Source organism: Gopherus flavomarginatus, chromosome 6, assembly GCF_025201925.1.
Source record: "Gopherus flavomarginatus isolate rGopFla2 chromosome 6, rGopFla2.mat.asm, whole genome shotgun sequence".
NCBI classification, from domain to species: Eukaryota; Metazoa; Chordata; order Testudines; family Testudinidae; genus Gopherus; species Gopherus flavomarginatus.
The window spans coordinates 124,446,066-124,518,154 of NC_066622.1; the positions used below are offsets into that span (position 1 = coordinate 124,446,066).

At 40.7% G+C, this 72,089-nt stretch overlaps 1 pseudogene; it reads right to left on the reverse strand.

Moving 5' to 3' along the window:
• Positions 1-35,298: 35,298 nt before the first annotated feature.
• Positions 35,299-44,528, reverse strand: LOC127054533 (60S ribosomal protein L7-like; annotated as a pseudogene).
• Positions 44,529-72,089: the final 27,561 nt, after the last annotated feature.

Here is a 72,089-nt window from a genome sequence, read left to right on the forward strand (position 1 = left end):
ATTCCTGTTGCCTTTTAACATAATGCACTCCTATAGCATCTTTCACCTGAAGGTCTCATATTCAGGAAGTAAGCCTCTCAAGTCTTCAAGAATTAGAGTTTCTTCCCCATTAAAGCACAGAATAGTTAAATAACTTTCCCAAGGTCACATAGGATGTGTCTAGCAGAGCCAAGACTAGAACTCAGACTTTCTGACTGTTAGTGCTTTGTTCTAGCTATTGTTATTTTCATATACTTAGCACCTGGCAGCAAGCTTTATCTGGTAAAAGCAATTTTCATTATATGCCTCAATTTTCATAACCTTTAAGATTGCCACTTTTCCAGGTTTTCTCTCTGTCCCAGGCTGAATATTTTTATCCAACAAATTATTGCTGTAAACAAAAAGTTAAGTAATTATCATTGTGGCCTCTGTTAGAATGAACTGCTGAACAATCAGAAGGTTGTTAACCATATTGCTGATGACTTGTTAGTGCAATATGCCATAGGCTATGCTGGCCTCTCAGAAGACCTTAAGTGTGCTAAACTGGACAAAAAGCTTCCTAAAAGAAGCCATTCTATTACCTGCTACATCACATGTGAAAACCCATCAGCATCTAAAATACTTGCATTGCAGATGTAAATGCACTACTCCATTTCCACAGCGTAACCCATCATTTAAAGATTTAATTCCACTTTGATTTATTCTATGAAAATATGGATTATAGGTGGTTGCATGACACTTAAATCATATAGACTCCTTTATGATCATAACACCCATCTAATAATAGACTAACTGCATAAATATCCCCTGGGTTAAGTTGGTGTGACTCCATTGAAATGAATGGTCTGTTAACTTCATTGGAGTTGCACGTTTATCATAGGGAAAAGATTTGGCCCACTTTATAGTACACTCTGAAATTCCTAAAGATAGGGGACACTTATACACCCCTTGCCTGTACTGTGCCTGGCTGAGATCAGAGTTTTTAGTCCTTCATTTGAAAAATCAATACAAGCACTTAAAATTAAAGAAAAATAAAACAAAGTAATTAATCCTGTTTGAATGTTCAAACATTCTGTTACTGAGAGATTTTTCTCCCTCTAGACTATGGACTTCCTCTGTGTATGATCCAAGAAGGTTAGAAAAAGTCCTTTTTGGGGAATATAATTTTCAAGTACCATGATTGTGCTACAATACTTGTTCTACCTGAATCTTTTTAGATAACAGGCATCATGCTGTATTTGGTTCATTTATCTCTGATCGAAGAGCAGGAGAACACAGAAATGGCACTCAAGAAACATATTACATACACAGTTTGTGATAGTAAGATCAAGGAAGACTTGTGAGGAGCAGAATTTTCTTCATCTAGAAATTCAGCTGTGTTAACAATAAATTCCACCTTCACAAAAGGAAAAAGAACAATCAGAAAAAAGAAATACCCCTTATGTATACTGAGAGAAAGAAAGGCTTTGTGGTTAAGCTATGGATTGGGACTCAGAAGATCAGAGTTCCATACTCAGCTCTGTCACAGATTCCCTGTATGACCTCAGAAAAGACACTTAGAGTGGGATTTCTAATGGTAACTAGGCACCTAAAGATGCAGATAAGTGCCTATTGGGATTTTCAAAAGCCCCTAGAGATGAAATTCACAAGTGGGACTTAGACACTGAACTACCACTTTAGACACCTGAGTTCAACACTTAGGCACCACTGACATTCACAAAACCATTGCTCGGCTGTTGTGTGACCCTGCAGGTGCCTATATTTTCACCTTTAAACACCCATAAATTTTAGTGACTGGGTGGACACACAGCCACCTCAATCCTGGTACTGCCCAGCTGTTCAGCACCCAAGTCACGTCTAAACCCCAGTGAGATTCACAAGCTAGTTGTTCCCCTTGATGGCAGGTGTGCTCTGAGCAGGCCTAACCCCAAACAAATGGTGGTGATGGCACTTCTGTATAGGCTTCAACCCAGCGGTTTGAGTATTCACCCAGGATGTGGGAGGCTTGAGTTTAATTCCCCACTCTGCCTACTGTACGACTGGGAGCTTGGGTCTCCCACCTCTCAGGAGAATGCCCTAAACACTGGACTATGAGTAATTTGGGGCAGGTCTCTTCTGTTGAAGCTGTTCCTCTTATGTATTCATTGCGTGTGAGTGTGAAAATGACTCTGTAGTCCAGGGCACTCACATAGGAGACTCAGCTTCTGGTCCCCCTATGCTAATTAATATTTAATTAGTTATACACAATGGAAGAGCCTCAATAGGAGAGACTGAGATAATCCTTCACCCTAGAATATCTCCTCAGCCAGCCATTAAGGCACTCCCCTGTGTGGTGGGAGACTCCAGTCGCTTCTCCATGTCAGGTAGAAGGGGGATTTGAACCTGGCTCTCTCATATCCTGGCTGAACGCTCTAACCACTGGGCTAAATTTTGTAAGGGGGAATGTTGTTTCCTCAGATTTTCTGGAGAAAGTGTTAGCCTGGCTTAGGAAACTAACTCCAGGAGAGGGTACATGGCTGTGAAACCTGAGTGGACAGCAACATGTCTGGCCCAGACTTATGCAACTAATTCCTTTTGAAAGGCAGAGCTTAAGCCACAATGCTCTTCTCTGCATTTCCTAGTGGCTAGCTTAGATAGTTCCCTGCTCAGCAAGCTGGCTTTTGTGAATCCTTTTCCTCAGGCCTCCAACCATGCCCAGGCATTGCATAGGGAGCCTAGACACCTAACTCAGGGTTGTGAATCCTATCCTAGGTATTTAACTCCCATGGATTTCAGTAGGAGTTAGGCACTTAGATACTTCTGAAAATACTACTAGGGGCCTCTCTGCATATTTAGCTACCTAAATACCTTTAAAATCTGACCCTAGCTCTTTCTAATCCCTCTCTCCCCCTTTGGATGCCTTTTTATAGGGGCATTTTCCCACAATGCCTTTCTGAGGCTCACCCTTTAAATCTCCCAGAACCAAACTATTACAGCCCTAAAGTGGCCATTTTGCAACTGATTGTTGTTTGCTACATCTCTATTCTTTTAGCTGGTAAGTAGGTTTAACTCTGTTTTTTCCATCTCAAATGGTGGATTGCTGCTCATCTTAGACTAGCATTTTGTAAACATCAAAGGAGGGCATAAGGCTAAAAGGGCAGATGCAGCTTGTGATGGATTATACCATGAATTTAAGAGACAGTCTATGGTAAAGACAAATTGGTGCAGTTTCTGAAAGGCAACAGAGGAAAAGGGTAGAGTCAATCTTTGTTATGAAGGAAGGCAAAGACAGAGAGGCACTAAACACTCTGAATTCTTTCTTTTTTTTTTAGGAAGTGATTTAACAGTGGTAACAAATGTAAATAAGTCCCAAATCTCCAACTTTTTTTTTATTTTGAAATTAACATGAATAAAAACATTGGCTTCTCCCATTTAGGTAAGAATAAAAGAACTTTTTCCTGAGATGTAGGCATGTAGGAGACATCATTGAAGAGGACTGGAGTAAGGCTAAAAGATGGAAGAACATTAAACATTAGCCTTTTCAGGCATACTTCCAAGATACAGTGCGTTCTGGTTTTCAGTTTTGCACTGGTATTGAGACAAGTAAGCTGCCAAATATGTAGATACTCACTAGAGATAGCTCGAATACAGATTAACATTAGAAAAATCTGGTTTTACCTGACCTTTTATACATTTTTGTGTTTTTACAGTAATAGGAACTGACAAATCTAGGACCTGGACCAAAGCCCATTGACCTCAAAGTAAAGGTCCCTACTGACTTCTGTGGGCTTTGGATATGAGGCTTCTAGATATTAACTACTTAGTATTCATAAACCACAGCTGTAATAGATAGAAATAAATGCCAGAAAATATTTTTACTACCTTCAACATGCCATACTATAACAGAACTATTTTAGATATGCTGCATAGTGCAAACTGCAAATAATTATATAGTAGATGAAGGTTGTAAAGTGTAATCCTTTAAGTACAGCTTTTCTCGCTATTCCTTCTGAGCCTGGGAGACAACTTTGTCTAAAAAAGCTTACTGACAATGTGTAGTTACACTGCCTGGTAAGCATAAAAATGAAATTATTTTATGCACATAAAAATCTACATTTAAGTAGTTTACTGTAAGAGAATAAAGCATCTGAGGCAAAGGCGTCTAAAGCTAAGAGTAAGCAACGCTATAGGTGTTCATCGATTTAAGAAGGAAGTAAAACAGGAAGAACGCTAAGCAGCTGTCCTTTTTACTGACCCGTTTTCCATTATGATGAAGTGAGAACTAGAATTGCTGATCTGCTTGGGAGGTACTAGAAGCCCTCTTGGTAATATTTCTCACCCAAGCTGAAGGAAGACTTGGGATGATTTTATCCACCCGGCTGGAATTCCGCTCTCTGGATAATACTAAATCTTCCCTACCAGAAATGCCCATTATTCCCAAGCCTCATAAAAATACTTCAGAGAAGCAATATCAGGGCCTGTGAAATACACAAATGGTACCATTTTCCAGGTATTTTCCAAAAATGCCTGCTTACATCCTTCCCACCTTTCAAACTAGAGGAACTAAGAACAAAGGTTTTCTGCAAAAATACTGTCTACTTCATAGACGTGCCGCAAAATATTAAGGCTGGTTTTGCTAGTTGTTAAAGCACATGGCTAAGCATCAGGATATTTGGGTTCTATTTGCAGCTCTGCTGTAGACTTGTGGGAATTTGGACAAATCTCTTATTACTGAAGCTGTATTTTCTATTGCTGATCCCACCCAGTTCTCCAGTATCTGCCACAGAACAAATCTACAGGACAACATTCTCTTATTCACATTGTGGACCTTCACTTAGAATTGCCAGGACCAAGCAGATATGACTTGAGAGAAAGATAATGCCTGGAAAGGAATATTTTCAAGGATGGGTATAGGAGGAGAGGGGTTTAGGCCAGACCTATGAAATTATAACCCCTTTGTGGAGACGATGGGTAGCGGAACAATTCAGGTTTATCAGTCCCACTCTTAGCTGCAAGTTTTTCTTCTAGAGGAACGAAGTGTCATAGTAGTAATGGCACAATTGTTGTCTGGCACAATTGTTCTGTAGATTCTGATGAGGGTGGGTGGACATATATGAAGCCTAAACTCTGCTTAAAAAATTGCCTTGATCACAGTACTGAAATTAGAAATGAAAATATTGGCCTACCACACCCCTAAAATTATTGCTATACCCCCAAAAGTGCTAGCATCCATTATCTGTTTTCTCAGTACTCCATCCCCCAGCATTTATTTCTGACCAGCAGTTGTGAGAAGAGGAAATATGGCATGACCACCTCTGGCCCATCAACTTGAGTATGGTGTGGATACTGTAATTCTGTTACAGTGGTGCATGCTATCTGAATTAATTTGCCATATTCTATAAACTGGAATTCATCAGAGCTTATTCACTGGCCTTTTAATTGCTGTTAATTATCATTTTAAGATGCGAGTAATTTCCCCAGTTTGTCTTTGTTTAGAAGTGAATATTCAACACGGTAGCTAGGAAATCATGCATTCTCATGTGCTTTTTTACCTAAGTAATGTAATGCTGTTGGGGGGAGGAGAAGGGGGAAAAGGCAAATAATACTTCTGATAAATATTATATATTTGTATAGCTACTTTCTATGAATTTAAACAGAAAATAATTTCTTGCACCCTGCCATGAAACATGCTTTCCTGTTTTATTAATACTTTGTACGTGGTGGCACAGTAAAATCTAAATTGCTCCTTAGTTAATGGGGAGCTCTCAAATTAAATCTTATGTTAAAGAAATTAGTTTTCCTTTTTACTTGGGTTATTAACAACACCTAAGATAATCTAAAATGAAATTTTTTTTACCATCTAATATATTTCTCACCATTGACTGCCCTTCAGTTTGGTCGGTAATATTAAAATGGTCTGTTTCATTTTCCTTCCTAATCAGGTTCCTTGTCTGGATCATATTAGCTATCTCAATACTGCTGTGTTTTAGGCTGAAAATACTCTAGAGCAGTGGTTTTCAAACTTTTTAGGTTGTGTACCCTTTTCCAAATGTAGTTAACCACAGTGGCTCTCAATCTTTCCAGACTACTGTACCCCTTTTCAGGAGTCTGAGTTGTCCCAAGTTTCATCTCACTTAAAAACTACTGACTTGCAAAATCAGACATAGAAATACAAAAGTGGCACAGGACACTATTACTGAAAAACTGTGTGCATTCTTATTTTTACCCTATAATTGTAAAATAAATCCATTAGAATATAAATATTGCACGTACATTTCAGTGTATAGCATATTGAGCAGTATAAACAAGTCATTGTCTGCATGACATTTTAGTTTGTACTGACTTTAGTAGTGTTTTTTCTGTATCCTGTTGTAAAGTTAGGCAGATATCTTGAAGAGTTGCTGGAAGAAGTTTGCATACCCCCAGGGCTATGCATACCCCTGGTTGAGAACTACTGGTCTACCACATACCCCCACCTGAGATAGGGTCATAATATACCTATGAAAATGGGGCGGGGGGGAAGGTCTGTAAGGGATATTGTCTGCCATTCCAGGATTTTTCTCAGGCCCCCAATGAGAGCTTGCATACCCCTAGGGGTACATGTGCCCCCGTTTGAAAAGCACTAGAGGAATGCTTAAATATAAACCAAAAAAGAAAAAAATATGTTGACACTGATTTCGTTATTTTGTTAAAACATTTCTCTTAACACTGGGCTTTTTTAATAGCCCTTCCCCTCCCCCCGAAACCCTACAATATCTGGACATAGTGTAACGTGTATCCCTTTAAATATATTTCCAACCTAACAGTGTGCCTGCAATTCAGGCTCGGTCCTTCAAGGGGCTGAGCAGCACCGTGATGTTCTGGGTACCTTCCACTCCCATTGAAGGGAGTGAGTGCCAAGGGTGCTTTTATGAGCTTGTAGGATCAAAGCCTTGTAGTGGACTGTAGAGCAATTGAAGGGCCCAATCCGATCCCTGTTTCGCTCAAAGAGATCTCTGCCATTGACTTCAACGGGAGCAGAATCAGGGCCTCAGTTTCAGTTTGGACCATTTCAGGATTTGAATTTGTCTGGGAACACTGAAAGATGAAAAATGAGACTGTTTTGAAAACCCCTCCAGTATCTTCACATCTGTACAACAACGGCATGGTCCAATTTAGGGTGGCTGAAGAAATGAAGAAGCCAGATACAACTGCAGAGAAGACTGGTTTCCACCACAGTGACTTTGTTGTTGTTTTTCTAGGAGAGGAGGAAAGAGGCTGGGGAGGGTGTGGATTACATGTTAATATTCTTATACTTGGAAATAATTATATATTCAGCACTCCCAGAACTCAGATATATCAGAAAGGGCATTATTTACAAAATGGACCTATCTACATACACCAGTGAAAGCTGGTTTCTGGATTTCCTGTTAATGTATATTAGGATCCTTGGGAACCTATCTGATAATACTTATACATGGACACTTAAGCTCCTTAAGCAATGTTCACACCTCCATGAAAAATAATACAGTTAAGTTTTCCCTTTAAATAAACTTTATAAGCAAGTCTATTAACACTTATCTGCTATCTGCCACAAGGGAAAACATGTAGACAGTTCTGTAGTGTCTTATAAATCTTGGGATGCTGAGTATTAGGCAGTAAATTAAATGAGAAAAGAGCACTTCTCTCACTGGATCCTCCCAGTTCATTTGACCACATGGGAATGTTTAAGTTGAATCCAAAGGAAACAATCTTCAGCCCCAAGAGAAATGTACCTATACTCTGAAAAATAAGCCTGGTGAGTAGAATGCATTTTAAAAATGTTTTCATGGTATGGATTTACCGATGCCAAAACATTTAAAGCCGTGCTGTTGTCTTGGTGTCCTGCAGTGTGTATCATTATAACATGGGTATGTGCAGAGGCATATGATAAAATCTGATTTTATTCATGTGGAAATGTCCCACAGACTACAACAAAAAAATGACAGCCTTGTGGCTGAGGTGCTGGTTTGAGAGTTAGGCAACTGGGTTTCAATTCTCAGCTCTGCCACAAATTTCTTCTGTGACTATGGGCAAGTCACTTAATCATTCTCTGCCTTTCTTTGCTGTAAATGCCCATAATAATTTGCTATCTCACAAGAGTGGTGAGTAATGTATAAATTCTTGAATGTTTGTGAGACACTTAACTATGACTGTGGTGGGAGTCAGGTAAATAATTAAGCAAACAGAAATTTTGGACTTTCCTATGGAAATTGATAGAGAATTATTATTATTATTGTTTGGCAACTGTATTATAATAGTGCCTAGGATTATCTCTCTGCCATAAAATCCTATAGGATAATTTTTAAAAAATCTGTGGGAAGAATATCATTCTCAGTAAAATGCTGTAGGTTTTGAGAGTAATTCCTATAGAGTCTTATCTGTTTCATTCCATTCATTTCTATAGGATATTTCCACAGAGGCCTGTGAAAAAACAGATGATTTGGATCCTAACTATAAAAGTTAAGCTAGGAAGATTTATAATATGCCATAATAAAGCATAAATACATATACAGACAAACATTCACAGACAACACAGAACATAGATAATTCCTCGTAGATTAAGCATATGGCCAGCAGCAGGCACGTGTACAAATTGCTTTGAAAATAACTAATACAGTAGATCCATTTTGCTGCAATTCCCTGAGTGCCAGCACCTGATTGGAGGAAAGAGGCTGGCCAGACAGAACCCTTCTTTTTATTTGTTGAAGCTTTCACTTTTTCACAGGAAAAGATAACAAGAGTTACAGATAGGATTCCTGAAAAGCACTTACACAATATAAAGAGCACTACTGTGGAAAAAGGAGGAGTTTACTCTAACCCAGTGGTTCTCAAACTGTGGCTCGGCACCCCAAAGTGGGCCATGACCCCATTTTAATGGGGTCACCAGGGCTGGCATTAGACTTGTTGGGACTCGGGGGCCGAAACCCAAGACCCACCCCCTACGGCAGTGGGGCTTGGTGCTTTGGCCCCCCCCAGCCCGAGGTGGTGGGGCTTGGGTGGGCTCAGGCTTCAGTCCCCCCTCTTGGGGTCGTGTAGTAATTTTTGTTGTCAGTAGGATGTCGCAGTGCAATGAAGTTTGAGAGCCCCAACCCATTTATTTCCCTTGAGATAATTTAACTTTCTAGAATATACAAGTGTGCATAATTCTTGCAGACGGTGCATTGGGAAGTAGCAGATTGGTGATTATCATTATTAATTTGTATTGTGCTTGCACTGAGAGTCTCCAGCGAAGATCTGGGTTCCATTACCCTAAGCACTGTACATGATGAGAGAAAGTCATCACTTCAAAGAGTGAGTGATGTAAATAAATAAGACTGAGGCTTAGAAAAATTAGTGATAGACCAAGGTCCCAGGGAAAGTTGGTGGCATATTCTAGAATTGAACCCAGAAGGTTGCTCTGTCCTGTGCACCATTTAAAAAAGTTGGTATATTCAGTATTTTTCACAGAACTTTTTGTTGGCATTGTTTATTTTCAAATTTTTCATATCTGAAACTTTTGGTTTCCCATGCTTTTTCCCTCTCCTCCCTTTCCCGCACCTTTTTTTTTCCCATTATGGTAGTGAAAAAGTGTGTGTTTGTGAGGGTGAGAAACAAGGCAGAATAAAGGCAGGGGAGGAAGCTGGGGAGGAAAAAAATGAACTGAAAAAGAGGAAAAAATTCTACTTTTTTCTTTTCAAGTTTCACTGAAAAAAATTGAAATGTTTAAAAAAATTAAAATTTCCAATTTTTAAAAAGTCATTTTTCACAGAGAGAGGTTTCATTCAGTCTTCCATTTATTCTGTTGTTGTCCTTTCTCTTACCACATTAAATTCAAATCCTTTACCCTGCTGCTATTTCCCATTTCTCCTCCTCCTGCTGCTCTTCCCAGACTTTTTAAACTGCCTCCATATCAGCTTTGTTCCTTCTATCACATTGTTCACTATACCTAGAGCAGGCTGTTTTCTTCTGCCTATTGTCCTCTCCTCTTGCACACTCAGAGTGCTGAAAATTTACACGGAGCTTTACAGGGACATAGATTAACCTGTGTTCTCTGCTCTGAAGACTTTACAATCTAAGACAGAATGATAATTAGAGATGAGAGGCAGGTGTAGAAAGATTCCTGGGGAGGAAAGCCAGCAGAAAGGATTGCTGGAAAAGAGAGGTTTATCGATTAGTGAGTGTGTGGTAAACACAGTAAGATGCTGCTCCCAGTGTAGGGAGCTGCATGGTAGAAGCTATAAAGCAGATGGAGGGCAGGACATGAGAGCAGCAAGAGGAGAGAATGCAGAGTGCAAAAGTGGGAATAAAAGGAGACAACATAAGATGTAGGTGGGAGCACACTTATGTAGGGCTGTGACCATGAGGAGGAGGATTTGGAATTGGATGTGGGGAAAACAGCAGGAAGCCAATGACAGGATTCCAGGGTGAGGTGCTGTGGGCACAGAGACAGGAAGACCAGAGTGGAGAGGATAATGGTAGTCAAGGCGAAAGATGACTAAGGTGTGGATAAGGGTTTTACCAGTAGAAATGGTGAGTGAAGGAAATGGTGTAGTGAAGAATGGGCCAAAGCTCATTATTCAGATTTATATTGCCCTGTTGTGCTAAGCACTGTATAAACATTAAACAAAAAGAAGGCCCCGTCCCTGTCCGTAAAAGCTTACAGCCTAAGTTTAAGATGAGTCAAAAGGTGGATTCAACAAACAGATGGGTGGAGCACAAAGTAACATGAAGATGATAAGCACAAAGATTGGAAGGACAATGTGCTGGCTTTGCAGATTTTATGGGGTTTTGCTTCTGTACATGATGGGCAGCATGGGAGAGACTAGAGTGACCAGATGTCCCGATTTTATAGGGATAGTCCCGATTTTGTGGTCTTTTTCTTATATAGGATCCTATTGCCCCCCACCCCCTGTCCCGATTTTTCACACTTGCTGTCTGGCCACCCTAGGAGAGACTAACAACAAGGTAAAAGGTGACACCGAAGTTGGAAACACAACTCTTCTCCAGTGCTTGCAACAGTGAAAGAGGAGGAAAGAAAGATGAAACTTTCAGTTATGAATTTGGGATGGCAGCCTGACATCCATGAGAAGTAATCCTCTGTGACCTTCAAGTCACTTCTTTGGACTTCTTCCAAAGGCCTACAATGCTCATGTCACCCCTCATTCAGGAATTAATTAACCAGATAGCATAGCGTCTAAACACCTAACACCACTCATTCAGCATACTGTTCCTGTCTCGTCTCCTCGCTTTTGTGTATTATTACATTTGTCTGCTTAGATTGTAAGATCATTAGGACAAGGTCCTTGTCTTTATGCCTTGCAGACATAAACTAATAGCTTAGGGGGTTGCGAGCCTGAACTAGTGGGGAGAGGTCAGAAGAGGGGAGAGATTTTGCAATCCTCCACATTAACTGAAGCCACTGAAGAGCAAGAGGTTGTTTAAGTACAGCACAGGCAGGTTCCTAACTCCACTTCAATGACGTGGCCCCATGAAGCTTACAAATGAGACATCTCTGGGATTCAAATGGCCTTTCATTTTCCATCTACAGTCTATTCCGAGACAGTCCATAACTGTTCCAAAACGTGCCAGTGGCTTTTTGTGAAGTGGCTACCTGTCCTTAACAAACTGGACTGAGGCAACAAATGCCTTTCATTGGCAGCATCAAACACCTGGATGGCAATCATGCTGTGCGTGGAGGTCTGTGCTGTGCCGAACTCACAGCCCAAGGAGCTATATAGTGATTTTAAGCCATCTTTGCGCTTGTTCATCTTAAGCTGTTCTGAGGGCTTGTCTAAGTTAGGGCTGCAGCACTGCCTGGAATTTCTGCAGGACTCCGTGCTGTGGTCCTGCCTTGACACCCCTTTCTTGTCCCAAGCCCTACCCCCAACATAGCCCCCACACCAGGGCTTGTGAAGTTGTCCTCAAGAGGCAGCCATATAGCTGTCTTCTATCATGCCTGAACTATGGGAATCATCCCCCCAGTTGGTTCACTGGGCAATAAGAGCCCCTTTATGCTTCTCCAGCCCTTTTACATGGTATAATAGGGCCAGAACATTGGTGAAGATCTCAACTTTAGTCTCTTATCAACCTAAACACAAGTCAAAGTGGGACCCTAGAAATGGAAGACTCCTTGGCCCCTTGCCCCCATCCCTTTGGCCATCCAGTATCTCTCTTAAAATGGTGGACTCCTGGAGGGGAATTTTAAGTATTGGCATTTCCTTTTATCTGTGATGTGTTAGTCCCCAGTTTTACACTGAGAATAGTGTGGACAGGCCACCGTGCATGTGCATAGCTCCATTAACATCAATGGGTTCCTACACAGGTGTAGTGATCCATTCATGTGATTTGCATTACAAGACTGGGGCCTTTTACATGACTGACTCTGTACTTTCTTCTGATAAAAACAAGCTTTGAAGATCTGCTTAGTCCCTTTTAATTTAAATGTTAACACAATGAAAATGTATCATTTTTTTAATAACCCTCAGCAACTTTAAAAACTGCAGGAAAGTTACCGAATTAACATCAACAAAACAAAACAAAAAAACCCTCTGCTAAACTTAAGTACTTTTTAGAAATAGAGTTGCCATAACAACTTGATGCAAAAGTCTTTGGTGGTAACATTGTACTAAACCCTATTGAGGCTAAAATAACCTTACTCTTGTGTTAATACTTAGCCTGCATAGTAAATACTATTGGTTACAGAAAATTAAAACTTTTAAACAGTGAAACTACTTTTACTGAAGTAAAAGAAACCTCTTAAATCTAAGTGTCTTTCTTTTTTTAAAAAAAGCATAATTTGTCAGACATTAAAATAACAAAAGGTCTTTGAAAAAGGATTATGTTTTCTGATGTTTCGCCACTAGAATGGATTTACTTTATATCCTACTGATGTTGTAATCTTGAATTCTGAGGTAATGTTTTAGGTCTTTCTTTTCACATAAATAAAGATTTCAATGATAGCACTTCATTTCTTATAGAGCTTTCCTTCCTTTTTCAAACTACTCATTTTCTCTTGCTAAAACCATTTCATCAGAATAACATACAAATTGGATGCAGTGCTTTATTAGGAGGAGGGAAACAGTTAGAAAGGCAAAATGTTTCATCTCAAAACATTTTAGATGGCGAGGTAGTTTTTAAATGGAGAATTTCCATCTGGTTGAGATGGCTGTTTTCCTTTACAATATTTGAAAATAAATGATTAATCTAAGATTTACAGGTAACATGTATATGCATAAATTCTTCATCATATGCTATCCTTTATCATTTAAAATCACTTTGATAGTTTCAATGCCATGAGGAATGAAAACAAATGCTTATTTTTTCTGAGGTACCAAGGCCTATGTTAACATGCTAAATAATTTGCTAATCAGATCACCTTCATTTCCCTTTGAAACATAGGGCCAAAAATGTTGACATATTTGCATGGTCAGCACAGATTTAATTAGCACGAAGTCTCTTTTAAAATTCACAAATGCCCTGTTCCAGCTCTCAAATTAAAGCAACTCAGGACACAACATAGGTTTTTGGTTTTTTAGTATCTTCTTTAAGGAAACAACTGTGTCTCAATAAAGGACTGTTTACCAACAAGGGAACAAAGAGCTCTGAAGGCCCACTTCAGCTCTGAGTGACACCATAGGAGTTCTCTTCCCCATCAACTTCATAGTTATTCACTTGATTGTCAACTTGGGTTTATTCTTCTACCTGTCATCCTACAACCTGCCTTTGAATGTATAGAAAAAATGGTGTTTATATACCAGATTTTTTTTTCTTTATTATGTATAGTGAGTAAATGCTGAAGCATTTTCTGCTTCAGCAGAGCCAGCAGGGAGGAAATACATGTAGTAATTACCTTAAACAAGCAGGCAATAAAAGCCGCTTCTCAGGCAAAGCAGTTAAAGGACAGGATGAAAGATGGAAGTGTCCGCAGCCCGTAGTACATAATGCCTGACTTGAAATACTGCATCCTGATTTTTCTCTCTCACACCAATGTGAGATCAGGAGTATAGCATGGAAGTCAAGGGAGATACAATGCGGGTAAACCTTGGTGGAGAGCAGAATCAGGCCCAAGGTGTAAGTGAATCATTCTGCTTGTGTCTAGTCCCACTGAGGTCAAGGGGACAAGTGTTTCCAGGACTGGGAGATTTCAAAAGCATCTAAGGGATTCATTCAGAAGCACAAGTCCCATTGAAAGGCAGTAGCAGCAGAAACAGATTTTGGTCAGAAAATTGGCTGACTTAATCTCAGGAGCTGGGGGGAAAAGCTCTGTTTCAAGGCGATCATTGAAGAGGAAGAGTCAAATGAAAATTCACTTTGGTTTCATATTTTAACCAAAAATAATCCTAGAACTGGTATAAATCAGTGAAGTTTGGCTGACTTCAATGGAGCTATGCCAATTGACAGCTGCTGAAGAGCAGGCGCTGAAATGAAAACAAATGGTTTAGGTGTAAAAATTTGATAATGTACAGTCCCTTAGTCCTTCACTAGAACCAGCGCACGGGCTAGTTTGGCAGAAAATACAGCTTCTTAAAATAAAGTAGTTAGCACACATGATAATTTAATATTTGCAGTACTTTTCTAAAGGAAGTAATGTCTCTGGGTTTTCCTTGATGGAGATGGCCTTCAAATGAGACTGCAAGGCTTTCAAGTTCCACATAGGCTGCTCTTGTGGTGGATGTATTTTGCGCCTAGAGGGGGAGCTCTCACCACAGGAGCCAAGGAGGAAGAGCTGCTGGGAAGCATTATTCACCTAAGCCAGGAAAGAGCTCTCCTCCACTTTTGGACAAGAGGAATGAACTATGCGCCTTTTCCCCACTTACTTTAATCCCTGGGCTGCTCTAATTTACACAAAGGGTCCCAGGATCAGGGAGGTGGAAGGATGCCATAAAGCCTCCTAAACCACCTGCTGCTGCTCAGATGCATCTAAGGGTCTGCTCCACAGAATCCAATTAATTGTTCAGAAGCCTGGGTTACATTTTGTTGTTGTTGCTGCATCACACAGGAGTACGTGCTAACCAAACAGAGATCAGACTGATAGTTTATTAATAGATTGCCCAAGTTTCACCAAAACTTGGGCCCCCAGCAAACTGGAACCGTTCTGAATGCTAGTGATAGATTGTGCTAGCTAGGTTCACTTTCAATGCTGTCTCTCTGCTTAATCATATCTCTGTTTATCCCCTCTTGAGATGTGTGGCAGATTTATTTCTCCTAATTTTTAAATACCAAGTGTATCTAGTGTTTTTATTACTCCTAATTAATGTGTGACTAAAGAATCAAAGAGGGTATTCCTCCAATGAATTGTTTTTGAAGAGTGACAAATTAATCCCCTCGGATATGGCTGAAGCCAGGAAAGATCTCTGTTTTGTTCCTCTAATAAACTGCAGCAATTAAATGTTCAAAACTCCAGGTTTAATAACAAATAGATTTTAATACCTATTTCACCCTCTTTGTGTATTGGATTCATTCCGCAAGCCAAACACTCTCCCAGGTAACTGGAAAGATTAAGAGCCACATTTTCAATACTTGGGGGACTGAATCTATGCATGTGAACATGCCAGACTGGAATTGTGCATGTGGGGCTGATCCAAAGCCCACTGAACTCAATGGGAAAAATTTCTAGTGACTTTAATGGGCTTATGATCAGGCCCTCAATGACCTAGTTTGCGTGAACAACCTTCTCCATTGCACACGCTGTTAGCTAGTTCCATCTGCCCTTAGTGTAAAATCAGAGCACAATAGGGAACAATCTTACGGCTGAGTTTTTTTGCTGTGTTTTCCCCTGGGAACATATCATGGTATCTGAAGGGGATACTTAGAACTTCTTTAATATGGTTCAGCAGGTAGTTACTACAGTACCAAGTTGAACTCCGCAAGTACAACCCGTGTCTTTGTCTATTTGCTCTAAGGTTGAAATGGGCTGACTTGGAAAGCTTTGACAATACTAACATTGATAATGAGATGAAACTTTCAAGACTGCCATTCTGATAGAATCTTGAATTAAGTGATTGGATTATCTGAGATCTGGATTGTACTCAGAAGTCTGGCCAAGCTGCATGAATTCTCAGTCTGGCCAAATAGCAATCATCACAGGACCTCTGCATGGGAGACAAAAGAATTATAAACCATGTTTGTGCTAATCTGATCAAAACTGGGGACCTGAAGCTGCTTTAAATTATATCAGATTGTGATAGACCCCACTGGGTTGTTGCAGCTGTCAGCAATCACTCCCTTATGTCCGTGTTGAATCCCTGACACATCTCTACGCACTGGGGGTGTGTTGAGAAGGGTGGCATAGAACTGAATGTGCAGGTGGGTATTCTCCCATAGCAGAGCAATCCTCGGCTGCCAGTTCAGGCAGCTCAGGAGAGGCAGCCACTGATCTTCCAGCCTACAGGTGGAGTAGTGACAAAAGAAGAGAGGCACTGCTGCATCACACCCAGCCAGAAGTTGTGTATATGGCCAGGTGACTTCCATCTGCACAACCCCTGCAGCATGGCCTGTGCAAAGTTCAATGTGTCTCACTGTGGGTAAATTGTACCCACAATTTTTTACTGCAATTCAAATTTTGAAAACATCAATTTTTCTAGAGCTGTAAATAGTGCCAGTGTGCTTGTAATTTTGGCTAAATTAATTAAAAAAAATCCACAAAAACATACTAGATCAAGGACAAAAATTAAGTGACGCTAAACCCTTTGAGCAGCAAATATGCGCTTGAATCCTGTTGGAGTTATTAAGGCAGTGGTCTCCAACCTTTTTCATCTGGCGGGCACTGGACGACGAGCCACTGAGGACCATAGCCGGCAGACGGGCATCCACTGAAATCCTGCTGAGAGGTGGCAACGTCATTAGGCGTCACCACCGAAATGCTGCCAACAAACAGCGTCATCCATAGGTGTTGCCGCCAAAATGCCACGTCATTTCAGAGGCAACGCTTCTGGATGACGCTGCTTCTCGGTGGCATTTCGGAGGATGATCATCTGCCAGACAGTACGTGGGCGCACATAGATGCCTCGGTGGGCACCATGGCACTCACAGGCACCGGGTTGGGGACCACTGCATTAAGGGCTTCATTCAGGTAAAAAAACAGACTCCTTCCATAGTGTGGGAGCTATGTCCCCAACCACTCACCCACCATTTTGGGCTTTGTTTTTCCATGGAAATCACTTGTCTTTCATATAGAATCAGGCCTTAAGTAACTCTGAAAATCCTAGAGACAGATCCCCTGAGGTATACCTAGTGTCACTGAAGGTGTGTCTACTTGACAACTTTGTAAATCATTAAATACAACTTGAAATGTATTTTATAGTCCCCCTCCTTTATTAAAAACCAATTTCAGAATTCTTTGCAGATATAAATAATGAAGTTTACATAGTGAAAACTCTGGGGGGAAAAAACAGAGGGGGAGAGAAGCTTAGACATTCAGAAAGAGAAAAAGATAGGGCTGGTCTTCACTACGGGGAGATCAATGCTGCTGTGATCGATTTAGTGGGTCTAGTGAAGACTCACCAAATTGACAGCAGAGCACTCTCTGATCAACCCTGCTTTCCGAGAAGAGTAGGGGAAGTCAACCAGAGAGCGTCTCCTATCGACACAGCACGGTGAAGACACTGGGGTAAGTTGACCTAAGCTATGTTGACTCCAGCTATGTGACAGCATAACTAAGGTTGACTTACCCCCATAGTGAAGACAAGCCCCTAGACGGTTAATGAGATGGAGACATACAAAAAGGCTGTCCCTAATGGCAGGAACTGATGATGAGGTGACTCTTGTACCAACTGTTGTGAGGCTGAAGTGATGGAACAGATGTTAGACCATTGCTAGACAGATGGAGGTAGTGGAGGGAAGAGATCTGTATGTTACACTGGAACAAGTCTATGGAATCACAGAATATCAGGGTTGGAAGGGACCTCAGGAGGTCATCTAGTCCAACCCCCTGCTCAAAGCAGGACTATCCCCAACTAAATCATCCCAGCCAGGGCTTTGTCAAGCCTGATCTTAAAAGCTCTAAGGAAGGAGATTCCACTACCTCCCTAGGTAACCCATTCCAGTGCTTCACAACCCTTCTAGTGAAAAAGTTTTTCCTAATATCTAACCTAAACCTCCTCCCTGCAATTTGAGACCATTACTCCTTGTTCTGTCATTAATCATTGTTCTGGAGTGCACTGAAAGCCAAGAGGCCAACTTTTTGTTTCTTTCTGCTGGAAGTCAGCAGAACTGTTTGAGACTGGGGTGACGGCGTTATGTTGTTTTATATATGCAAAGAGGCAAAGAGCAGAATTTAGAGCACTGGGGCCTAGAGAGCTAGCCCTTGGGGAGGGCATAGAGAAAAGGAGTTTAGATGGACAAGGTGAGAGGCTATGAAGGCATGCATGCAAGAGATGGATTTGAGGCTGTGTCACATATGAGAAGTTCCACTATCAACAACCCCAAACCTTCAAAAATAGAGTTTGCCCCCTTCCCGCAAAAAATCTTGAGAATGGTTGTTAAAAATCATGAGATTAAAAAATAATAATAAATGCTGGGGTCTTTTTATTTGCTTGCTGATATGAGTCTTTTATGGTGTCCTCAAGCTCACATGCCCCACTCCCTGATTTGCTGCTTGGCTTATACTGAGCATGTTCACACTGACTGAGCATACTCAGTAACACTGCAGAATCTGGCTGTCCTCACTCTGCTCCCCCCCTCACCACATCAGCAGGCACGGGTCGTCTCTGACCCTGAAGGCTAGAAAAAAGAAGCAGCAGCCAAGATTCTCACATCAAAAACAAAACAAAACCAGGGCTTTAAGTAAAACACCAGAATTTCAAAACTTGCAAAACAATCAAGAGTTGGCCGCTCTCTGTGATTCATAGATCTTAAGGCCAAGAGGGGCCCATTACTCATCTAGCCAGATCTCCCATATAACACAGGCCACATAGATTTTTCGCCCAGATGTCACAGAGATGGCAGTAGGTAGGAAGATCAATATATTTCTCTGTACTCCAGGGAAGCAATAACACTTGTTTCCTTCCAACTCTTCCCACCTGTGGCTGATGTAGTTTACACTGGTCTTGCCTTTCTCTCAGTGCAGAACCTTACCGCGGCAGAACTTGGCTAGACTGCAGTGCAGACACTTATCACTTTATTTTCTCCTATGAATAAGAAGTGGGAATGCTTTATCTGCTGAGTTGAACTTGGTTCTAAGTGCTAAAATGTTTACCACTTTACCCAGCAGGATACTTGGAGCAAAAGCGATGATTGGCAGCATGCTGCTCTCTGTAGCATCCAACTTTTGGAGGTTTACAGCAAAACTCACACAGTATCTAAAACATTAGCGTTTTTAATTTCATTAGAAGGAAGGTTCCACAAGTACTTGGGACAATTTTCTATTAACATTTGAGGACATTTCAGCAACTGGAATGTGTTTAACCAGATTATGACGTTAGGTTGGGGTCTGAGAATTTCTGATCAAATTCCAGTTTCCCTAATTAATGCATTCCAGCACTTACTTAACTACATTCATAACAACAAATTATTTCTACTCTTTGCTAGTGATATGCACCCTGCCCCAAAAGTAGAGAATGGGTAAATGCATATAGGTTTGTTATTTTAAAAGGAAAATCCATGTGCTATGGGTAATGAATTGAAGGTTAAGTGACAATTTTTCATTACAACCACTCATGTTTTACAGTCTGTGAACTGAAAACTGGATTAACCTTTAATTACCCCCAGTGATCTCTCAACCCTGAGACAACATTACCACTCCTACCAGTATTATTTGCATATACCATTTAATGAGAGAAACAGCTGTTTGCATATTTGGTATTATGAATATTATGCAGACGAGCTGGATAGTCACATTGCAATAGGCAATTGTGCTAACGTCTCATTTTCTTTTATTTTTGCTCTTATTTCCTCCTCCCACCAATTCACTCTGACTTGTATTAATTAGAGAAAGAGCTTCCCTGCCAGTAGTCTTGCATATGTAATACACAACTGCTATGTGATCTGAATGGAAACGCAGCAATATTCCAATGAATTGCAAAATGCAAATATCTGGTCTGATGCTGCATACTATATTTCATACCTGTTGATATTTTTCTTGGTGGACAATTTTTTAAGAATATATGCCAATGAGATATAAGGAACATGGCTTCCTCAAAAAAGATCTCCAATATCACAATTTAATTTTCATTTATGAGGTAATAATTATTTTCCTCTCTGATAGATCTATCAATAAAAAAAATTAAAGGCCCCACTCCCATTGGCTTGACTGGGAGATAGGTGGGACCTTGTTACTCCTTTCCTGTATTCTTGGGATATAGGATCCTGAATTCCTTATAGAGGGCTGATCCATAGTCCATTGAAGTTAATGGAATCTTTTTGCTGATTTTAACGGGCTTTAGATCAGCTCCTTAGCCAGCGAAAATGTCCATTGCCTTTTCCTGAGTAAAGATTGCAGGATCTGGCCCAAGATTGTCTAGCTTGTACCCTATTTGTTTGAGACCTTCCACCAGTTACCACACATCCATCTCAGTAAGAAAAAACCAAAACTGCCAGGGGAATGAATGGCTCCAAGGCACGGTAATGGCATGTAAAACTTTCACTTATAAGTTGCTAGTTCAAATCCATTAGTAACATAAGTTGTTACCGTTTGATGGCCTACCTGAAATGTGTATGGTGATCCTAGTTCAGTTCCCAGCCTTACGGGGTCCATATCCTCCACCCAACTCTCCCTTCCCCCCCTCAATTGGGACTTCTAGCAGCAAGGAACTGAATGGGTAGTGAGACTGGGTTATTCTACCATCTTCTCAGAGTCCCTGCCAGTTCAAGACTGGGACCCATTTTATAAAGAGAGGATTGCATTTCACCTTTCACAAGAAGTAAAGCCCATGAACTCATCACTATTTCCAGCAGCAACACTTGTCATCTTTTTTGTGCCTCATTCCTTTACTTCACTTCTCTTTGGTTCTGCTTGAGCTCTGGAACCACCAAGCCCATCTTGCGGACTATTGGATGACATGATTTTCTCTAGGTCTGGCTTCTGGGTGGTTAAAGGAGAATTTGGACTCTGGCACTTGATTTCTCCCATACTCCCCGAATGGAGTTATACCAGGAATATGTTTGGTTTCTAGAGCTGGTTATTCCTTTGTTGGGAGAGAGATGAATGGTGTAGACTGATGTTCTGTCCCAGGTTGTGTTTTCTGTACATCATGCACAGATGTTCACTTTAATGTTTTGAACAGGAACTGACAAAACAGCACAAGCAGAAGCAAATCTTTCTGAGGTGTTGTACCATTTTCTGAGCTCCAGAAGGAAACAGCCCTGTGTTGAAATTCTCTAGCTACAGCTGCTTCCAACACATGGTGTGTTTCTCCATTGGTGGGAAACCCACTCCAAATACCACTAAAGCTCTTTGTATTGGAGCTGTCCATCAAAGCCACTACTTCCACACAGGTGTCAATCAAAATCACACATGATCTCCCATTCCACCTGGGAGTTGCCTGGTTTAGCAAAGGGGAGCCATGTTAACATATTACATTTGAAAGCAGCTCCTACTATTGGGACAGTTGATGAGCCAAAGTGTATGACTGGCTAAATACTTCACCAAGGAGTTAAATTCATTCCACATGTAGAAATGGCGACATTTTCAAGGGCTGTTCAGCACACGGTTAAACCAGTGACATCCCCTACTGTGGATATAGTTACGCTTAAAGGTGCTTATCTCAGTACAGCTTATTCCTAATTTAAAGATGTTTATATTAGTAAACTTACAGAAATAAATTATATTAATATAAACACCTTTATACTGATACAACTGTATCCTCTGGTGAGAATTGTACTGATTTAACTATCATTCTAAATTGATGTAGTTAAATCAGTACAAAACCTAAATATTACCTACATCTATTAATATATTTGTTCTTTTCTTCACTATATTTTTTACAAAATAATAGTGAGTGTCATTTTCACTTCTCATGTTTTTTATATACTTCTTGTGTGAGGAGATCATTGTCTTTTTATTTTTCCAATGTCATGAGTGGTCTAGTGAGATGTTGTCATGTTGTTGTACACTGCCACTTTGTGAAAGCATGTGTTTGCCTCAGAGCAGATTTTAATATGTAAGGGTGTGCTTTTCAGAAAGTCAAGTGTGTATCTGCACATCTAATTGCAGGTATGATTATTGTGAATATGTATACAAGTCATCACTTTGCATCTAACAGGCCATTTGCATGGACAAATCCTAATTTATACACCCAGTTGTGGTAACTCTGCATGCAGATTATGTTCAATTGTGCATGTAATTTAGGCAGATAACCCAGCACACGATTTTGCATATGTAATTGCTTGCTTGACTCTTTTAAAAATCATGTCCTGAGTGCCTGCAACAGGTAAAGTGGCATCAATCAGCATCTGCACTCATGATTCTGGAATTTGAGGTTTCCTTAAACGTATAAAGTCTCTGTGTTTAATGGGAATTCAAATTTGTATCATTGTAACATTTTATATTTCTGTAATTCCTTTCATATGAGGAGCTCAAACTGCTTTGCAAATATTAATAAATTAACATTCTCAAGGATGAGAAGCGGTATCTCCACTGTGCAGATGCAGAAACTATGGCATTAAGCGGTCAAGTGACTTGGCCAAGGTCAGAAGAAATTGGGGACAAAACTGAGAACAGAACTTCAATAGCCTTAGCCTACATCCTGTGCTTCAGCCATATGGTCAAACCTCCTCGAGCAAGTTCTGAATTGCCAGAATTGTTGGAAAAAATAGGTGTGGACACAATGGCAAAACTTGTTTATATGATTTCACTTATAAATGTCTTTCCTATAGCAGATGTACAACTACATTGTAAATCTTCAACGTCATATCCATAATTCATGACAATCTTGAACAGCTAGAGTCTTCATACCAGAGAAACTGGTCAGGGGAGTTTGCTTCTGAATATTGTGTGCTTCCTAAAATACTCTTCACAGCTGAAAAAGTTAAAGCCATGGAAGAAAACAGAGCAACAAAACGGTACTAGTGAAACCTGTATTATGTTACTTTTCATACATTTCTTTTTGCTTTGTGTTTAAGTCTCATCTTGGTTACACCACTGCATTTAGCTCATGCAAAACTCCCACTTCTAGCAGTGGGAATTTTGTCTGAAGGAGGAGTGCTCGATTATATGGAATTATAAAAGTGAGGCAGTTAAGCTTTCTCACTCTGTTTGAGACTCTGTTACTAATTTTGCAGCAGGGTCATTTGTGCCCACAGAAGACACAAAGTACACATGAAAACAGTTGCAGTTTGAGACAGCTGTCCTCCACAAAACCTGCATGAACAAAATTAAAGGCTTGTTTGATGGGTTTTGTGTTTTTTTTTTTAAATGGCCCCAAATTTCTCTTGCTTCTCTTTACTAACATGCAACCCTGGATTTCCCTAAGAGACTAACATAATTATGTGAGACTGCCAGGTTGTGAAGTTATTTATATATAGCCCAATCCTGCAAGTTGTCTGTCTAGATACCTTAGATACTTATAGGACCTACTGCCATATCTGAGGGGCCCAACACCCTTAAATGTACTTATACTCATAACAGCTGGGTGAGGTGGGTAAGTGCTGTCAGCTTCACTTTACAGATGGACAACGACGTTGTTACAAATGTTTGTTTGAAGAAAACAGTGAGGATAGGATCTTCCAAAGCATACTCGGTACTGGCCTAACTCTGTTCCTCCTGAAGCCAACGGCAAAACTCCCATTGACTTCAAAGTGGGGGAGCACATTTAGCTGCATGCTGGGTACTTCTGAAAATCCCATCTTTAATATTAATGTCTGAGAATTCCATCTCTCCTGGGAGGAAAAATTTCTGTTGTTAAACTGTGCTTTTCTGTGTATGCATGTATCTGACTCTCCTAGTGACGGGAACACTGCACTAAGATCTACATTCTAATACAATCCAGGCTATTCTGACAACCAGTTTTCTTCACATTATTGCCAGTCAGTTCTTTACTTGCAAAGTTTATAGTTACCAAAGCTATGGAGGTCAGTAGACATGTTTTGGGATTGATAAATTGTTTAGAAAACACACTAACCAAAAAAGATCTTCAGGATAATATCAATGTCTAACTGAGTTTAAATGCAATATAATTTGTGTTGATCTGTGCTTTTAAAGGCACTGTAATTAAATGCATCTTTGTTCTTATATTTCAAGTAAAAATAAGCACATAATATTTCAGCCATATAAATATTTGGTATTTAAAAAGAATCATACTTTAATGCAAGCACATTTTTTATACCTCACTAATAAATTAACATTTCAAAAGTACTTTAGCCTGCTGAGATGGATCATTCTACTAATATGGGTAACACCATGGACTCCAATAATTAGTGTAAATTGCCTTTGAATAATACAGAGCTGGGAACAACTTTCCGTGCTTAATGCCCCTTGCCGTACATGATGAAGTGTCCTTAATGGGGCTTGGAAAAACAAGTAATACCTATAAATCAAAGAAGAAAAGCCGGTTTTGATGCATTTGTCTGAGAGTGTGAGTTTTAAACTAAATTGCTAACACTCCTCCCTGCTGAGGGTCATGGATTAGCTAGGGTGGGAGTTTCTTATAGGATCTTTCACACTAACCAGGAGACGTAGGGGGTTTTGAATACAAGTGTTTTCTTAACCCTAATCCTTGCCTCCCTGACCAGTACAGCTCTGAATTTCTCTCTAATTAGGTGAAGAATTAGTAGGTGGATCAATGTGTTAGTGGATGAGGATGAAGTGATTAACTTACCCCCAGACTATGATAGTGAGTTCAAGGCGCTACTGAATTCATTTCGTGTCTAATAACTTTCTCCCTATTCTAGTGGCACTACAGTGTACTTGAAAGCATCTAGAATTTATATCTATATAATCTTCCAGCAGTATAGTTTATTGCCTTTTTCCCGTAGCTTTCTCTCTTATGTTTAAACAGCAGCAACGGTATATTTCCCAATGTGCCAATTTATGTTGCTGTAACTATTTCATAATCTAATCAAGATATATTGATGTTCCAATATTACTATAAATTGAAGGAAAATGGCAGTTTTCTTACCAGGTAATGAGATTAGAACATTTTTTCTTAAAAATATTTGCTGGCTGCATTTAAAGTAAATCTGCTCTAGTGTTCTTGGCTTCAAACTTGCTGCTCAGCCTGTTGTAGAGAGAGCCTGGTTTAACAGCCCCACAGTTAGATCTACCCCTGCTGATTCAGAGGGATGAAATTTGCAGCTGGCTTTGCCAATGAGGAGCATCATGGAGGGTAGAGGGGACAAAAGATTTGCCCCAGCAGAAGGCAGGTTGTATTTCCATTGTTCTTCCCTCTCGGGGGCTCTATCAAGGGAAGTGTTTATATTCACCCATAGTCTCCATAGGAGCCCCTGCCCTGCCATATGAAGCTTCTGTAGAGATGTCCATGTATCTCCTAGCTGTTCTGGTCACGTCATTCCCAGTCATCAACACCCACTTTTCTGCACTTGTGCACTGCAGGCCATTCTCGAAGAATGCTGCAGCTACTTCTCATTTTCCTGCCACTGGTATTTTGCACACTGGGTCTATTCCAGCAGATCTCAGAATCAACTTGCCCCCAGAAAGGAAAATGTTACCTACAAAATAGGTACAAAATTCCCACATTGACTCAATGTAACTCCTATTTGAATTGAATAGGACCACAGCTTGGACCAGAAGGCAGTTCATTTCCCATCCCCTTTAAAGCTGTGGCATGTCAAGAATGGTGCCAATTAATCCCAAATATACTAGCGGGCTGCAAAAACTTATCTACCGAAGAAATAAATTGAGACTTACAACTCAATTCATAAATGTCACAAGATTAAGGATTTTAACTAGTACCACTGTTACCCAGTCCCTAAAGCTATCTTCATCTAGCCACACTCACAGCCTGATCCTGCAAGCAGAGTGCTTGGTACCCTCACTAGTTCTATTAAAGACAATGAAACTGCTCTTTGCAGTAAGCACTGTGCTTGGAACAGTTTTCTGGATTAGGGTCTTAGGCCCACTCTTGCAATAAGATCCATGTGTGCAGAGCCAGGGTTGCCAACTCACATAACATTATCATGAGTCTTGTAATATTTGGTGTTTTTCCTTAAAGCTTCAACTCCTGGAACCATGTGACTATGTAACTTTCTAGCCCCCAGGATTGTGGTGAAAGCTTCAAAATGTGAACCTTAAAAGCTAAAGGCAAATAAAAAGAAACTCAAATGTATTATGCTTTAAAAATCTCATGATTAAGACAATCTCATGATTTTTGAAATGTTTTGCATTACCAAAACTGCAAATCAGGTAGCCATAAGGAGCCCCCCAATAAAGCTGTGGGGTGTCCTGTAAGTGCAGGGCTCCTCCTGTGCAGACCAGCTTGCCTGATTGGGGGTTTAGACTGTGTCCATGCATATGTGTATCCAATGACTTTAAGACATGCAATATATTTAAAGAAAAGCATTTCTCCCCACAGGGCAATTAAAGTTGAATTTATCCAGTGATTTGCTCCAATGAGTCTCAAAAGTTGGATTTGATACTTGAGAAGAACATGCATTTGCTAAGAAGTCTGATGTATGAAATGGATACCTGGGTGAGTCTTATCCAGCAAAAAATAGCTTTTGTGCCTATTGGTGAACTGAAGGTTCACAGCCCAATTCCTGTGCCTTGTGGGTTCTTGTAATGCATATTTAGGCATTTTACAGCCACCCAGCCCTGTCCCTTAAAATGAGAGTTCCGTTGTGCATCTCCAGATGTCTTTATATTTGCAGTAGGTTCCTTCCAAGGCTGACTAACATCCAGGGAATGTCAGAACAAGGACTAGTACTTGGGAATTCCTAGCTCCCAGTCCTATATTCAGTGAGACCACTCCCCTCTCATGCCTCTCTTCTTTGCCGTTTCAGTGTACGGAGGCATGTGATTAAGTGTCTAGCTAATTAAAATGGAAGCAACACATTTGGTAAGTAAAATCTTGGTTTTGACATGTTCCTGTCTCTGATTCGCCAACGGGACTGTGACACTTTTGAGTAGTGAATCTGCAGCTCCGTGGATAATGATGGGAGCTGTGAGATTCCAGTACACAGCAGACTGAGATGTGTGTAAAATGCCTATTTTAGGCAATGATTTACAAGGCTCAACACGCTTAGTAAACAGAACCTGGAGATTCGTTTTGGTGCAATATTTCACCTCTAGAGGGCAGAGCATCTAGATTTACATCCTCAGAATGAATTTTTTTCTACTGAAAGAGCACACGTATAAGTAGAGTTGTACTCCTAATATTCAGTTTACATTACATATAATGTGCAGTGTCACACAACATTAGCCAGGATTATGCTGTCTCTTGATCTTCTCAACTTTGCTTTGCAAACTACAAAAGGACCTACTTTGATATATTTTACTTGACCAATGGCTTCTATCACAGACCACAGAGCAGAAGTTTCACTGCCTGCATTCCAAAAATGAAGAATATGTATCAATGGTATTGGTTATTTCCAATTTAAAAATGAATACATCTTTATTAAAACGTTGTGGGGCAGCATGTTACAAAGATGATTGCTTTTTACATTATTATGCTGGAGGATGGACAATTATTTTGTTTTCTTTTTTTTACTCTTAGTTTTATATATTTTAAATGGACAAGGATATAAATTGTACTTAGGAGCTATTAAAGCCAATAGTACACGTTATGCTATGATATGCTGTGAAGAGAAGATAGCTTTGGTCAGTAACTCTTCAACCTAAATGAGTTTCTATTGAGAGGAACAGCTGCTTAAAGGACATATAAAGAAATTTAATTTTAAATATTGCAAGTTACTTAATATTTTGAATGTATACATGCTTTATTTTAAACCTTTTTTAAAAATTGCACAAAACTGTAAAAATAATTGGAAGCTTTGTGTTACAAATTGAAAATCAGTAATTATACCAGTGTTTTTCAGGTTCTCAACTCGTATACATATATTAGATAGCCTCATTAGTCATTTGTGGCAGTCTGAGATTTGAAAACAGAATTCCATTACGGTATTTATGGTCAAAATCTGATATAATCAAATAATAGGTTTCCCAGTAGAAATGTCTGTGCCATGTAGTAAACTTGATAATTGTAAGAATACATTTAATGCAGTAGAACTGAATACCGAACCAGAAGATTAACAATTCTGTTATATAATTACAAGTTCAAGGAGTTCAGCTTCTTATCATGTTATAGTAAGTATAGAAAGTAGAAGTGATCCTCTTTAATTTGTAATTATTTAACTGAAATATAATGTCTCCCAGTCTTATTCTTACTCTTCTGCATTGAAGACATTGGTATGCAGAATCCATGCACTAAGGAATAGTACACTATCAGAGTAGGACATGTTTGATTATTCTTTAAAACCAACTAAGAGAAGTTAATCTCATTGAACTTTTTATTCAACAAAAGAGTTAGATGTTTCCAAGTCTAATGTGACTATAACGTTCATTAAATGGACTTCTTACACCTTTAAATGGATTAACTGTACATCTTCACAGTCTAATTGTTATATATGCCATTCATAAATCACAGATCTAATTCAAAGAATTGCCAAATGCTCTGTTTATAAGTATTCAAAAGAAGATACAGCAAAAACTAAGCCTGATTTTTATTGGGGTCATTTACAAAGAGCAACCATTGATCACATAAATGTAGAAAGATATATATACTTTAACTGGTTGAGTTTTTGTTTAATGTCTGTAGCCTAACGTTCTACTTGTGAAAGTTTAGCAACTGACCACACTGGCATCTATACTCCCTCATTTATCCATAACCCAAATGATCCCTCTCCAAGATGCCCTCCCCAAAGTTGGCCTATTAATTACTTCAGAATGATAGCAGCCGTTCAGATAAGGGATGAGTTATGGTTTTCCTGAATATGGTCTGAGACCTTCTGGGATTACTTTGGTTTTGATGCTTCAACACAAGTTTATTTATCCAGAGATATATAAGGTACTATACATAAGGGGCTAGGTTTTTTGGTGGAGTAAATTGGCATCCTTTCATTGAATGTATTTAGGTGATACCAGTTTACACCAGCTAAGAATCTGGGTGATGAGCTACAGAGCAGGCCTCCCTCTTTATTATGGCAATAGAGCTTTGCACAGGGTCAAAGCATGTAATATGTAAGGAATCTGGAGTGTGGGGTCAAAGAAACAGGACCCTAAAATTGATAGGACTTTATCCCGGGGAAATAAAGTGCTGTCAATACATCAAGTTCTTACTAAAATGTGCTACAGTAATGACTATAAATATTATACAAGACATGATGGACAGCAGTATATTTAATAAGATAATTGTATCTATCCATAAAGGGTGTGCTTGATTTACTTATGATGCTGGAAGGGATGGCTTAATGATATAAGAATGACCTCTCAAATATCTTGACTTGCTATATCCAAAAGTTCAAATTCAAAAGAGGCAAAACTACTCATTCTCACTGCTGATAGGATGAACACCAAACCTGCCATTCTCTTTTGGAAGGGAGTTGAGTTCCTTTATTTATATAGTTTAATAGTAGAAACACTGGCTGTTCAGTTAGTTTAAAAAATCAACTAGTAGCTTAAAATCTTGTGCAATTGCAAGAGACGATGTAATTCATGAAGTCGTGCGTGTAAAAAAGCCAGCAATGGCTAGGCACTTAATAATTTGATGATAAAATATTTTGAATCTCAGTCGTGAGTGAACATGGTGATATTCTAAACAAAAGAGCTCTCGGTAATGTTCATTTCTGATTCCATCGGAGTTCACCGGATCAGTAGAAATGTGAGGCTTGAGAGTGACCCACAGAGTGACAATCCTGGAATCTTATCATATAGATCACTTGTCCATTGTTTCAGTGTGTTGCATTTTGAATAATTAACAGGCTGAAAATAAACTCAACATGAAAAAGATCAAGTTAATATTGAATTTATGGGAGAGAGAGTCAAGGCCCTTAACCTGCTGGGGCCCAAGTGAAGGCATTGCACTATGTGATTAGCATGCAAAATGGCAGGACCCAAAAACACTGTGCATGCAAGAAACTTAGAATTATGGGAGAGTCATCTCTTTTCAGAGAAAGATGTCCTTGTGGTTAAGGCATAGATTGGGTCTCACAAGCCTTGGGTTCCATTCTGACTTCAGCCACTAACTTTCTGCATGAACTTGGGGAAGTCACAATCTCTATGTGCCTCAATTTTGCATGGGTAAAATGGTGACAGCAATACTTCCTACCCTCCACCCTTCAGCAGTCTGGTCTACTTAAATTGGATGCTGTTTGGGTCAGGGATTGACTCTAGCTATGTGTTTATACAGTGCCTAGCACAATGGAGGTTTGATCTTGGTGCTTCCAGGCACTGCTGTACTATATCTCCAATAATAATACTAATAAACATTTTCCATAACCTCAGTTCCACAGTACTGCATTTCTGATGAATATAGCTTACAGCAATTAAAGTGAGAATTTGGGTAACTGGATCCAAAATGAGTGATGTCCCTCGAAATGAGACATTACAGAGGTATGGAGGATAGTGGCTTATCCTTCACACACACAGACCATGACAGCTACAGTTGACTGACTAAAAGGGATCATTATATTTCAGTCTCAAACTAATTATCAGAAATGAGGCTTTGTGGATTCCTGCCTTATGGGACCACTTGCCTCTCTTCCATACTCTCTTGTGTAAAGGCATTTTATTTCATACAATAAATAGCTGCATTCAGGTTTCCCAGCTCCTGTGAGAAAAATCCAGATATTTTCACGATTCCTGTAGTGATTTCAAAATAAATATTTGCCCTGCTTTCTACATGAGTGCCTGTGTCTAAAATGCCCATGGCAGGTATGTTAGGCAGTATGAAAACCAGGTGTTCACCCACAATTATTTACTTATTGGCAGTCTTGATTGCTGCAACATCCGCTGTAGCAATTTGACAGTGATTTACTCACAAGGGCCACTGCCAGCTGCTCTCTGCTTGTGGAGGCGAGGTTTCTCCAATTCCTAGGGCTAGCAATGTAAGCAGGCTCTTTGGAGATCAGGCTCTGAGTTTTTCCTGTGAATGGGCCAATTGAGGGGATCGTTCATCAAATGCCGTGTCTAAACCTATTCCAGTGACTTCGCCTGTGGTGTTTCTGTAACATGTTTCTCCCAGGGTTTTAAAGAAGATGTAACTTCAAAAGCTTGTCAGGGTTTCCTTACAATCACACTGCAAGGGCTTGTCTATACAGACTTTAAATAGATTGGTTTAGAAACCAGCCTAGCTAATGTGATACACCCCCTAGTATGGAAGCAGTTATGTCAGTACAAAGGCATTTTTATGTATATGTATAGTGGTATCATTTTTTGCCCCTTCATACTGATATATACCTGTGTCCATGCTATGAGTTCTCTCACTTTAACTGTATCAGTATAAAATTACACCCCCAAACGAAAATGTTAAATCAGTACAAAAAGCTGTGTGTAGACCTGGCCTTAAAGAGCAGTTCCCAATGCTTAGACAAAGGCCGCTCTAGCTATAGGCAAACCAGGCAGCTGCCTAGGGCAGCAGATTTCTGGGAAAAGCATTGTCCACATGGCATCGCAGACCAGTCTATGGGAGTGTGAACTGCAGAGAGCTCTAACGTGTAGTGCACTAAGGTTGTGAGTTCAATTCTTGAGGGGGCCATTTAGGGATCTGGGGCAAAAATCTGTCTGGGGAGTGGTCCTGCTTTGAGCAAGGGGTTGGACTAGATGACCTCCTGAGGTCCCTTCCAACTCTGATATTCTATGAACTTCCCTTTGTAGATCCTGCAACAAGGTTTACATGGGGAAGTTTGAACCCTCTGCCATTCATAGCCCTGTAGGCCAGTCTGTGGTGCAACACAGAGGAGGAGGGGGTGGCAAACTGAAGTTTTGCCTCAGGCGGCAGACTGTCTTGAGAGGGTCTTTGTGTTTAGAAGTTCTATATCACTACTACATCCCAGAGTAAATGGCTGCATAGAATCAAAGCTCCTCTCATACCTGAACTCAGAATTCCACTGAACACCTGTATAGTCCTTTAGATATACCCTGTATGGTATGGGACTTTAGTTAGTACAATGGATTTGATTTAGAATGCATGGGTCCGGTATAAGAGAGGAGACAGGGCTACACAAGGAACTAATTTAATAAATGCTCCTGTTTTGTCATGCTACTTGTTTTGCTTCATGCTGCTACTTTTTTGGGTTGCATATCCTTTAGGAGAGGTGGTTTTCTGCTTGGTTACAAAAGGGAAAGCAACAAAATATATCAGGGAGGTGAAACCACTTGGGAAGAAGTCTAAGACTAGACTGAGACCCAATTGTGTAACTCTTACTCAAGCGTTGAGTACTAATTTACAAACTGACTAGCTCCACCCAAGTGAATAGGACTTCTCACGTGAGTAAGGTGTCACAGCTGGGAGCTGGTGGTGAGGGCTGGAAAAGCTTCACAACCCTGCCTCTGCCATCCTGGGACTGCAAGTGTGCTTTTCTGGTTCTGGGTAAAGTGGAGTGCAGCTCCTTGTAAATCACCCACGCTGGTCCCAGGACAGCTCCTACTTCAGCCAGCAAGGGGAGACGTTCCCATGTACAGGGCTATAAGATCAAACAGCAAAGGGTGGAATGAAGCAATGCTAGAGTTGTTCAACCTTTTTCCTTCAAAAGTTTTTATAATGAAAAATGGCATTGCCACAGGAAATGTCCAATTTGGATGACACTTTTCATGGTTTTTTGGCGGGGGGGGGAAGAAACCCTGAAAATTGTTCAATTTTTGGATAAAAAATGTCAGTGTTCAGACTTTTTTTTTGACAAAAGCCTAAAAATTTTTGAAGAAAAACTTTTTTTCATTTCTCAGATGTACTAAAACATTTCCCAACAAGCTCTACAATTTCACTTCCCTTGGACAGATTCCCTCCCTCAACATCCATTTCCCTATAACAGACTTTTTCCTGTTGCAAGCTGCCCAGATACCTTCCAGTCCCCATAAGCTCTGGGTTTCTCTAGAAGGAAGTTCTTTAACTTTTCTAGAAGGAAAGAATCCAGTTAGCTGGTGGAAAATGTTTAGAGGGTTTTTCTTGCTGTGGAATCTTCCTCCATCTACCAATGTTCATGGATGCTCTCAAACACAGGCAAAATTAGAGTGGGTCCAAGATTGGATATGAATGTTCATAGGTTTCTAACTGCAAAGCTGTAACTGTTGCTGCAGCAAAGTAAGAGAACCTTCCATATGCCCCGTACTACAAAATAATGCCTTATGAATGTTGATCCCAGCTGACTTCCATGCCTGTATCTCGATAATCAGAGTCTGATGACAGTTGCACAAACTGTCAGCTGTTGAAATAACATGAGTACTGCATTTGTAATTGATCTCAACAGAGATGTCAATTCAATTAATGTTACATTAAACTACCCACAAGACTATATGAAGACAGAGCTGATGCTCAGAGTCAAGTCTAAGCTTGTTGTTTGCTACCTGACAAGCCTGGAAAAAGATTAGTACTAAATATAAGGTAACTTAATTAACTCCTCCTTTCCCACAAGGCACACTCAAGTGGTGTTTTGGATGCCTGGAGGCCTTCTAGCAAACACAATGAATATTTCCCACTGCATCATCACTACATGCTAAGGCAATGTTTCGGATGTAGCCAGATACTGAATGCCTTTATCTTTGGATGCACAGTTTTAGACACCCCAAATCACTGGCAACTTTTGGTATCTTTTACTCTTAACATGAATCATGTAAATATTTGTTAACACCATCAATTTCACCTGAAAGCTTGACTCTCCCAGTAAAGCAGCCAAGAAAGTGAGTTAACAAAGTAATGTTGTATTGAGAACTGTTTTTAAAAAAGTTGCTTAAAAGAAAGGTAGTGTTAAAAAAGCACAACATCCTGGCATAGCTTATGGAGTTAAGGACACTTTTCACCATGTGTGAGCTATGAAACAGATATAAAGTGAAGAGTCTATTTTGCATGTGGTGTTTGTGGTGGGCCCATGCTGGAAAGTTGTTTCATTTGCAACACTGATCGTAAATGCAACCTAGTGCAAGTATTACTGTAAGTATAAATGTTCATTCTTCTTTAATGTTGGCTTGACAATCAGAACAATTGAACAACAAATTCCCTTAGGCTCCCCCTTTGAAAATACCAGCCCAAGTGTCTTGATTGAGTGCCTTTCTTCACAGTATTGCCAAGTCCCCTGATTTCAGGGATTTTCTTAAAGCCACAGCTCCTAGAATCACGTTATGAGGTGAAATTCTCAGCTTTAATTTAAACAAAAAAAAGTTTCCAACATTCATGGCTGTGGAGAAAAGCTTGAAAATATGAACCTAATGGTTTAGAAACCAGGAAGCAAATAAAAAACTCTACATTTTTCTTTTTGATCTCATGGTTTTAAAACTAATTTTATGACTTTGGGGGGGTGTGGAAAGGCTGTCTTGATTTTTGAATGCTGGGGCTTGGCAGTGCTGTGAGTATTAAAGTGATATTAAGGAGACATGGCCTAAAAACTGGGAGTTGTTACCTGAATGTCTGCATTTGAATGCGTGCCGTGTAGTTGTAGCTGTGTCGGTCTCAGGATATCAGAGAGACAAGGTGGGTGAGAATATTTTTTTATTGGACCAGCTTCAGTTGGTGAGAGAGAGAAGCTTTAGAGCTTTACACACAGATCTTCTTCAGGTCTGTGTGGCTCAAAAGCTTGCTCCAGTAACAGATATTACCTCACTCACCTTCTCTCTCTGGATTTTAACGGTTTAGCTCAAATGGAATCTGCATGCAAACACTTTGTTTTTGTTCTGCACACGTTTCCATAAAACAAAGCCCTGGCCTATCTCTAACATAAAGGCTGATTCGACATAGGTTTTCCCATTTTTTACACTTCACCAAACTAGCTCCTTTCTAGTTTGTGTCATACACAATGCAGCTTTTCAATAAGAGTCACTAACAGCAGTAGGTTTAAATATGCCAGGGGTGGTAGTAATAATGAACATTTCACAGTTTATCTATCTCTAGAACCTTAAAATTACACCTCTCCTTCAAGAAGGGAGATCCTTCTCTTCATTCAGTGGAATTCACCAGGCAGGGTAAGAAAGAACCTGCATGTAGGTGGATCCAGAACTGCCACAATACTTTGTGGTGTAAAAAGTGCTTCTCTCACCCTGTGGAATTTTAGCACAAAGCAGCATAGATTCCTTTTATGCCTTGAATATCGATTCAGCATGTTTTGAAGAGGAATACGGTGCATTTTGACTAGGAAGATTATGATGTAAGGAATAATTAATTTAGTTAATTTTTGTATGGTCCTTTGAGAAGATAAAATGCTATGTAAGTGGTTAGCAGTAATATTAAGAACTCCCAACTGTTTTTTTGCACAGAAATTTTTTTATTAACAGACTAGAGTAGGAAAGTCCACTGCTGGGCACCATTAGTTCATTCTCCTTATGAGCCTGTTAATCTGATCTTCCCTGTTGCCAGCATCCCCACCTTCCACAAAGTGGATAGTTTTCTTTTTCATTCCACCTCGAGGAGAAGATAACTTGAAGGGCCATAGAAAGTTGTTCACTACTTTGAAGTTCTTGCCAACAGTATAGATCTCATGGACCACATCTTTCATGCAGATGATGCCATATTTCTCAAGAGACCGCTGAATCAGAGAATTGTCAGTCAGAGCAATGCACTGCCTCTTGATCTTGCCGTAACCATGCTTGTAGATCAGTTCATGCACAGATTTCAGATTGGAGTAACCTCAGGCAATGTAGGGTTCAACAATCTGCAGCATGTTAATTGAAGCCTTGTTGAGTTTTACAAATGTGCCATTGAAAATCTGACGCAGGCGAAGGAGCTGCAATACCTTACGGACCTTTGGGCTAACTCCATTGATACCTCCGATCCTGATCACAAAGGCCAGTTTTGGTTCAGCAGGTACATAGTAATTGCCAGCTTTGCTTGCCATTTGGGCCATATGAATCTCACGTCTATACATTTGCCTGTACTCCTTGTGATAGGCCTGAGCTCTTGCATAGATGAGTTTTCTTTGCACTTTACAAAGCTTCTTTTGAATCACTAGCCTCTTCAGACACTTGGCCTTTATATCAGCAAAAGCCTTTCACTTTTTTGAAAGGCTTTCTGGAACAGATGGCACCTTCTTTCCTCCAAGAGACTCTCCATCAAGCCCTGCACACGCCAGGCGAGGAGAACCAACCCCCCTGCCGCCCTGGCCACAAAACACATTAATACTGTTTTGCTTTTTGTTTTATTTTTGAGTGTGTGGCTGTAAAGATTTCAATGACTAATGGAATGCTTTAAAGTTGCTTAAGGCCTGGCTTCAAAGTTGCGTATTTTGGGTTTCCCTCAGCCTGTAACTACTAACCTGAAGAGGCTTCTTGATCTTCCTGGGCCATATCTAATTTCGATGACAGTTAAGTATCTAACCTGCTTAGGTGCTTTTGTAAATCACACTAGGCACTTTGCTGCATCTTTACAGCCTAAATACCTTTGAAAATCTGCCCTTAAGCTCCTGCACAACCTGGAAAACAGAAGCAGCAGTGGCTGGGCCAGGGCAGCCATGCCCCACCCACACCAGCTGAGAGCTCACCAATGGAATTGAGTGGGGTGTCCCTGTGCACTGCCCAAGCAGCAGGAAGCAACTGGGGATCTACAATGTCTAGCTGTAGTCCCAGAGGCAGAACTCGGGTCATATTTTCAATCTTTTCAAAACCACAAGGGCTAAAAACTTATTTTTTGCAATTGAAAGCTGAGATCTGTATGTAATCACAGTCAGGCAGCTGCAACTGGCTCCAGGCAGCTGCCAGTCTCCAAAACATCCAAGCACAGCTGAGACACAGTGGAGAATTATGTTCATGGTTCCTGTTCTGAGGACTTAAAATCTAAGTCAGAGGGCTAGTGTATGGAGCAGAATTAGACCTGTAATTACTTTGAGTTACAAAAGGATGAAATTAATTCTCTTTTTCTAACTCTGTGTAACACGTTGATCTATTAATAATTATTATTAGTAGTATTATGATAGCATCTATGGATGCTATGGAATGCACTCAGAATGAATATCCATATAGCTGCAACCTTCGCTTTTGATAAAAAGATTGCAAAAGAGAGTCTGGTTTGCAGCATACTCTGAAGAAATGCTTCCAGTTACTGAAGCACAATGCATGGCTTATCTCCACCACAACATGAACCCTTCTCCTGAGATATGGGTTAACCTCAGATTGGCCAAGAGTGCATTGCAATTAATAGCAAGGCAATATGCTCTACCATACTGGCTCAATCTGTGTGAGAAGATACAAACATCCTTTGAGAATGGAGGGTTAAGAGGTATGTAAGATGGAACCAAGACAGCCACTGGTTCTTCAGCTGAGAAGACTGCTCCGCTCAAATCTCTTAATGGAGACATCATCACTGACAGAGGCAAACAGATGCAGTGCTGGGTGGAACACTATCACGAACTCTAGCCACATGAAATCACTGGTTCTGAAGCAGTGTGATCTCAGCCCTCCAGGCTATTCAAGAGCTCGATATAGAACCTGGTGTTAAGGAAGTGATTGTAAAGGCAATCACTTCCTTAACACCAGGAAAGGGCACAGGAAAAGATGGAATTCCAAATGAATTACTAAAATCAGGAAGACAGAGTTGGGCTTAAACATCTGCACAATATCTCTCTTGCCTGCTGGAGGGAAGGAGGGGATACCACAAGACATGAAGGATGCCAACGTCATAATGTTGCATACAAACAACGAAGATCTGAATGACTGCAACATCCACAAAAGAATCTCTTTGGCAAGATATTCACACAAAAGACTTGCACATTCTTGCTGAACATGTATAACCAGAGTGTCAGTGGAGCTTCTGGGTTGGTAGATCAAGTATTGATATGGTCTTTGCATAAGACAACTGCAAGAGAAGTGTCAGAAACAAGGAACCCTTCTCTACATAGCCTTCATAGATCTTAGAAAAGCTTTTGATGTGGCCAGGTGAAAGGGCCTTTTTCAATTTCGAGAAAGAATTGGTTGCCCCCCAATCCTCCCCAGTCTAATTCAATACTTCTTCTGTGATGGCTACAGTCCAATAAGAAATCCACTGTGGTGTCAAATAGGGATGTGTTTTGACACCAACACTCTCTGGTATATATTTCCCTCTGCTGCTCCGTCATGCTTTCTTATCTAGCACCCAGGGTGTAATCGCCATAGGAGATAAGATGGAAACTCTTCAACATTGCATGTCTAAGAGCAAAAAGCAAAGTCAAACACTGGCTGATAAGAAAACATCACCTATGATGCCGTGTACATCACATATAACAAAGAAGAGTTCCAGCAACTTTGCAATAGCTTTGCTCTAGTTTGTGATGAATTTGCACTAACCACCAGTCTAAAGAAGACAATGATTATGGCACAAGGTGAGTTGAATGGCCCAGAAGTTTTAACACCTGGGACAATGCTAGAAGTAGTGCACAAGTTTTGCTAGCTAGGGTCAACTGTACTGGATATCTCTGGATGACTAACTTAATTCTCGCATCAGAAAGGCAGCCACCACATTCGGCCCACTGGCCAAACATGTGTGGGATAACAGGAAACATCCATTAAACACCAAAATATAGGTCTACTAGATGTTTCATTTTGAGAATGCTACTGTATGATGGTGAGTCCTGGACCACCTACAGTAGGTATGAGAGAAGACTAAACACCTTTCAGACCCTGTCTTCTAAATGTCAAAGTTCCTGACACTGGGTAATTTTGAACTCTCAAGTATTTCAATCTAATCATCGTTCTCAAAACAGCTGTCACAGTTGGCTTGGTCATGTACACTGGATGCATGATAGATGCATTCCAAAGGATCTCCAGTATGGGGAACTTGTGGATGCTCCCAGGCCAAGATTAAAGGAGATTTGCAAGAGGGACTTGAAAACTTTCAATGTGGACACTGCAAGCTGGGAAGATGCAGCTAGCAACAGGCTACCCTAGAGGGCTGTGCTGCACCAGGGAGTCAAGGTGGCTGAGGGAGAGGAAAGCAAAGAGAATGAAGGTGGAAAGCAATGCAGGCCTCAAGTACTAATAGCACACCAGCTTCATTTTCTGGTCCTGCTCTTTACTCCTGCATTCCCTTTGGCAAGGATTGTGTCACTCACGGATGGGACTTTTTAGCCACTTGTGATGCTGCAGCACAGCACACAGGAACGGAACCATTTTGGTGCATACACATTGTCTTTTGAAACCAACAGCTGCCATCCCCAGTAGCATCTAGAAGCCACAGCTGAGATTAGGGCCTGTTTATACTAGATGCTGTGATATGGTCCCTGCCCTTAAGAGTTCACAATCTAAATAGACTGAGAGAAAGGAAGTATTATCCCCAGGTTAAACCTGAGGCACAGAGAGGCTAGATGACTTGCCCAAGGTCTGCAGCAGAGCCAAGAATTTAACCCCAGCCCCCTGTGTCCTTAGTGCAATGCTGTAATAAAAAGATCCTCCTCCTCTCTGTCAGCCTCTACTTGCAAGGGTATGCCTGTCTTGCAGTTGGTAGCATGCCTCCCTGCCTGGGTAGACAGCACTAGGCATTCTCAAGCGAACACACTAAAAATAGCAATGTCGCTGTCGCAGCATGAGCAGTGGGTTGGGCTGGCCTCCAGAGCTTGGACCCTGGGGAATGAGTGAGTCCGGACTCAGGTTGCTTGCCTCGACTTCTGCTGCACTGTCCACGCTGCTGTTTTTATCATGCTAGGAGGCTCGCTCCCAGCTGCAGTGTGGACATACCCTGAGGCCTGTTCGTTCACAGCTGGCTTAACCAAAAGCTTACTCAGTATCTAGATGTTGCCTGTTCAATCAGTGTTCTCTTTCCTGTGTTTAGAAGCGCTACATAGAGGGATACACATCAGCACCGTCTGATTTACTTTAAGTGCAGTCCTTGTTAAATGGTATGTCAGAATGGCACATGGAGATTATGCAACACTGTCATTTGCAATCAGGAAATTAGTACTTCTGGTGGATCACAATTTGATTGATAGTGCCCTTAACAGAGTCAGGAATCCTAATTGTGATTGAACTAGACTCCAGATCATGACTGACAAGGGAAGGATGCTCACTGAGAAGCTGTGGGGGGTGGAGAGGTTCTCAAAGAAGGATCTTCTTCTTGAGCCTTTTCTCCATGCCCGTTAGAGCTCGGAGTTATGCTGTTTGGGACCCCTCATTTGAGGAAAGCCTCTGGATTGCAAGTCCAACCGCCACCTCCTCATGGTGAGAGTCGGTAACTGGCTTGGATAGCCAGGCGGAATGTGGAGGACAGACCCACATCCCTTTTGGGGTGTGGGTGAGGCTGGGCAACCCCTTATATTATGCCCCCCTGGTAAGGGTAGCCTCCCCCAGGTATGGGTTAGTCTCCCCCTGGTAAGGGTAGCCTCCCCCAGGTACGGGTAAGAATCCCCCTGGTAAGGGTTAGTTTCCCCCTGGTAAGGGTATATCTATTAGCCATGGAAAAAAGGAATTTTAATTCATATACCGGAGTGGCGCTGGACCGGGTTAAAAACGCCCCCGCTGCCGACTTTGATGCCCCAGTCGGCAGTGTTAAATATATTAGGGGAATAAAAAGAGTCGCTGGACCTATGGATAAAACCGGAAGGACGAAAATGATGTCTTAAATGTATGAGACTGAGAGCCTGGTCCCTCCAGTTGTTCCAAGAATGATGGCGGAGGTAGAGGATTGCAGTGGTAAAGACCAAGGTGAGGAGATTTTATCGATTTTACCAATGGTTTTTACTGGAAGTGCTTTTAATAATTTTTTTATGGACGAGGATGAGCCAAATTTTAAGTATTTGAATGAATTTGAGGACCCATATATTAGAGATTCGGCCTTTTTAAATTGCGAGTTACAAAATGATTTTAATTATGTTAGGTCGAGTAGGGATGATCAATCACTGAATGCAACAGCGCAGCAGTCACTGGATTGTGGTCTGCTCTGGCATTGCTCCCCTGGGGATAAACAGCCTTTACTGCGATGCTGGAGTAAGACTGGGATGAGAAGTTGATGCTGAAGTGGTTTAAAGAGAAATTTTATCTCTCTCCTGTGTTTTGGTCCATTAAGGTAACCCTAGATTCTGCAAGTGACGCTATGGGTCAATGCAAACAAATTGCAGTTCATTTCCAAAACAGGAAGACACAGGAAGCTGCCTAGTGCTGTAGGCCTGGGCTTTGGCTTCTAAGTCCAGGAAATTTGTGTGCAGCTTGGGGGTTTACAGCTGTCACCAGGGGGAAGAGGGGAATTCTCATTAAAAAGTGGGTTTGTGTGTATTTCTTTCTCTTGCAGACAAAGCTCTTAATTTCAGCCAGCAGGAGGTGTTGTGCAGCCAAAATACCTTTTGTGCCCAAAAAGGCAAGTAAAAAAGAAAAAACAATTGTTACATATTTTCAATTCTTGATAAGTTTGAATGACTAGAGGATGACATTTTACCTGTCAATAAAAATCTAGGGCGAGAAGAGCAAAGACCATTTGAAGAGGGGCAGTTGTGGGAAAACAAGGTTTTTACTTCTGATGCTGCAGGATAAAACTAAGCCTGAGCTTCCTAACGACTAGACCACCTAACGTTAGCATCTCTCCTACAGCAAAGGAAGTGCCTGGGTTTATGATGAGTGACAATAACAAGCTGATAGGTGCTCTGTTTTTCAAAGGGAAAATCTAATTTGTAAACCGTCAACATCTTAACAAACTATAAACAGCTGTCTTGACTTCTAGCAGATTTACTGATGCTTGAGTGGCTAAAAATCACAATGTTTTTCCAAAACCTACTTCATTAATTTGTGGCCTAGTATTCATTAGGACAACAAGCCTCAGGGGGCTACTTACAGCTCAGCTTCCCCCATAATGACGTGAGGCCAGGTTCTGCTGATTTCTAGTATGGGTGCAGTGCTTGTGAAGCTCACTCAGACAGGGATTTTTCCCCCATATTGAGGAGGATGGGGGCTATATTAGGGTCTAAGGAAAAAATAAAACCTGGCATTTTAAAAAAAGCAAATCTTTTTTATTGATTTTTCCAAAATAACTGATCACTTATTACTCACACTTCTAGGAGCTACTGTCATTAATTAGATTCTTCATTGATGCATCTATCATGGCCACTTGGGAAATCAAGGAAAACAAGACAATACTTGTCCTAACCAAGAGAGAATTTCTGGAATAGTTGAAATCATCCCCATAAGTGGTAGTAATAACTACGTACTGTACAGTAAGTACAAACTGGTCTGTGGAGTGGCAAAAAATAATGAAGTAATTAAGTGAATTATTAGTGACACCTGTGACACTGATTAGCGCAAGCACATGTGATTATTGAGTGCAACAATACAGGGATTTTGAAGCTACCCAACTTACAGTGACTATGTCAGTAGCACTGGGAAAGAAGTTCGTCCCCCTATAAGCTTCCCCTATAAAGGTGATCTAGTAAATCATACATTTAGGGGTGTGTGTGAGAGAGAGGAGAAAGAGAGTGAGTGTGTGGAGGGTGCAAGATGAAGCCTGGGGTAGTTTGTTATTCTAGCCTGCCTTGTGTAAACAGAAGTTTTCTAAATTAGATTCCCTCTTTCCAATCCATTAGGGTTAATGCAGTTTTAATTAGCACTAGATTTGCAGCCTGAGAGATGCCACTTGATGTGCCTTTTAGAGATTCCAAACCACAGTACTGCATGAAATTAAAGACAAAGGTGCAAATTAAATCTTTCCCATAACACTTTTTGTTTGCATGTAGATGTTTTTTTTCCTGCTTTTAATTTGAATAATGATGATTTGAAGAGGAAGATCTGTTTCTTTATTGAAGAGATGCGTAGTTCTACACAATCTGGTTGGAAATCTTTCTGCTTCTCCTCTGTAGGTTCAAGCTTTATCTTTAGATACAGTAAGCCAGATGCACTGCCCCATCTTGCTACGATGGGGACTAATCCTGTCCTTACTAGATGAGGAGCTGGCCAAATCAGCCATGTGCCATGACTCCATTTACAAGCTATGCAGTAATTATCAACTTAGCAGTTGAGGGCAGGACCAAGGCCTACTAGTCTCATCCTGCAATCCTCCTGAATGCAAAACACCCACTCACTGGGAATTTTGCACTTGCAACAACTGAATATAATGTAATCTAGAGAGGTTACATTATATTGTTGCTATATTGCACCCATCATGATGATATCTGAGCTCCTACAAGGATCATGACTGCATAAGTGATTTAGCTTTACCTGACAGAAGGCTAGTTTGCATGTTTATTGAATCTCTTTTTGCTATGGAAATGAAACACTGAGCCAAATTCTGTTTCTTTTGGGCCACTGTACTCAATGGAAATTATGGGCATGCACAAGGATTGCAGGAGTGGCTCTATTTAAAATTAAAATGCAATGTTACTTTTAAATACAAAAATCTCAGCAGAATATTTTATCTCAAAACTGCCATCTAATTTTGTTTGGAAAAGAAACCATTCTGTTCCTTGACAAAAAGAAAAGTAAATGATTCTGTGGTTGTGATACATATCCAGAAAAAACAATGCCCAGGTATGACAAGGCAGGCTAAATGTTGAACTTTAACCTTAAATTTAAATATCAAAGTTACAGCCGAACTTCGTTATTTTCCCTTCAGTATTTCCCTTCAGTACACGGGCAGCATAGGTGGCTAACGTAGTTGATGCTACAGTACATAGGGCCTATTCTATCAATCCACATGCATAACTTCTATTCACATCAAGAAGAGTTACACATTCATATTGAAAGGAGAATATTTCCCCTTATTATGGACGCAATATTTTGGCACAACAGCATTACATGTGAGTGCAGTTCAATGACTGTATTCTTCACTTTGGCCAGATTGCCTTTCAGCCTTAACATTGACGAGACTTGACTTCATTATAAATTATTGACGGAATGCTGCAACTGGTGGTACACGGAGCCCCATTCCTTTCAGAGAGGCTCTGAACAAGTGCAGGGGTCTGTCTCTGTGGATCCAGCCAGCTGTGGGATCAGGACATACATTTGAGATTTATGGAGGTGTAGGACCATTCTGGCTGATGGCAGCTGTTTCAGAAAGGTTAATGTTATCCAAAATATATTCAGACACCTTAGTAGGTGTATTTATTTGAATGAGTCTTACTGTTTTCCTGTTGGACTATACAGATTTCAGGAGGCACAGTGGGCTAATAGGTTGAGAAGTATCTTAGGATGCAATGTAGATTGAACTGGACAGGAGTTGGGGGAGACAGACTCAAATCGATAGGCATTTCCAGGCCAGACCTCAAGCCTTTCTACAGCTCCTCTCCAGCCCTATTCCCAGGATGGAATCAGGCTCCAGTCCCTGCATTCCCCCTTATGGAAAATTATGACCACTTGATTGTATAATCGTTGACGCAGTGGCCCTCCACTGAAGTCCATATCCCCACACTCAGTTCTCCGGTGGCCTATATGGAGTTAGTGGAGCCTAGCTGCAAGGCATGCAGGAGAGAAAGCTCCCTCCTATTTAGCAATCAGTTACCCACTGTGCCATGGTCATTCTCATCCGCTGGGGCGTTTCCACTGTTCCAATGTTATCTGGGGTAATCTTCACTCCAATTGCCCAATCCTTTATTCTTTGCATACCCACAGCTCCCAGTGACTTCATATGGGAGGTTTTGGATGCCCAGGGACTGAAGGTTTGGGCCCTTAAAAGGTTGATTTGCATGCACAGTAATAGCCAGATTTTTGAGCCTCGTTATAGATTTACTGCTTAATAAAATCTGTAATTGATGTGCAAAGAGATCATATGATTGGTTACTATTGTATTTCCATCCCACTTCTCTGCTCTCAATAAAGGTCTTTTAGTGAAAACGAGAGAAATTGATATAAATCTTCACCAACATTTCTGCAAAGGGCTTCATTCTGTGATGCTGCATCTTCCTCAGGTCCCATTGCTTGCAGGATTAGGCTCTTGTATATGTATGCACTGGGGAGAACCACTGCTCGACAGGTCTGATTCTCTTCTCGCACCAGTTTTACATTGGTGCGGCCCCAGCGCTGTAGGGGAATTGCTCCAGAATTTCATCAATGTGGGAGTCAAATCAGACCTTTTGGTGGTGTCCGTTTTGAAGCAGTGTTCTCCACTGAGAGCTGCTTACAGACTGATGGCACAATAGGATAGAACCCTTGATAAGAACCCAGCCTCATGGGACATCAGTGAGAAAGGAGAGCACAAAACACCTGGGAAGGCAGCTCCTCCAAAGTCTGTGGGAGTTGAGGACACTCAGAATCAGGCCCCTAGCATTTATCAAGGCAAAGCTCTCTTGGCTTTTTAATGAGATTTTTGTCCAAGTAAAGACTGCATGGCCCTTTATGTACATTTTATGAACAGCCCCTTTCTCCATTGCTATTGGATTTAATTAACTTTTGGAAAGGTTGTTTGGAAAACAAATTATGGTTCCCCGCCCCCATGCTTCCATTCCCACAGCTATTGCAGACATATAGACTCCTCATCAGAGAGTTTCCCATTACCAATGTATCAAACACTGTGGCTGTAAAACCGTTAAGTGCTACTTAGTCCAGAGGGGATGAATTATAGGAGAAATTCTGTAGCAATTCTCAGTTCAGGTGGCAATGGATGCATCCATAGAAATGCATGTTTCCGAGCTCCAACAAACAACTTATTAATAAATGGATGAATCCTCCCATATTTGGCATGGAGGGCCCTAGATGCAGCAGAACCAGTGCATATCCACCGCATGGGTAGAGCAGGATGCATGCAGATCCTGTCATTGAGACTCCCTGTGTGGAGCCACAAGGGCGGGGATTTGGAATCTGGTTTGATCCATGACTACGTAGGTCCCAGTGGCATTCTGTGTCTGCCCCACCACAGCAGGCCGTTGCTGCAATGCTGAGGCAGTAGTGGCAGCTTCCCAGCTTGTGGGAAGGATTCTTTCCACCCTAGGCCCCTGCAGCCCTCCGCCTGGCCCTACTCTGGGGACAGGATTTGTGCCATAGTAAGAGTTAGGAAGCCAGCCTCTAGCGAGCTTCTTTGTGACTGCAAAAACAACAAGGAGTCTGGTGGCACCTTAAAGACTAACAGATGTATTTGGGCATAAGCTTTCGTGGCTAAAAAACCCCTCACTTTGAGATTTACCCACACAATCTTATGCCCAAATAAATCTGTTAGGCTTTAAGGTGCCACTGGACTCCTTGTCGTTTTTGTGGATACAGACTAACACGGCTACCCCCTGATCTGTGACTGAACGATTGCACTTTTCTTCAAGGCCACTAGATGGTGTTTGACAACCACTTCTGTTCCCTGCACTAGAAAAGCTTGCCAGGCCAAACTAATCCTAAGGATTTCTCTCTGTGTCTAGTGAAACTCTTCCAAGAACTTTATTACATTTTATAACATCATTACAACTATAATATGCAGGTGAACGCAACTCACTCTTTACTCACAAACTAACGTAAAACTCCAAATGTTACTCTTCTGGGTGCTGCTGCTGCAGCTCTCCAGCTCCAATTGCCCCAGGGACAGCAGTAGAACTAATCACATGAGTCAAGGCAGCAAGACTGGGACCCTCAGCATTGTTGTTAGCGCACTATAGTTCTTCATAAAGATACTTTTGGGAGTGTTCCTTTAATTAAACAGAGAGACTATTCCTGCTGCTGTACTTATGCTAAATTCCCCATGGCTACCCATGGCTTTCAGTAAAGGCTACAATGAATATTAACAGTGATGTGGATTAGAGAAACAAATTCAACAGAGCACAGACAATCACCTTAAGAGTCCAATCCTACTGCACTGGAGTCAACAAGGCTTTCGCCATTGACTTCAATGGGAGTAGAATCAGGCCCTGATATTGTAACTATGTAAGCTAAAATTATACATAATGCCACATAATGGGTCTGATATTGAGCTGTCAGTCTCCGTCTCTGTGTGCATAATTCTTTGGTTTTAAATAAGCATTTTGACTTTTCTGTTGATATTTTAAAAAATGGACATGACTCTGCCCTAAGCTGTCAGACTCTGCTCTTGTCTGCTTTAATTGGGTGGCTAGCGATATCTTTCCTTTATGAAATTATTTGCAAGGAATTGCGATGTAATCCATTCTGTACTTAAGAAATTTAATCAATCCATTTGAAAGAGCTTTCAGTGACAGGAAAAATATGGTAATTCATGTTATTTTTGCAGGCAAAGCACCAATAGAAAACACAACATAATTAAACATGCCCTCTTTATATATTTCATAAAAAGCCACAGTCGTTGGGTCTAATAAATCTAATTTTTTTCTCTGATCTCAGGGCTTAAAATATGTTCTGTGAATTGTGTCACTTCTTGTCAGAGAACACTGATAATATTTGCCTCACAGGCAGCATAAAACACAAGTGTAAAATAAAAATAAGTTATTAATCAGACTAACGGGCAACTTAAATGGAAAGCTGTCTTCTACGTAACATTAAAAATGATAATGAGGAACATTTCACAAGGCAAAATTAAAAAAAAAATCCATGTCATGGAGAGACTTCTCAATCTGTATCTACCTTGTAGTCTCAAATAAGCAAACTGTAGGGTGAGTTTTGAAGCTGGTTACCATGGCTAATCTTGCCTGAGGAATGCCTGCATTTCAACAAAACAGGTGTTGCATCTCAGTAGCTAATGTAGCCCTGGGACAATAATGATCATGTCCTTACAAATATTGCATGTTAGTTGAAACAAAGTTTTAGCTCAATTAAATACACGTCATAGCAGGGGAAAAACAGTAGAAATATGTTGTGACACAGAAGAATGTGTTGCAATTTTGAAAATTGTCTGGGAATAACTGGGGGGAGGGCTGAGGTTGTGATCCAAGATAAAAATGAACCTGAGGGCAGGTATGCTGATGTTTGGTTTCAGCTTGGAAACGGATAAACAGATCTTATTGTATATTACAGAATGAAGCCTGCTATTTTTTTAAGTATGATGTAGCCCTTTTCACATGCACGGATACTTACGACAGTATTATTTGCTTCTAAAGAAGGTGGGCCAAATACTCCACCCCAACATAATCTGGTTGGGAAAACTGCTAACTGACCCAGGAAGGCTGATCTTCTGGTAATAAGGAACAGGCATATAAACTCTTATGCCACTCATCTGCCCTAGCTGTTCACACGGTGGAGAAATTGGGAGTGGCCAGGATGACCTTATGCCATACTGATCCTTTGATGCATTTTCAGTCCCCTGAGACTTTTTCCATCTGGTGTAAATAAAGAGCAGCCCCAAGGCTGCTCTAACATAGCACATAAGCTCTTCCCAGCAGAAAGTGGCAGCATGATCAGAGGAGTCCAAAGGTGAGACTTAACCCTCACCTTGGTGCTGCCTCACATAACTTGTGTTGTGGGCATTTAGGCTGTAGCCAGTGTTCTGACTCAATAATTCTATGATGGGAAGGAACCAAGCATTCTTAAGTAACCCTAAGAAACATGCTCAGACTTATACATAAAAGTGCATCTACCACTGGGTAAGGAGAAAAAATATAATTGCAACAGGGATATAAATTTGAAGTCCTCAAATCTAGTGTGCAGTACCAATTCAACATGTGAAAGAGTAAATTTCTTTCATTTTAAATCCCAATGGAAGGTTAAAATCACCTATTGGACATGTGCTACAGCCTGTATTAATGCTCAGAATTTATACAGTGCTCTTCATGTTTAAAGCACTGTACAGAGAAGAAAGTTCTTCTCTAGTGCTTAATGCACTGGAATGGGATTCAGGAAATGTAGGTTCATTCCTCACTGTCACACAGGCTATCCGTCCTTGAGCAAGTCACTTAATTTTTCCATGCCTCAATTTACCATTAGTAATAAGATACTACTACTCCCATTGACTCTGTTTATATTATGAGTTCAGCAAGGCAGGGCCTCTCTCTTAATTTCTGTACAGTGCCCCTTGTCCAGTGGGCACAAGATCTCAGTTGGAGTTTAAAGGTGTTATTGCAATATAAATAATAATATTAAACTAACCAGCAAGATAACCTTCTGAGGCGTTATCTTTCAATGTACATAATGTGCCTGTCAAATGTTATAGGCACAAGTACAATTACATACTATAAATAGATTTGATACCAAGAACTAAGCTGCTGCAACTAAAGCTTTCCAACCTACAAATGACAAATTCTCAGCTCACTCATCTATTCATTAAAAACCTGGGTACACTAGCTTGGACAGTGCCCAGAAGATCTATAAAAAGGTTTGTCTGAGATATTGCTCAGGTTGGATCTAAGCAATAACAAAAGCCAACACATTCTTTTTTTTTTTTTTTTTTTTTTTTTTTAGTTTGACCTAATGGGGAAAAATAGGTGTGTTTAAATACTATCCCCTTTCTACAGATGGGAAAACTGAGGCAGGCAGGCAGGCCAAGAAGCACAGCTGGGATGAGAACTCAACAAACTCCTGATTCTTGACCCTCCATTCATCTTTCAGCTACAGTCTTTTGCTGCCTCAACTATTTGAACAGAAACCAGGACATCACTAAACCCCAGTCCCCCTAGCCCCCCTAAATATACCCTGCCTCTCCCTGCTTCCCTTCCCTTCTCTTCCACTTTTACCTGGCGCCATGCTAAGATATATATAAATGCATATGTATGTACAGTTAGGACGAGTGTGGGAGGAATATGGTAAGAATTCACTAATGGTTGCCAAATCAATGAGGAAAGATGCATTATTTAAGGTGGAAGCTTTTAAATTGTCATTCAAGTTCTAGATATAGTGCAGGTTTCGGAGAGATTAACTAGTGCTGGTAATATCTCTAGGAGCGGAATTAACTTTCTAAGCATGCCTGCTGCAGTTGGGGGCATAACTAGGGTAAGAGGTTGAAAATGAAGTTTGAGTATAAGAGAAACTGTCCTGACAGTAAAAACAACAGGAGTACTAGTGGCACCTTAGAGACTAACAAATTTATTTGAGTGTAAGCTTTCATGGGCTACAGCCCACTTCATCTGATGATGTAGCCCATGAAAGCTTATGCTCAAATAAATTTGTTAGTCTCTAAGGTGCCACAAGTACTCCTGTTCTTTTTGTGGATACAGACTAACATGGCTGCTACTCTGAAACCTGTCCTGACAGTGTGTTGGACAGTATTAGGCTGTGGAATAATCTTCCATGGGAACTGATGGAAGCCCCATTGCTAGAGGCGTTTAAAGCATTGCTAGACCATCGGATAAGTCACTTAGTAGGGAACAGCTCGGCATTGGTGGCAGGATGGACTGGTTGTTCTTAACAGCTTCGCGAACAGCGCACTCTCCTCCTCTGCCAGTGCTGTGAGAGTTCTCCCTTTTTTTTCAATCTGCTTTAACCAATGAAATACTTAATGTGGTTGCATGGGAATAGAGGGAGCTTATTGGCTGTTCCCCAAAATCTCCAAATGGGAGGAACCTGCTGACCAGATTGCAGAAGATGAGGGAAGCGGGGGTGGCATGGGGGATGGGATGAGTGGGAGTGTGGGCAGAGGTAGCCATTTTGCCCTTAGGCATAGTGAGAAATGTAGAACAGGCTTAGACAGAGGATGAGTGTTCTTAAAAGTTACATAAACCTTGAAAAGTTTCACTTTTGGTCCAAAGGTATTCACCAAAACAGGTTTATTTTGGTTGAAATATTTAGCTTTTATTCTTATAAAAAACAAACTATTTTTAGTAGAAGTTTTCAGTTCGGGGGTTCTAAACATCCACGCTTTTTAACCACCCACAGCATCGAAAACCAAACACATTTTGACTATTTTTATTGTTTGATTTGTTCAGTTTTCTTTACAACAACTCCTTTCTGACCCCAAAATATTGCAGGATAGTTTTAGGAAAACAAAACAGAAACGTTTCCTAAAGTTTCCCATGAAAAACAATTGACATTTTTCAATCAGTGCTAATAGGAGCTGGTTCTTCCATTGCACTGTGAGAATCAGGAATAACTCTGATGTAGCCAATGGAGGTACACTGGTGTCAGTGAGAGAAAGAATCAGGACCATAATATGTATGTTCAGATGATTTAGCTCAGTTTATTTACTTTTATTTTGGGGGAATTCCTTTTGTACATCTGTATACTTTCAAAGCATTACAAAAAGTAGACAAAAATTGCTAGCCTTCTACCACCAACAACCACCTACATGAGTAAGTCACTAGGAGATATATAGACATTATAAGTAGGGTACAGAGCAGCATTACTCAATTTAGTTAAAATCAGCAGTGTAGAATTGTGACCTGTGTCAGAGCAAAAGACAGTAAAAACGGGATTGTAAATTCAATATCCTTCTGTTTTCAATTCCTGTATTACTTTCCCCTTCGCTCCAATGTTATCATTTACCAAAGGTCCTTTATTACGAGGTTCTAAGTGCTCCTCGGATCATGGCATATTTTTTCTTTAATTTTTTTATAATGATTATGATCCCGCACTGGCTGAAATGGTTTTTTTTAAATGGTTTTTGTTCCAAGGCAGGAGAAGTTAATGTAAAAATAATTAAAGAGAAATGAACAAAGATGGGCTGGTTTTAGGAAAAGAGAGACTGAACTGTTAATGAAACCCAGAATCCATAAATGGTGGACCTAATAAAAGGGTCAGGCATGGCAGAGTCCCAGCTATAGAAAAGTGCTTGAAGGATGAAAGAATTAAAAGAAGTGGGAAGACTCAGGCCTCAATTAGTTTAACAGCTGAGGTGCTTGAAGACAGATAGATCAAATCAGAGGAACTTTGGAGGAAAGTTACATCAATAATTTTTAAGGAGTATTTGTATTTATTGTAGATCATTTTATATTGCCCCCACTCTGCCATGATCTTTCACTGGATATATCTGAACCCTCTTTTATTGTTTATTTGTGGAAATAACTTGTACTGTCACCAATTCTGTTCACCTTTAATAAAGAAAAAGAAATAGTAACATCTGAACTCTGTGAAGTGTCCAGAAATAGGAGGAAATCCAATTAATCTCCCCCACCCCCATTCTTAAAATAATTTCATACTCACTTTAAGGGAAAATCTACTAAAAATATGAGATTATTTATGGGGGGATGACATTTGTATGACACAAAGCATCGCATTTCTCATGCATCACATAACAAAATGTGAATGTATCCCAATTCCACCTCCTCTTGGAAGTTAATTGTCATAGTTTAAGATACCACTTTTACCAAGGATGCAAAACTTTTATCTATATTTTACAAATTTCTGGGCCATGGGTATAGAATAGAAAGTGATTCCTCCTACATCCCCATCCGATAGCTATCTTGGCTCCCCATTCTGGATAGTCATGTGGTCCTGGTCTCTAGTACTGAGGTCCTGCTGTAATCCTCTGGCAGGATGAAGCTGTTTGTTATTCCTCTGAGTGGCCCTAGTAAGCATATCCTTGCCAGGGGCCAGGAATATATTTCTCTGTTCAGGACTCAGCCATGTAGGTTTCGCTACTGAGACAAAAATCCTGAACATGTTCCTTAAAGGAAAAACATTCTGCAGAAACGTCTCTGTTGTCTTAGATGCCAATGTGTCCAAAGTGTGAATTACAACTCACCTTGTACTACACACTGTGTATGGAATAACATATGCTAGGGCGTGCTGTCGAAATGAGACGCACTGTAAGACTATCTGGTGTGTTGTGAGACATGAGGCTAAAGGCCAGAACTTGGAGAGGGGATGACGGGGCGGGAGGGAAATGAACAAGGAAATGGAATTTTTTTTTAACAGAAACCAAAGTATCCGTATAGCTAATGGAGTCTTAAACCGTGGCCAAAGTATTCGTGAACTACGATATACTGTATACAGCTCACATCATGTAGTGGTCTGCTGTGTAAATTATTCCATTGGTGCTGTTTAAATTAGCATATTCTGATAGTCCTAAAAAGCATGATTATGCCAAAGCACAGTATTTAGTTCATATTTGGACAGATTCACAAAATAAAAGGGGAGAGCTTTGTATTTCTCCACTATCCCTCATTCCCTAACTCATGAAACACTTTTTATCATTCAGAATGGAACTCATAAACATTTGTGCACTTCAACTTCTAATTCCTGTCCACTTCATGTGCTTTCAAACTACAGTGCATTCATTTGCAGGACTCACTTCCCAGCAGCACTGGTATTGCAGCTTCCTCTGGGGTGAAGTGCAACAGCTCTATAACAACACCCAGTAACGTTACAGTGTAGGGTGGAGTGTGAGGAATATAGTATCCAAATTAGGCCGGCAGAATATAGTTATTCAAATTGGAATTTGGCCAGGAACTCCGTGTTCACACTTCTATTGTCTCTTAACTTGCTAAGAATGCTGCAGGATCTTTGATGACCATAAGTATCCGGGCCTGTCAATAACCTCGTCCCAGATTTGGACCTTAGCGTCCAAAATATGGGGGTTAGCATGAAAACCTCCAAGCTTAGTTACCAGCTTGGACCTGGTACTGCTGCCACCACCCAAAAAACTAGAGTGTTTTGGGGCACTCTGGTCCCCCCAAACCTTCCCTGGGGACCCCAAGACCCAAATCCCTTGAGTCTCACAACAAAGGGAAATAATCCTTTTTCCCTTCCCCCCCTCCAGGTGCTCCTGGAGAGATACACAGAAGCAACCTCCGTGAATCTAAACAGAGGGAGTCCACCCTCTCTAATTCCAGTCCTGGAAACAAAAGCACTTCCCTCTTCACCCAGATGGAATGCAAAGTCAGGCTAGTAAATCTAACACACACAGATTTTCCCCTGACTTCTTCCTCCCACCAATTCCCTGGTGAGCTGCAGACTCAGTTCCCTGGAGTTCCTCACTAAAGAAAAACTCCAACAGGTCTTAAAAGAAAGCTTTATATAAAAAAGAAAGAAAAATACATACAAATGGTCTCTCTGTATTAAGGTGACAAATACAGGATCAATTGCTTAAAAGAAATATGAATAAACAGCCTTATTCAAAAAGAATACAATTTAAAGCACTCCAGCAACTATGGACATGTAAATACAAAACAAAAAACCAACTTTGTACTCACAACTTGGAAACAGAAGATTAGAAAGCAGGAAATAGAAAAATCCTCCTCATAGCTGAGAGGGACAGGCAGAAGACAAAGAACTCAGACACAAACTTCCCTCCACACAGAGTTGAAAAAATCCTGTTTCCTGATTGGTCCTCTGGTCAGGTGCTTCAGGTTACTTTTTTTTCAGGTGAAAGAGACATTAACCCTTAGCTATCTGTTTATGACAGGGCCCTCAATTTTCCCACAAAAGTTAACAAAGATTAAGATGCTCATTGTTCAAACAGACACTGCTCATTGCCATGCTGGATTCGGATGGCTAGAAAACGTGTTCTTCAAAGAACGCAACTCTGCCCATCTTCACAAACTAAACAACAAATACAAATCTAAATTTCAAATGTAATTGAATCTTTATGTTGATGATGCATAGCTGCCCTTTCATACTCCTTTGTAAAGACCCTGGCGAACTTTTCAGTGCTAGAAACCCACCCATTTTTTAAAAAGTATTTTAATACATTTTTCACCACCTTAGCTACAGTAAAAAACATTACCTAAGAAGAGGTAAAATACAATGACTTCTTCTACCTTTGACTCTTGTCTTCAGAAGGCATTTGGGTTTCTCCAGAGGTAGTGTATCCTAGATATTATAGCATGGGACTAGGATGCTGGAGACCTGATTTCTATTCCCATCTCTGCTGATAGATTGTTGGGTGATCTTTGGCAAGTCACATCACCTATCTGTGCCTCAGTTTTCCCTATCTGTAAAATGGGTATAATTGATGATTGCCTCCCTTGTAAAATGCTTTACGATCTGTCTAGAAGACCTAGGCATGATTATTACTCCTCCTTGGGTTCACGCTTTCAGCAAGAGAGGCAAGAATTACTTAAGTTTTAGAATTCTAATGCTATTGAATTGCCTCACCAGGAGGTGGTACAAACCTGCTTCTGCTGAAGAGACATAACACGACCTTTATTGACTATAGCTAGCAGTTCCAATTATGGAGCAAACACTGCAGGAACTTAAGGTCTTTGGAAAACACAGACTTTGTACCATGTTGCGAGTACTGGGCAGTCCTGAGCCCACCTGTAGCTGGGGGTCTTTTCTGTGGAAGAGAAGGTTTAGAAGATCTGAGACATCAAAGGCAGTAGCCATGAACCTCTACGATGGCTTTCAGGGTAAACCAAGACAGGGACCCAAAGAAACAATTATAACAAGGTCTCTAGGGACCTAAGCATAAACACATCACATTCCAAGGCTTACTTACTGTTTATTCTCTGTTTATGAATGAGGCAAGGAAAGCAAATGGGGGATGGGGAATCCAGAGGAGAAGAGAAGGAATTGGCCAGGTAGCTGAAGAGAATGATGTTGGACCCATCAAGGGCAACAGCAGCCAAGTGGAGTCCATCTACCATAAACAACTGAAATGGTACTAACTGTTTTGAGGCAGTGGGGCCTGCTGCATAGTATCTACTCAGTGGAGCTGTACGCATGTCACCGTCTGCTGAGATGGCTGGAAAGCTTTAGAATTTCAGCACTGCTTAGGTTCTACTGGTGTTGCCCACAGGATCTGCTCCCGGCACCAGTGCAGCAAGCAGGTGCTTGGGACAGCCAAGGGAAAGGGGCTGCACATCTGGGTCTTCGGTGGCAATTTGGCTGTGGGTCCCTCTCGGAGGAAGGACCTGCCGCCGAAGAAGAGAATGAAGCGGCAGTGGTAGAGCTGCCGCCGAAGTCCCGCCGATTGTGCCCCCCCCTGCAAAAACACTGGAGCTGGCCCTGGTTGCCCGTTACAACTATTAGGAAGCCAGGAGAATCTTAAGAAACCTTGACGTATGGCTATTTGATATCATATTGGAATGCAATAAACCTCGATGCCAACTCTGCCTACATACCTACACCAGTGACACCATCACAGAACCTAACCAGATCAGCCACATCATCACCGGTTCATTCACCTGCACGTCCACCAATGTAATATATGCCATCATATGCCAGCCATGCCCCTCTGCTATGTACATCGGCCAAACTGGACAGTCTCTACAGAAAAGGATAAATGGACACAAATCAGATATTAGGAATGGCAATATACAAAAACCTGAGAACACTTCAACCTCCCTGGCCACACTATAGTAGACCTTAAGGTGGCCATCCTGCAGCAAAAAAACTTCAGGACCAGACTTCAAAGAGGAACTGCTGAGCTTCAGTTCATCTTCAAATTTGACACCATCAGCTCAGGATTAAACGAAGACTGTGAATGGCTTGCCAACTACAAAAGCAGTTTCTCCTCCCTTGGTTTTCACACCTCAACTGCTAGAACAGGACCTCATCCTCCCTGATTGAACTAACCTCATTATCTCTAGCTTGCTTGCATATATATATACCTGCCCCTGGAAATTTCCACTACATGCATCTGATGAAGTGGGTATTCACCCACAAACGCTCATGCTCCAAAACGTCCGTTAGTCTATAAGGTGCCACAGGATTCTTTGCTGCTTTTACAGATCCAGACTAACACGGCTACCCCTCTGATATTGGAATAAAAGCCTGTATAATATCATAGTGGTAATGCTAAGGATATAAAGCTTTGTTCTCCTCTCATATTGGTTTCATTCCATTGATGTCAGCATAGCCACTGCTGATTTACATCACTCAGAGGAGAATCAGATCTACGAATAATATAATCTATATCTTGACTCTTTCTATTCTTGTTCCCTGTGAGGCACAACCTTACTATGGGACGAGCTGCATTAAATGAGACTACTTACCAGAGATATAAGGGTCACAAGAGCTGTCCATTAAAAAGTTATGTTCATTAGAAAAACAAACCTGGAGGGACAGTCAGTGTGACAGTGAACTGGCCTGAGCTAGAGCAAATGTAGGCAGCCACTATGTTATTCATCAATCCTCATCTGCAATATACATCACTCCAGCTAGTCATAGAATCATAGATTATTAGGGTTGGAAGGGACCTCAGGAGATCATCTAGTCCAACCCCCTGCTTAAAGCAGGATCAATCCCCAAATGGTCCCCTTAAGGATTGAACTCACAACCCTGGGTTTAGCAGGCCAATGCTCCTATCCTGTGCCTCTCCTGAGCAAGATCTGCTGTTCAAGCAGTACTTTGGTGATGTACTGTGTACATGTGGGGACTGTAGGGTGACCAAATAGCAAGTGTGTAAAATCGGGACACTTTTTTTTGGAAGCATAGTATAGTTGCATATATAAGCCAAAGCCTCTGATATCGGCACATCTGGGCACCCTACGAGACTGTCACCTACCATAAGTGTACAAAGGTGCACAGCACACATGGACTGCACTTCTCAACCCTCAACAGAGCACTAGCCTGTGATGCCACTAGCCAGAAATGGTGTCACACTCTGTTATTCGCACAGCTGCAAACTACAAAACAATAAAAGGCTGCATACTCTAATAATGATTAATTACATTTTTCTCATATCTTTGTATCAATTAACTGGAAATGTGTCTTTGTTTAGATAATTGTCTTTTGTAAATAAATATGTAAACACTACTTGAAGCATTTTGAGGCTAATTATACTTATCTGAAAGTTAACAGATTCAGGATGTGATTTGTGTGTTAATTGTCTGAATTTATGGTAAAACATGGTGTTGAGTACTAATTTTCCCAGCAAGCAGATCTCAAGTCTAAGAAAATTAGACATGCCAAATAAATCTGTCAAACAAGCTACCAGTTGAGAGAATGTATATGGCAGACCCAGTGTATTTTTTCAGCCAGCTCAAACCAACAAGGATGTCAAACTAAACAGCTAAGAATACTTTAAAAAATAACATGAGGCATCTATAGTCTTACACTGGCATAAGTCAGGAATAACTCAACTGAAGTAATTTACACTGGGCTAAGTAAGATCAGAGTGAATCTGCTTAGGTCTAAAATTCTCTGTATTTGTTTATTTCAGGTTTTGCGCCTGTTTGCTTTTGACTTCTCTTCCTGCCAGTCTATGCAGTAGGAGAGGAATATACTATTATTTGAATTGCTATAGTGCCTAGAGGCTTCAGCCTTATTGTGCTCGGCACTGTTCAAACATAATGTAAAAAAAAAAAAAAGCTCAGAATCAAATACGAGAGACAACAGGAGTGTACAATAATCATATGGGGAAGCATGTGGTGACAGTGAGATAGTGGCGATCAACGTGATAAGCAGTACTCATAGTGTTTTGTAGGCATCACGGTGGAGGTGAGTTTTAAGGAAGTATTTGAAGGAGGACAATGTGATAGCTTTGTGGATTTTTACAGAGAGCTTCTCCCATGCAGAAGTGGTGGCGTGGGAGTTGCTATCCTTATTGCTTGCCACTCTGTTCCCTCACACGTAGGAACAGGGCTATACTTTTGGAGCGGAGCAGATAGGAAGAGAGTTGTATTAATAAGTGCGTATTTCAAATATGAGCATAGGAGATTCCTTTTTACCGACTAGCTCTGAAATGCAAAAGGACAGTTACAATACTATTTTATAACAACGGATCAACTGACTAAAGCTCATTTGTCAAAGAGCACTAATGTCCGTGAAGCCTAATAATAACTGGCTCCAAAACATACTGTGCTCCCCAACCCCATATCCATCATGTGAGAAGGGGCTTGAAGCATTCCACAGTCTTTCTCAGGACTCAGAGTGTTTAAAGGGCAAGAGTAGCAGCTGTAGCATTTCCACCAGTATTCCAGTAGGAGGGGGAGCGGTGTGAAGCAGATAGAAAGTTGGAAGCAACGGTGCCTACCTTGCTGGGACCTCTCAAGGCAGAAAATGGTGGAAATGAGTCAGCTGCCCAGGTCCTGAAGATCTGGAGAGAAATGGGATCATAAAAGGCTACCAGGCAGCTACCACTTGATTACACGCTAAGGGCTCAGTCCTTTATCCACTGAAATCTGTGGGAGCTGTTACCATCATCTTCAGTGTGTGCAGGACGGGTTGCTTCCTGTGTAAGCAAAGGAAGGTGGAAATAGCACCTATATACTAGAGTGATTGGCATCCTACAGCTATCTAAGGTAGATATTGTAACAATAGGAGCCCAAGCCAGTTACGAGAGAAGGAAGTTGCAGGGAAGGGGGCAGGGCCCTGTTATGAACCTGTTATGGGAGGAGTCACAGAGACAGATATTCAAATGTGGATTGTTTTCAGGGGGTCCAAAGTATCTTCCAAGTGGTAAAATTAAAGATGGGCTTGAGCAACAATATTCAGGTGTGGATCCAAACTTTTCTCCTTGTTGTTTGCAGTACAGTAGTGCCTAGAATCGCTAACCAAGACTAGCGCCCCCTTGTGCTAGAGGCTGCACAAGCCCATCCCAAGAGACACTCCCTGTTCTGGAAAGCCTGCAGTCTAAATTCACTAGATAAGACTGACGAAAAGGTGGGAGAAAGGAAGGCTGAGTGTCACTATTTGAAATTCAGAGTTGTATGTGGACATTCTGTGAAATGAAACAGGCAAAATACATTACACATATAGCGGATGGCATGAATTCCTCGGTTAGGACTGTTTGTCAGACTTCCATAGACAGCGGATGTTCCAGATAAAGCAGTGTACGAGGTCTCAAGGTGTGGGAAGGATGGTCTAGAGGATAGAGCATTGAACTGGAATTCAATGGACCAGAGTTCACTTCCTGGCTCATCCACAGATTTATTGTGTGTTCCTGGGTAAGCCACTTAGGCCTGGCTCCATAGAGGGACTTAGGCATTGCAGCATTGAACATGGCACTGGACATTTAGGTGCCTAGAAAATCCAGGAACAGCACTGCAATTCATAAAGCCAAGTTAGGTGCCTAGACTCCCAATTCAATGCTCGAGGAGCGATAGGCCTCTAAGAATGTAATTCATAAAAGCCAGCCTGCTAGGAGGGGAGCCATCTAAGCGAACCAAAGGGAGATGTCAACCAGAGGGGTGTAAGCTAATCCCCACCCTCTCTCTGAGATAGGCACCCAAGGGAGATGCTTAGCAATTCGCAGACAGACACCTGCCCCCTGGACTCAGACAGCTTAGGCGCCTAAACCCTTTCTTACAGGAATAACTTGGGCACATGCATCACTCCACAGAAAATGGCTGGAGGAGGCGACTACCCTCTTGCTTTTAGCCCTGTGTTTAGAGGGGAGTGGGAGACCCAGATTCGATTTTCCCCTTTGGATCTGAAGGGGAGAAAGGCTTTGAACTGCGGTCTCCCACCTCTGAGGAGTATGATCTGACCACTGGGCTATGGGATATTCTGATGTGGGGCTCCCTTAATTGATCCTGTTGAAGCTTTCCCACTATGGATCAATAACGACAGTGTGATTACAGCAAGGGGACAAGCCAGCTAGGTGACTGCCCTAACCAGCGGACTACAGAGTCAATCCCATTCTCTTGTTCTCTGGCCCAATGGCTGTTCCCCTATACTAAATACTAAATAGACAAATACACTAAAATAGTCACTGAGCCAGAGAGGAGGGGGAAGAATGGGAATGACTCTGTAGTCCAGTGTTTAGGATTCCCGGGAGGTAGAAGACCCTGGGTCCAGTACCCCTGCTACAACCACTCTTCCATTATTTTTGTGGAACAGCTTCAACAGGAGAGCTTGAGGGAGCCCCATATCAGAATATTCCACAACTCAGTGGTTAGAGAACTCTCCTTGGAGGTGGGAGACCCCTGTCCAAATCTTTCCCACTCTCCTCTGGCAGAACCTGGATCTCCCATATCCCAGGCAAGTGATCTAACCAGTGGGTGGAAAGTTATAAGGTTGGCAGCCCCACTTCTTCTCCCAGCTGGATTTTGAATGGGATCTGATAGGCACCCTCTGAGCACGTCTAGAGGATTGGGCCCTGCATGTGACTTCAGTGTCTAAACACCTGTCTTCCCCTGATTTATGAATCACTCTGGGTCTTAGGCAGGAGGTAGGCATCTGGATGCTTAAAGGGAGGCAGCAGTGCACATGCCCAGAGGCAGAAGCTTAGGAACTGAGGGAATTTTTACCCTGAAAAACTTAGGTGCCAAATGAGTTTAGATGCCTACAGGGTGTGGTGGGAGTTTTGTGTATTGCAGTGGAGCCAAAACAGGAACTTAGGCACCTAAGTACTTTTGTGGATCCCACCCTGAATCTATCTCTCTGTGCCTCAATTCCCAATCTGTAAAATGGGGATAATATTCCCTTGCCTCAAAGGGATGTTGTGAAGATAAAATTATATTAATGATTGGCAGGTCCTCAGATATTATGATCACGAGAGCCATCTAAGTAGATAGACTATGAAGGCCTTGGTGTGTCTGTTCACAGGGACATGTAGGATCTGGGTCCAAGTTTCTACCTTTTTTTTAAGGTTAAAAAAAAAGCTTTCATGTATTTCAACAGAATTTGCATTTCTGTGTATTAAACATTTTCTAAAATTACAAACAATAAATCTTCATCGGTTGCAAAAAAAAAAAAAAAAGGAAAGAAAAAAGAAAAAAATGTGATGTAACCTTTCAGGCATTTCCTTTTAAGATCTAGAATATCAGCCCAAGTTGCAGGTAGAACAGGATGCAGATTCAGAGGCACAAGTTATGACTCAAACTGCTTAGCTAAATTAAGCAGAGCAGTTGTGAAAAATAATATGAGGACCATGCATATTATTCTAAATGAGCTTCACCTCCATCCTGATTGGCGCTTCTGGACTAAGATCCCCTTTTCTGACTAAAATCTGCAATTCGACCCTAAAAGCATGTCAGAATTAAGTCCAAAGCTTAATATAAGTTTACATGTTAACTGTTTTTCTTTGATATTTGACAAGGACTTAGATTCTCATGTCATCTAGACTTGAAATAGCTTCAGAGCTTTCTCCTGGACCAATTTGCTCAAGGTTGCTGTGGATTACACTATCCCCAGGCTGTCTGCCCTTGGGACCACACTTGAGGACTAACACCTGTTAGCAGGATGGAGCAATTAATTAAAAAAAAAAAACCCTGCATTATGCTGCAAAATCAAAGCTACAGGATAAAAATATAATTTTACCTTTTGAGCTTCCAGAAGTCACCTCTGACCCTGATACTTGTGTGGCATGTGGAGGAGTAGATTTTTGCTTTTTCTTCAAACAGAAGTGCCTTAAAAAAAATGGAATGATAGCCACGAAAGGTCAGCAGTGTTACATCCTTTCTCGTAAATATCACTTGGATGTAATGATACCAGCCAGTGTCTCACAGAAATATTTTAACAGCTAAGGAGTTTGAGAAATATTATACAGTTCTTTCTGGGAAGTGATTGTTTGAAGCTTTCAAATTATGCTGCTTTATGTACCTTATGGGATCAAATGCATTTTGTCTTTCTTGCTGGTATTTTGCTTTTATAGATGACAAGTGCATTGTGGTGTTTTTCAAAATATACTGTACATTAAGAAGATAACTGAACTTCAAAGGACTAAATACCAATCAAAAGATGGAACCTGGCCACACAGAAAGCTCTGTTGCTTCTGCAAACCCCTTTGGTAGCCAGACAAGGTCACTGATCAGGGTAATTTTCAGGAAAAGTCAATTTCTCAAGTACCCAAAGCAGGTGTTGTGCCATTCTATGACAATTTACTGAAACTAAATTGAGGAAGTTGAAAAAAGCAAAGGTCATGATCCACAGGAAGAAATGAGGAAAGCAAATCTCTTTGTGTTTTTAACTCCTTTTCAGCCAAGGCATATTTACAAATTTGGCGACTATTTCCACTTGAAGTAAAATCACACTTGTGTAACTGAGGAGAAATGTTTATGAGAGAGGGAGACTGCAATACTGAGCCTTGGTTGCACAATGAAAAACTGTAGGGAAATGAAGCCATAAAGAAGCCCCGGAAAGGCACACAGTTCTGAGCAAAATCAAGGCAAAAGAGGAAGCTAATCTGTTTCACAAGTTTTAACCCCTTTATTTCTGAAATGTTTTATGCTCATGAAAAACAGAAACCATAAAGTGTGGGTGTGGAAAAAAATGAAAATAACTGAACAATAATTTAAAACACACCACAAAATTCACATTGGAAACAAGGGGAGACTATGAGAATAAATAAGTTGGGGTAGTAAAAGGGAATCAGGGAGATAACTGCTTCTTGGAGCAGCTAGTCCTGGAACCCACAAGGAGACAGGCAATTTTTGATTTAGTCATAAAGGGTGCACAGGATATGGTCCAAGAGGTGAATAGAGCTGAACCTCTTGGTAATAGCGACCATAATGTAATTAATTAACATGCTCGTGGGGGGAAATACCAAAGAAACCCACCACTGTAGTATTTAACTTCACAAAGGGGAACTGCACAAAACTGAGGAAGCTAGTTAATTGGAAATCTGAGGGCTGGTCTACACTAGGGGAGGGGATTGATCTAAGATACACAACTTCAGCTACGTGAATAACGTAGCTGAAGTCAAAGTATCTTAGATCGAGTTACCTACCGTCCTCATGGCACGGAATAGACGTCCACTGCTCCCCCTGTCGACTCCGCTACCGCCATTCGCATTGGTGGAGTTCCGGAGTCGACAGAAGCGCGTTCGGGGATTGATATATCACGTCTAGGTGAGACGCGATATATCGATCCCCAAGAAATCGATTGCTACCCGCCGATACGGCCAGTAGTGAAGATGTACCCTAAGGGAATGCTCACAAAAGTGAAATGCCTTCAAGCTGCATGGAGACTTTTTAAAAACACCTTAGTAGAGGCTCAAACTATGTGTATACCCATAAGTGCCAACTCCGTGGGTGCTCTAGGACTGGAGCATCCATGGGGAAAAATTGGTGGGTGCTCTGCAGCTCCCCACCACACCCACCCATCCCAGCTCACCTCCTCTCCACCTTCTCCCCTGAGCATGCCACGGCTCCGCTTCTCCCCTCTCCCTCCCAGCACTTCCCACCGCAAAATAGCAGATTTGCAGCAGAAACCTCTGGGAGGGAGGGGGGAAGAGAGGGAGAGTGGTGTGCTCGGGGAAGAGGCGGGGCCGGCATGGGGATTTGGGGACGGGGTCCAACAGGGACAGGGAGGGGGCAGAGTTGGGGCTGGGACTTTGGGGAAGGGGTTGAGATGGGGATGGGGCAGGGGAAGGAGGGGATGGAGGCGAGCACCTACCGGTGCCTGGAAAAGTTGGCGCCTATGTTTACACCCCCACATTTTAAAAAAAGACAGAGGAGCAACAAATTCCTCCATGGCTAAACTACAGAGTAAAAGAGGCAGTGATAGACAAAAAGACATCTTTTAAAACTTGGAAGTCAAATCCTACTGAGAAAAATGGAAAGGAACATAAACTGTGGTAAGTCAAGTGTAATTAGGCAGGCCAAAAAACAATTTGAAGGGCAACTAGCAAAAGACACAAAAACTAACAGCATTTTTTTTAAGTACATCAGAAGCAGGAAACCTGCCAAATACTCCGTGGGACCACTGGACAATTGAGGTGCTAAAGGAGCACTCAGGGAATTCAAAGCCATTGCAAGGAAGCTAAATGAATTATTTGCATTAGTCTTCTCTGCAGAATATGTGAGGGAGGTTCTCACACTTGAGCCATTCTGAAGAACTATCCCAATTTGAGGTGTCAATAGAGGAGGCTTTGGAACAAATTGATAAATTAAATAGTAATAAATCATTAGATTAAAAAGACTGGGACTGTTCAGCTTAGAAAAAAGACGACTACAGGAGGATATGATAGAGATCTATAAAATCATGAATGATGTGAAGAAAGTGAATAAGGAAGTGTTATTTACCCCTTTACATAACACGATACATAACACAAGAACCAATTAAATTAATAAGCAGCATGTTTAAAACAAACAAAAGGAAGTACTTCTTCATACAATGCACAGTCAACCTGAGGAACTGCTTGCCAGGGGATGTTGTGAAAGCCAAAACTATAAATTGATTAAAAAAATAATTAGGTTATTAGGAGGATAAGCCCATCAGTGGCTATTAGCCAATATGGCCAGGGATGCAACCCTATGCTCTGGGTGTCCCTAAACCTCTGACTGCCAGATACTGGGACTAGACGACAGGGGATAGATCACTCAGTAATTTCTTTGTTCTCTTCATTCCCTCTGAGGTATCTGGCACTGGCCACCCATCGGAAGACAGGATACTGGGCTAGTTGGACCATTGGCCTGTCTCATAATGGCCATTCTTATGTTCTTATTAATATGTCTTAGGAGTGTCTCTGAGTCACAAGACTTCCATGGGCTGCTCTAGCTTATGCACCACTCCTTGCTCAAGGCTGTGCCTACCAGCACAATCTAGCCCTGAGTGAGGGAGCCTAGTGGTCTGCTTAGTCGTCGCTGTTGCTGTTGGGCAGCTGGGCTATAACGCAGGAGGCTTGAATAGGAGGGACTAGTGAAGGTATATGCCTGACCCCAAAAACTTTCAATCTAAACAAGAGCTCCCGAAAAGTGATGCATTGACAGAGAAGCCCATAAGAAGGATAAATACTGTTATATTTATCAGGGTTTAGCAGGGATCCTAACAGGTGGTGAGTGGAGAGAGTGTGCCAGACTTTGGCTTCTGCTGGAATAAGATACAACCTACCACTGCAGAGGATGACATTCCTAGAGATGACTTTCCCTTCAGTGCGTGTGTTAGAGAGTGGACATTTGTAGGTCATGCATTCCTGGGTAAAACAATAAGTCAAGGATGCGTTAGGCATTTGCTATTCATCTGGTTCATTTATCCATGGTGAGTTTCATCTTAGGGTATGTCTACATAGCAATTAGTCATCAGCCTGGGCCAGCTGACTCGGACTAAGGGGCTCGGGCTAAGTAGCTGTTTAATTGCATTGTGGACAGTCAAACAGGAGCCTAAGCTCTAGGACCCCAAGGGAGGAGAGTCCTAGAGTTTGGGCTGCAGCCTTAGCCTGCACAGGCCCTTAGTCCTCTCCCCTTAGCCTGAATCAGCTGGCATGGGCCAGTCGTGGCTGACAAATTGCAATGTAGACATACCTTTAGTCTTTCCATCAGCACCCATTGAATTCAATGAGAATTTCTCATTAGTGTAAACTACAGGTGTTTTGTGTTAGTATTCCCTTTTGCAGATGAAATGATAACTTAGAGCACAACGTTATCACATTGATGACTGTATGTAAGACCCAAATCTTTAAATAACAATGGCCAATTGAAATCAATGACAAAACTCCCTTCGACTCCAGAGTGCAGCAATGGGCTCAGAGTTATTTCTGCTTTTTAAAAGAAGAAGGTAAAACAAGTTTAACACAGAAGAATGAAAACATGCACAGATGAAAGATAAGCAGGGATAAACACCCAGTTAATTGTGCAGAGGTGAAGGGATGTAAACACACAAGTAAGCATGCATGGATGCACCAGTGAGACTAAAATCCATCAGGCGTGGCCAGTGAAGATTTGCCTAGAAGACTGAAATGACTGAGTGGGGGAAAAACAAACTGACAAAACCCAGACTTGAAAAGTAAATCTACCAAATTTTAGATGCCAGAGACTTGTAAATAATCTCTTTATAACGTCATAGCGCCTGGGCTGTACATCATGAATACTCTTGTGGTGCATGTGAATCTGGGGGCTCACGAACACTACAGTGGAATTTTGAAATGTACTAATATTCTAGAAGGACTTGTTGATCTACAGTATAAAGAAATATAAGAGAAGAGTAGTTAAAAATACTGTCCTAGGCTGATGGCTGCAAAATATTGTCTTGAGGCAAAGCCACTAAGCTTGAGTGTGTACTGACTGATTGTGTGAAGTGACTATAGTGCATCATGAGCCCCAGGTGGCATTCTTGCTGAGTCTGCATTTGGGAAATCACTTATCTCCCATTTTGAGAGGTTTTTATATCACTGGACTAGCACTGAGCAGCAGCTCCAGTTCCAGCTGTATGGAAGGTTTATTGGGGCCTCTCACTCATCAACACCTATATAAACTCAGTTACAACACGGCCAGCTTTGTCTTCAGGTCTTTGCAGAAAACCGTCTAGATGTAGACCTGTTGCTGTGTGTTTAATTGGTCCATTTCTTGACATCCTTTTGTTCCATCACAGCAAGGAAAGCTCAGCAGAAATATTCCTTTTAGTTGAATGTAGAAATGATATATAACTAGCCTTTAGAATGACTTCAACCAAATTGATGCATCAATCAGACTGGCTAAAGATTTCCATTTACGACATCAATACGATAATTGTTTTCAACATTCTGGCTACCCCTGCATAATGTTGGTTATGTCAGCCTTCCAAAAAGACCTTGCAGAGATAGGAGCAGATTCTGTGAATTCCTGATTAGCAGGACTGTATTTTTATTTGGATATGTCATGGGCCAGTTGCTTAAAAACCAAGATAGATGTTTAATCTTAGGAAACAGCCTTAATCTCTTTTGCTTCTATCCTTTGTCTTCTACATCTTAAGACTGGAAACAATCTATACCATAACCACCAAAAGTATTAGGAATGTTAAATCAGAAGGATCTAGATACAATAAGTACGTGGACTTGAGTTGATTAGTCAGGCAAATAAACAAACAGTTAAACACACAAATAAAGCAACCACACCTGCAAGAATGTTAGATATGTTAAAAGGGGTTGCATCCCTAGGCGAGCTACACTGGTTTGCTTTTCATCGCCAGTGACCATGTTACACATGCAGCTGGTGACATTACTTAGCCTCCAGCAAGGTCAGAGCATGGAGTAAAGTGAACAGAGAAAGAATTGTTCCTATGTTTGTAGCAAAAACATGGTCAAATGTGATTTGAACTCCAGCTGCAACTTAGCCTGCTTAATGATAACTAATACAGCTACTAAGTACTAATACCACTACTAAGAACTATCTTCCTTTTCTTATTTAGGTGTCTCACTTCCATATGGCCACCTTTAATAGTGGAATACATTAAAATATTTTTCACCCCATAAAATTTGTTTTTCTATCTATCTCCAAGATGAAGTATAGGGGAAAAGATTATCAGTAATATATTTAAGTTTAGATTCTGGCCACATATTGCTGGCACTAAACTGAAGTTATCTGGCTGGGTTGTGTGGCAAACTAGATTTAAGGGGCCAAATTTTTAAAGGTATCTAGCTGCCTAAAGATTGAGATAAATCCCTAGTGGGAATTTCAAAAGTGCCTAACTCCCATTGAATTCAAGTTCCACTAGGTGCTTATCTGAATCTTACAGTGCCTAAATACTTCTAAAAATCTGGCCAAGGATCTCTGTGGTATGATCAATTAATTAAAGTGATAATTCCCCAAGCCACAGCATTAGCAGAGGAATTAAAACATGGACTAGTGAAGCCTTTGCTGTTCAGAGAGACATCAAATGCAGAAGTTCTAACATCTCTGGCAATGAGATTAATTTACCTTCTGCCTATAGTGGGTTTGTCCAGAAATTGTTAAATGAGTTACCTGGATGTTAGATTTGAGTACAAGTGCTTCCTGAAATACAGCATCCATTTTTTAACTCAAAATATCAAGTCTTGCCTGATTATTAAAGGAGTTGATAGAGGCTTTGCATAAAGAAGATAACCTAGGTTTAGAAAAACTATAGTCATCATTGTTCATTTATTCTCTTTACTGAGATAATTTAATTATCATATAGACACAAACATTTGCTCCCATACTGGGCTCTTCACATCTGTTAGTAGAGATTTGATTAGGTCTACACAAATGTGCTAGATTATACCATCTAGTTGGTGAAATTCAAGCCACCTGGATATTTTAGTAACATCAATAAAAATAATTCTCTTTTTCCAAATCAGTAAATCCAAGCTATATTAAAAAGAATTAATTAATGAGTACCAGATAGGCAAAACAAACATTTGACAATGAATCATATTATCAAAGGTTTTGTGGGAGATCCCTCTCAGCTTATGTTTAGATGTCAAATTATATTACCAAAACTAAACAATCTGTTAAAACGATCTCTTAATGCAATAAGTCTCAGCACTATACTCTCTTTTTTTCATGTCTTTGGTGCTAAATAGCAGTGCAGCTCTTAACTACAGCAATAGTTAAAGCATTAAACAATAACATTTCATGGGCAAAACATTAGCAATAAATAGCTGACTTTTTATATGTTTAGTGTCCATAAAGGTTTTTAGGACTCAGTTCTGCAAACTGTTTGTCACCTAAGTAGTCTTCATTCCTGCAAATAGAGTCAATGGGATGATATATTTGATCAAGGACTACTCATCTGAGTAAGGATTTCAGGATTGGGTGTATTTAAAATAAAGAACTCTCCTAAATCACTTAAAACATATACCAAATTTGTAGTATATCCACCTATAAAAACATGGAATGAAATGAAATATAAAAAGAGAGGCAAGTGAAGGAGGAGATCACAGTCCAAAGTTAAGAGAAAGGACTAGTTCCAGTAGAAATGTGATTGGCCTCAAAGTCAGCTTAGTAAATTCTTTGCATTAAAAAACAAGATGAAATAAAGTTAGCTAACTTTGCAAAATGAAATCGCAAACAATTAATCTTGACTTAGAGGCACTAAGGCTATTTTTGGTGAAACTAGCTTCTTAGTACAAGCAGGAGAGATTAAGTCCTCAACCTTGCGAACATTTATGCATAAGCATAACTTTACTCATCTGAATAGTTCCACAGAAGTCAATGAGACCACTCCCCGGAGCAGTTTTAGGTGCTTGAGTTCAGTTTGAACAAGTTCCTTAGGTTGGAAGGATGCAGCATCTTGATCTGTGCACTTTGGGGGAAGTTCAGATTCTGTGGTGATAGGCATGGTCTATAAACTTGAACAGGGCAGAATTGGAAACCATTTTTAACCCCTGCACAGAATAGGATGCCAGAATTCTTTAGATGAACTACCCTATCAGTAGGTTTCAGAAAGTTACTAAAGTTCTGTTGACTTAATAAATCTGCTCTAGAAATACAAGAGGTAGGAGGTGCTTTTATGAGAGAGGGAAGGTCAGGGGGGGAAACACTAGGGAAAACAACAGTGCTGAAGCTTAGGCTGATGCAATGGATTTGTTACTGATAAAATCATACCCAGGAAAAAGATGAATTTGGATACTACTTCATGCCCTGGGTGCTCTGCTGAGAACAGGGTAGGGACTCAGCCCATTCACATGAATTTATCTAGTTTTTGCTAAACTTCTATCAACTGCTTACGGAATCAGATAAAAACAGAATTTGTATTGAAAAGTGCAAGCTCTGTTCTTAGACATACCTTGTATTCATTCTTATGTTATGTATGCCAGTATTCCACAACTGCAAGAGATTGCAGTGAATATTGAAGAAAGATGGGAATCACATGTGTGAAACAAAAGGAACAATCCTTAACAGTCTGGTCCAAGCCAATGAAGCTGTGAGTTGTAAGGGGTTAGGCAGAAGAGATACTTTACAACATGAAAATGTAAAACTGAGATTTTTTGGATGAATTAATGTAAAGAAATTAATTGTTAACCATACAGTTATGAAATACAATACAAAGTGTTCATTTGTGGTCTCATTCAAAAGCATGTATTTACTCCAGTGTGTGAACACATGTTGCAAAATAGAACCACTGGTGAGATATTAAAAGACAAATTGATAATAACAGAGTGCTTCACTTTCTAGACATGCCTTTTCTGTCCCCATACTCTCAATAGCTAAACATGCCTTTTTGAAGCATTCTTCCAGATTCAAAAATCTTACATTTGAAATAAGGTTGCTATTTGACTAAAGCAGGTAGGTAATGGTAGCAACTGAATATCTGGAATTTCTTTAAATAGGCCACATATTGAATATTTACAGAAATCTGGTTCTGTGATTACAGAAGATCAAAGGCAAAAAAAACAGACTGATACTTAGTCTTTTAAAAAATGATTTTTTAAAAGATCTCTGCCTTATTTGGTCCTTTGGAATAATAAATGAGCAAGTGATTTCAGCTGTAGGAGGCACACATTGTGGACAGCTGCTGTTCATGATTCAGATTTGTGTTATTGTTAAAAGGTAACAATAGCTCAGACTTTCATTGCAGGATAACTGTGCAGAAAACAAAGTAAACATTTTTTATGATAAACTATAACCAGGCATATAACATTCACCAAACGTGCTCCGCCAAATCAACTCTCTGGATTTAAGGCTTCATTCCAAATATTTTGGATAATGTAGACAACATATTTATCTACAGATCTGATTTATATTAAATGTCTTTTATAGTTTTTTAACTGTTTTCACAAGTGAACTTGAGAATGGCCAAGCTAACTTGATAATAATGTGGGTAGACAGAAAATAGGACTGCTTGACAGTTTGTGGTTAATTATGGTAAACTCCTATCTGTAATTTACTCCTACCCACAATGGAAAAAAGAGGTTAGCTCAAATGTGTGTTACATTACATTTGGTTACAACCCATGTGATGACATCACATATTGTAACTTCACATAACCGGATAAAATGCAACATATTTTTTCAATGTATTTGACGAGAACGCAGTCACATGTTCTGATAGAACAAGAGAAGGCCTGATTCTGCAAGCCTTGCTCGGGCTGAGTAACACTTACCTGAGCAGAGACTATGGAACTGAGTAAGATAGGGCTGCTCACAATGAGTATGGCTTGCAGAATTGAGCACTAATAAGGTGCTAGTCTTGGTACGCCAGGAGTGATAAAATTCATAAATATTTGTTTAAATGCCCCCCAGATCTAATCCATTTAGGCCCAGAGTCTATATGCTATAAATCCTATAGATTTGAGTGGAAGTTAAAGCAAGTCAGATTTGATCCTTATTAATTTATTTGAAATGTAGGCTCTTTCGTAGATGCCATTCATTCCCAGGCAAATCGTTCTCCCTGTGCACAGGCCAAATGAATGGTCTCTTCATAGGGGTGTTTGGTAGTACGTCTTAGGGACAAGAAATCCTGCCCTGCGGTCTGTGAATTCTATTCTATTCTGTTCTATATAGGTTCTTATTCTGTGCTCGTCACCGTAGTATGTGAATGCCTTCCAGCAGTGAATTAAACAATATGACTAACAACTATCATGTATTTACTCTTTCATCCTCTCCCCAGGGGGAAAAGCATGTGCAGCGAAGTGTTTTCTGATGGACAGGGTAGTTTGGAAAACCCTTGATGGAACAATTTTCCATCTGAAAATGCAGTTTCATCACAATATGTCCATTCTGCAGAATTTTTTCAGAGAGAAAAAGGGAGAAAAGAAGTTCTGCATTGAAACATTCTGTTTCAACATTTTTGGAATGAAATGTTTTGATTTTTTTCTTTTGACAAAATATTTTTTCTTTTGTATTATATAGTATAATATACAATTTATTTAAAGTTAAAATATAAATCAGTTGTTCCAGTTGATCCAAAATGATGGGGGGGGAGTG